Source organism: Thalia democratica, chromosome 6 (genome assembly GCF_965202585.1).
Source record: "Thalia democratica chromosome 6, ktThaDemo2.hap1.1, whole genome shotgun sequence".
Lineage (NCBI taxonomy): Eukaryota > Metazoa > Chordata > Thaliacea > Salpida > Salpidae > Thalia > Thalia democratica.
The window spans coordinates 22,563,489-22,635,577 of NC_139170.1; the positions used below are offsets into that span (position 1 = coordinate 22,563,489).

The 72,089-nt window shown below is 26.3% G+C and overlaps 3 protein-coding genes across 7 annotated transcripts in view; 2 read left to right on the plus strand and 1 right to left on the minus strand.

The window, feature by feature from the left end:
• The first annotated feature begins 1,280 nt into the window (after nucleotides 1-1,280).
• On the plus strand, nucleotides 1,281-23,835 carry LOC145838526 (bifunctional polynucleotide phosphatase/kinase-like). 4 transcript variants are annotated; one of them, XM_082946135.1, is made up of 14 exons: nucleotides 1,281-1,480; nucleotides 4,108-4,295; nucleotides 15,207-15,278; nucleotides 15,510-15,599; nucleotides 16,011-16,133; nucleotides 16,309-16,392; nucleotides 16,465-16,580; nucleotides 17,326-17,504; nucleotides 21,665-21,761; nucleotides 22,108-22,219; nucleotides 22,305-22,366; nucleotides 22,434-22,543; nucleotides 22,759-22,845; nucleotides 23,371-23,835. In XM_082946135.1, exons 1-14 carry the CDS (start codon nucleotides 1,356-1,358, stop codon nucleotides 23,549-23,551), a joined length of 1,626 nt encoding a protein of 541 aa, XP_082802261.1. In that variant the 5' UTR covers nucleotides 1,281-1,355; the 3' UTR covers nucleotides 23,552-23,835. The 4 variants fall into 4 exon arrangements, with proteins under 4 accessions (XP_082802261.1, XP_082802262.1, XP_082802263.1 ...); XM_082946136.1 differs by having other exon boundaries at nucleotides 15,219-15,278; XM_082946137.1 differs by lacking the exon at nucleotides 15,510-15,599.
• Nucleotides 23,836-25,722: 1,887 nt separating this feature from the next.
• LOC145837794 (uncharacterized) lies at nucleotides 25,723-39,628 on the minus strand. 2 transcript variants are annotated; one of them, XM_082945240.1, is made up of 9 exons: nucleotides 39,487-39,628; nucleotides 38,168-38,532; nucleotides 37,714-37,883; nucleotides 36,812-37,030; nucleotides 33,370-33,425; nucleotides 31,309-32,738; nucleotides 31,020-31,192; nucleotides 29,362-29,668; nucleotides 25,723-28,286 (listed from the first exon to the last, which is right to left on the minus strand). In XM_082945240.1, the coding sequence occupies exons 1-9, from the start codon at nucleotides 39,614-39,616 to the stop codon at nucleotides 27,744-27,746; spliced, it is 3,393 nt and encodes a 1,130-aa protein (XP_082801366.1). In that variant the 5' UTR covers nucleotides 39,617-39,628; the 3' UTR covers nucleotides 25,723-27,743. The 2 variants fall into 2 exon arrangements, with proteins under 2 accessions (XP_082801366.1, XP_082801367.1); XM_082945241.1 differs by lacking the exon at nucleotides 25,723-28,286 and having other exon boundaries at nucleotides 29,386-29,580.
• Nucleotides 39,629-71,560: 31,932 nt separating this feature from the next.
• The window catches only part of LOC145838309 (dynein light chain Tctex-type 5-like), a 5,163-nt gene continuing 4,634 nt past the window's right edge, over nucleotides 71,561-72,089 (plus strand). The window contains exon 1 of the mRNA XM_082945878.1: nucleotides 71,561-71,817. Coding sequence (XP_082802004.1) covers nucleotides 71,590-71,817 — 228 coding nt within the window. The 5' untranslated portion in view covers nucleotides 71,561-71,589. The remainder of the gene's footprint in view (nucleotides 71,818-72,089) is intronic.

Below are 72,089 nucleotides of genomic sequence, written 5' to 3' on the forward strand. Positions count from 1 at the left end.
TGTGTTTTTAAAAACTCCTGAACATATGTTTCATAAAGACAAAAAAAAATTGTCTTTAATCTTCAGCTGGTTTTTTTGTATAACTTTTGCATCTCTGTTTACCAAAATACTTTTTATTTTAAATTGAACCAGCTGAAGATTAAAGACAACCTTTTTTTGTCTTATATATGTTCTGCAATTTTAAAAAACGCATTTTCTTAATAGTTTATATATAATATATATGCATATTTATTTGATTATATAAAAAACAATAGTTTAGACGACTATTTTGTATATGAGATATAAAACTCCATATACTCCCAAGTAATCTGAAATTTATTACAATGTTAAAAAAAATTAGAATTTGAAAACTTTTATTGTAGTCATGACGTGATAATAATAGATAGAGTTTATTGTACAGTAAGCTGAGTTTGAAAAAATACCCTGAACTTGTTAATTTATGCATTTTTGAAAGTTTGGAAAAGGTTATATTAGAAAAATTTTATAAACTATTAGAAAAATCTTTTAAACTATTCGTGTTTGCGGGTTAATTTTACTTTGTTTTAATATTTAGTTAGTTTTAATTTTGCTAAAAAAATATTTTTAATAATGAATGCATATATTTAATCTTTTGCTTTTCTTAAAGTTCAACTTTTTTTAAAGGATTAAGAAAAACTCAGGATGACTCAAGACAATTTAATGTTACTCAAGACAGTTTTTGATCATTCAGAATAGTTTTTTTGATTCAAGATGTAGCAACCCTGTTGTTAAAATACTAAGAAATAGTTAACTTTTGTGTTTAAGTTCTTAATAGTTAAAAAATAATTACTGAAAATTATTAACAATTTATTTGAAAACTTAGTATAAAAAACTAAAAAAAAAGTAAATATTTCTTCTTTAATAAAAAGTATATAGTATTTAAGGATCGAATTTTTAGTAACTAAAATTTAGAACAGTAAAAATAATCTTCACAATTTTTAGAAGTTAAAGAAGTTGTTATATATAAATGATTGTTTGTGTTTTTTACTGTAAATGATTTAGTATTTAATGTGTGGTTAATTTTTACAGATTTTTTTTTCAATGTATAATTATAAAGATAATTGAGAAAGCTTATTAAAAAAAATATTTAGGTTTTATCAAAAGTAAACTTAGATAAAATAGTTGAATAGTTAAAAATTGTTATCTAATTTTAATTGATAGTTTAAAATTATTTATTTTTACTAACTACATAAAGTATTTCTTAATGTTTGTTAAAATTTTATTCTTTCTGAAACATTTTTTTTGTAAATTAGAGGTTGAGCATGACAAATTAGTTCAAACTTGAAATTAAACTTATACTAAAAAAGACTCTACCAAATAATTGAAAATTTGTTATTATGAACAACAATTACATATTAAAATCACATGATGGTTTACACAAGGGAATTCCTTTACCAAACAATGTGTCAGTCATAATTGGAAGAAGTAAGCAAACTCGCATAGCAGATATTCGTTGCTCAAGGTAGGTTATTGTTTAAACTTAATTTTAGTTTCAGTTTTTGCTTTATTCTAAGCTAACAAAAACGTTATTGAAATGAAGGGTTATAAACTAAGTCTTAAAAAAAGTTTTTGTTTAATTTAAAAAATTAAATATAATCATTATTTTTATTTATATATATGTAAATAACTATTCAAAATATAAATTTAAGTTTTTGTTAACAAAAGATCAGTTGAAGTGTGTTAATCCCTTAACACACAGAAACATATGTTGGTACAACAAAGGAAGATTACTGTATAATTTGTTTTTATATATGTATTTATATATAAAATAAGGTGACTATTCAAAACTTGAACACCTTCTACAGACCCAACTTGAAGGGCTTTTAAATAGTTTATTTGAAAAATACGATTTTATTTTTGTTTAATATGCAATAATTCTAGTACATATTTTTCAAAAATTAAATTAGCCAGCAAATTGAACTAACTGATGATTAAAGCATTTAGCTTTATGAAACATATATACTAGAATTTTTAAAATTGTATTTTTCAAATAAACTATGTATATACACATATATATATATATAATTTATTGAAAAAGTACAATTTAAAAAATATTTTTCATAAATAATTTTTCATAAAACTTTAATCACCAGCCAGTTAAATTCAAAATAAAAAGCACTGTACTTAACAAAGATGCAAAAGTTATGCAAAATAACAAAAAAAAGTATGACGTAATATTGTACATTACAAAAATTCACTACAAAAATCAATCTTTCATCTAACTAATCAAACAACTAAAATTCACAAGTACAACAGTTAAGTGACTATAAAATACTTCAAAATTTATTGCATTATAAGAGAAGCTTTATGAAACATATGTACCAGTATTTTTAAAATCGTACTTTTTCAATAAATTATTTAAAAGCCCTTCAAGTGGGCTCTGTAGAAAGTGATTGATTTAAAACAATCACCTTGTTTTCTATATATATATGTATATATTATAGATCTATTATAGATATATTATATATATGTATATATTTAAAATCGCCATTTGAATAAATTATTTAAAAGCCCTTCAAGTGGGCTCAGTTGAAAGTGTTTACGTTTAAACATTAACCTTATTTTATATATATTATAGATATATTTATTTATTTAATTATATAAAAACTATAATTCAAACAGCTGTTTCACACATTGAAATGTAAAATTTCATGTGATCTTCAGTGAGTTGTAGTTTATTATAATAGTGAACAGAAATTTCGATTTTAGAATTTTTTATAGTAATTATGACGTAGTAATGGTACAGTTTATACATTACTACGTCATAATTACTATAAAAAATTCTAAAATCGAAATTTCTGTTCACTATTATAATAAACTACAACTCACTGAAGATCACATGAAATTTTACATTTCAATGTGTGAAACAGCTGTTTGAATTATAGTTTTTATATAATTAAATAAATAAATATTAAGCTCCAACTTGATTTGTCGAGCACTATCGATCAGAACTTTGTATAAAACCTTTAATATTATAGATATATATATATTGAGTGTACTATAAAGTTTAATATGTAATGTAATATTTTATTTTTGTTTAAGATAAAATGTTCAAATTTTTCACTACTACTTTACCCACAGTGACTAAAAATAAGGGAAATCTATAAAATTATCAAATTTGCATATTTTAGCAAAAAATCTAGAATTTTATATTTTAAATAAATTATCTAATATCCTAGAATTTTGAACAACTTGTATTTGAAATTTTTTGAAAACATTCAAACATTTATTTTTTGTGATAGAACAGTTCTATAATTAACAATCTTATACACTATTTTTATTTATAACTGCAGTTTATGAATCTAATAACTACAATAATGTAATAAAGTTAACACCTTATATGTAAACACACAAGCATACTTTTCAACTTAAAATGCTTTAATTTTTTATATTTTAGGTGAACATTTTACAGAAACTACATACTAAGTAATTTAATATTTTTATGAACCACTATATCCTGTAAACAAAGTTCTCACCACCCTGGTTTCACTGGACAATTAAAAAAAAGTTTAAAAAAAAACTTGCTTTGCCTCAATTTAACTATTTTACCTAGTTCTGAACCAATTTTTTATATTCAATGATTTATAATAATGCTATTCTTTTTTTTATTTAAGTTTACTAATGAAATAATAAGGTTTCAAATTTAAAAGCAATCGATTAAAACTAAGAAGTAACTGGGCAAGGTTTGAATATTTTAGAGTTTAATATAATAATAAATAGTGTAAGAAAAAAAAAGTCTGTTTCAAATTAAAAAGAAGATCAACCCAAATAAAGTAATAAACTTAAGATAACTTAAACAGTAAAAGTAATGACTAAACTTTCTGGAAAGTTTGTATGAGTTAAAAATAATTAAAGTCATTAAAATATACACAGTACTCGATTACTCTACTACAGTTTTAAAATTATGAAATTGTTACTAAGTAATAAAAGTTTTTTTTTGTTTTGTATGCTTTTAAAACGTTAAAAAAGAATAGATGATAGATTGTGTGCTTAAATAAGTTTACTATGTGCTTATGCTAAATATTTGTTAAAAAATCAAGTTTAGTTTTTATAGCATAACTTTGTAAAGTTGTTTTTGATTTTAAACAGAAAACACCTTGAGCTAACAGCAAACTATGATTCAGAGTATGTTTTAGTGAAATCATTTTCAACGTACCCTTGCTTTATTGGTGATTACGAGCTAAAAAAAGGAGATAATGCAAAGTTATTACCTGATATGACTTTACATATCATCGGAAAAGAATACCCACATTATGTTTGTTTTAAAATAGACAAAGGTTTTATGGTTTTTGAAATAGTTGTTAATTTATTATGCAGGATTAGATCTATATTTAGATATTTATATCAAATTAAGTTTTGCAATATTTTAATAATTATTTTTTAAAGTAATAATACTACAATGTATTTTTTAATCAAACCGGTTTAGTATGTCAACATTTTTTTTGTGAATGTTTTCTTGGATTCTTCCGATTCATAAATATATAAAAACATGTGAAAAAGATATACAATTTTTTAATATTGCTTATTAATTTTATTTAAATAAACAAAATCTATATTTAGGACAAACACTTTCATGCAAAAGAATAATAAATACAAAATGACATAAAAATATAAATTAACTCAGTGAAAGTTAGATCATTAAAATTGTTCAATATGAGTGTTAATTGTGGTTAAAAAATGTTTTGTCTTTAAAATTTTGTTTATTAACAACATCAAACCCTCAAGTAAACTAAACAAAGCTTAAGTTTTGAAATTTGTACTATAACGTATTTTTTGTAGTGTATAACAAGAACAAACTTTTAAAACAGTTAAAAATTTCTTTACAAAACTACATTAACGATTATCTGTTAAACTGTATATAAATTTAACTACAGTATTTATTTATTTATTTAATTACTATTTAGCAAATACAGTTTTGTATGATTTTTGGGGTATTAAATTAAAAAAAAATCTTTCAAATTTTATATTTAAATATAGTAGGCATGTTATGGTTATAAGCATAGCTGGAAAAGTAAAATATTCAGTCAAGCTAATGATCAATCTGATCTTGAATTCCACTACACCAAAACACACAAAACTAGACAAAATTTCAAAGATATAAATACATAAACTTTCTACATGAATGAGTTAACTTGTAGGATAACCTTGAAAAAAATATTTTTCATACTAAGGCTTTTTTTACTAATGTCATTTTTACCAAAAATTAAGCTTAGTATACTTTTCCAGACGCCCCTACTTACAGTTGTGAAACACGTTAGGCAAACATTCTAGCAGGTCTTTCATAATCGTGTTACAAACTATTAAGCTGTGCTTTCTCTGCACAAAGGCATCTTTAATTAAAACAAATGGTACATACGCTCTCTTAAAGTAATTTTCAGACACTATTGAGCATTAAGTATATAATACCTAGTTTGTCTTGCATTCTTTAAAATAACTGGACTTCTTCATTTTAGGTGCTTATATTTGATCATACTTTTATTGAATTTTATATGAAAATTATTTTTAACAATATTCTTGAATGCTCCCGATCATCATTTAATCTAATCAACTGAACAGTTTTATGACGAGATGAATTAGAAGACTATGCTCCTTAAATTTTTTAAAGGCTGAAATGGCTATAAACACAACTTGATTCATTTTGTTTTGATACTCACATCAGCAAATTTGGAATTTGATGAAGATCATTATGAGCTGAATCATCGTTTTTTAAGAAAGATTTCTGTTTTGTTGTATAAAATTTTATCTAATGGTGTAATTTATTTTAAAATAAACAATAGGATGTTCTTAGCTTATGTAGCTTTAAAGTGAGCTAAAAGCAGATTTCTATATTTTTGTTTTACATATTACATTTACGATTTATCCTTCCATTTTTTTTGATCATTTTTTTTTCAGAGTTGTTTATCAGCTGAAGATCTCTTTTAGTTTACTATAAAAGTGAAACATTGTATTGATTTAATAGCAGCATATAGTAATAATAATAAAAAAATAAAACTTAGATTCTTTTTAATGGAAAAGTAGAGAAAATAATAAAATGTTTTAGAAATACCATATACTGGTATATCACTATGCTAAGTTACATAACTCTACAGTAAGGCTGATTTATAATGTACAATTTCAAAAACTATATTTTATTAGGGAGTGGAGCTTAGATGTTATGAAGCTCAGAATCCCATCAGTCCATTTTTCTTAACATATATGATTCAAATAGTCTGTTTAATGCTTGTTAAGAGATATTTAAAGATTTTTCTTCTCTATTTTTTCTTTCTTTTAAGTACAATTATAATTGATATCTTTAAAGTGCTTTCTAATTATAAATTTTTCATTTGTTTGATGTTATTTATTGGTCATTTTGAGTTATGACATTTTCTGGTTTTACTATACATTGTAGTCTTTTTTCACTCAGATGTTGTACCAACTTCTACTTTTTGAAATATAAGGTGAAGATTTTTGCGTTCTGTTTTAATGACAGTAAATATTTTCTATTAAAACAAATTAGTTTTTTTATTTTTATTGTTGAAACTTTTGAATTTAGTTTAAATAAAGAAATTAGTGTATATTAAATATTTTATTCAATAGCATGTTTGGGTGGTAAAAAAAAGGACCCTGTCAAGTATAATAAAATAGTAAACTGCAGTTAACAAAGTCGCTTATCTATTATATTATTTAAAAATTTTCATGCATGGAAGTTTAAGCAAACAAACTAAAGTGATGCATAATCGAAAATTTCAAGCTTGTTAATGTATAATTTTATAAAATTAGTACTAATTTTAAAACAAATTGAATTAAATTAATGCGATGAGTCAAAAGGTCGTATATTTTTTTTTGCCACCGAAACCTGGTAGAGAATAAATTATTTATTTTCATTAATATTACTATTAAGAAATAATTTATACATTCCAGTAGATAGAGCAATATTTTTTTAGTTAAAATAAATAACTGTATGAATTTGATTTAAGTAAATTTCAACTAATTTAAATATGAATAATTTCTGACCTTTAATATATATATTTTAGAACATTAAACAACTATCTCCGTCTAAAGAGGTCGATAATGCTAGTTTACTTTAATTTTTGTAGTGTGTCAGTAGTTTTAATCTAGTTTGGTTCCTTAAATGTTACTGTGTGGATCTCATTGTTTTCAAGCACAAACTACACTTATACTTAAGATCTCAAGTTGTTAGCTTTTCAACAAAAGAAACAAATTCTATTGCAGGGTTGCCACTCGGTCAGGAAATCAGGAAAAGTCAGGAAAATTAAAAAAAATGAAAAAAGTCAAAAGTCAGGAAAAAATGGGGGGTTTTGAAAAAAAGTCAGGAAAAGTCAGAAAGTTTGATAAAATTAAAAAAAAAAACAGATTTTGTCAGTTTAAATTTACAAAATTTCTTGTTTTCCAAAGCCTTCAAATTGTAAAAATTAATTAAAAACCCTTTAAAGTCAGAAAAAAGTTCGAAAATTTTCCTAGAAATTTACAATATTATTTAATTTTATTTCCAATGCCTTCATCTGGTATAAGTTAGTAGAATATCCTTTATAAAAATACAAAAATTTTCCATTAACATATTGAACAAGTACCCTACTTTAACAAGCAGATTTTGTAAGCTTTTTAGTATTGATGATCTGTAGCAAGGACACTTCCATAGTGTGATATATACACAAAAGTTTATCTAGCATAATTTTAGAATCAAAGTGTTTTTTGTTTAAGAAAATAATTGAGTTGTTTATAATTATGCAGTTAGTTTAGTATTTTATGTAACAAGTTAAAGTGTATACTTTACGTATTTATAGTTTTTTCAAAGTTGTTTAAATTTATAAAATAAGTTATAAGAGAGGTATTAGTGGCTGATCGTGCCATCGAAATTTGACCAAACATTAAGTTTTTTTTTTCAAGTTTGGAAGTTAGGTCCAAAGAGTAAATGTCCTGACAGTAGATGTTACCGAGTCGTAAGGGATGCAGTGGCTGATTATCTTGTCTTAGTGAAGATGCATTTCTTTAGTTATGTAGCATCTCTCATGCAACCTTTTTTTGACACTATACCCAGCCTATTGTTGCCTTTATGCATGAGGACATTTTGTGCTTAGTAATTAAATTGCTGTGTATCTTTATAAATGACGGGATAGTTTCGAACCTCAGCCTTCCCAAGTTATTCAAGATTGAATTGAATGGTCAAGCTTCCTTGAAACCTGCCCTTGATCTTGGTTGTGCAGCAACCAATTTGCTTTCAAATTTGAGGAAAAAAGACCTAGTTGAGGAACACAAGATCTTAAATTTTAATAAAGAATGTTGAGTATTTGTTATAAAACCCGTTGAAAGTCTCCGGAGCAGAATGGCTATTGGAACTATATTTGTTAAAATATGTCATGCCTAAATCCTCATGACCTAGACAAATTAGGAGTTACAGTTCTGGTTAAGCGTTTTGTCAATATTGTGCACTCCTTAACGAAACAAAAAATGTGCTCCAACACTGAAGGTGGTGAGAGCATCGATCAATTTAGAACTTTGATAAATTGCCAAATGAATGTATTAAAGTTTAAAAGCTTCAAGCGAAGTCAAGATCGTTTGGACCAGTTTTATTTTGAAATATTGGGAGTTTGAATCAAATCTTATCTCGGAAAACTGTTGCAATCATTGTTTGTTTTGCACAATGGACAGGCGAAGGTGGAACAAGGGTTTAGTATTAACAAAGCTCTGCTTGAAGATAACATGAAAGAAGAAAGTACTAAATCCACAAGAATAATTAAAGATTACATGTATGCTTACCAACTAGAACCATATCAAGTCAACGTCTCGAAAGATATGCAGATGTCTGTACCCACCGCAAGATCAAGGTATGTTGTATTTTTTAGAGTATAGCATTTTAGTGTTAGAGTAATATTTTATAATTAAAATTCGTTTAAGTATACTTTTAATATAGATTTTTTTTAAATCAGATATCAAGCATTTTAAAAGAACAAAGGCAGGAAGAGATGGAGGATTAGGAGGAATCAGAGGCAGCAAAATTGGAGGTAAAAATAAATGAGTGCTAAAAGAAAAGAAATGAAGCCCACAAGTTGTGGATTGATTTATAGAACAGATTCTCTTCAACAAGTGTAAAGCCAGCAGATGAGAGCGATTTGAATAAAATGAGACAAATGATTTTAACTGCCAAGAAAATGAAGCGGAATGCAGACCAGATGAAGGAAACCAAATCTCCATTAGATGAAGAGGTTGAAGTGCTAATAAAAAGCGGAGAAAATAAATTTTAGTACATACAGTTAAAAAAACAGTATTTGATTAAGTTCTTTATTGTTTTAAGGTTTTAACTGTAAAATTTCGTTATTGTTTTAAAGTTTTAGTTGTGAAAGTTCCTTATTGAGTTAAGGTTTTAATTGTAAAAGTTCCTTATATGTCGTTTCGTTTATTTAGATGCATTTATGCTAGGAAATTCTAAAAAAATGTGTTCTTTATTGTTTTAAGGTTTCAACTGTAAACATTTGTTATTGTTTTAAGATTTTAGTTGTGAAAGTTCGTTATTAATTCAAGGTTTTAATTGTAAAAGTTCCTTATATGTCGTTTGTTTATCTAGATACATTTATGCTAGGAAATGCTAAATAATGTGTCTTTTTTCAGACTAGCTGTGTTTATAAGGTAATAATACAAGTATTTTGCTGATAGAGCTGTTTATTGCAAATACATCAATCATACACCGATGGTTCAAATGATGTACTGATAGTTTGATGACTGTTCTTTTTAACCTGTATTAAAATTATATTGAAAGTTTTATATAGTTTCAAGTGTTAGATTATGCATTTTAGAATAAGTTAAAATTAAGAGTTTGATTTAGAAAAGTCAGGAAAATTTTGGTAAAAAGTCAGGAGAAATCAGGAAATATTTCTCAGCTTGATCAGTGGCAACCATGACTATTGTGTTTTTCTTTTGGTTTAGTCAACATTTCTTTATAGTGGTTTTTTAACCCTACCGATATTGTCAGGTCTATCTCTTTTTCACTCATCGTATCAACATTTGAGATTTTTCTTATCATTTTTATTATTAAGTCTTTAGGTAAGCACACAAGCGACGTAGCTAGCTCAAAAAAGTTACGAATCTGCAAAAAATTAAAACATTTGAAATGACGCGGGAAACGTCCTATAGCGGGAAAACAGCAATTTAAAATACCTCTAATTTTATTGAATTTAATCTGAAAATATGCAGTTATGTTGATTCTTTAAAAATAAAATGTTAAAGTATGAGTGATAACTGTATACAAGACATTTTATTTTGCTCCACACCCCTTATGACTCTTTATGTGTTGCCACTTGTGTAAACCCATAAAACTTTCTTTGAAATTAAGTATAAAAAAGTCAAAATTTAATTAAAAACATTTGTATTGATTTCAAAATCAAAAATTTAACGTAGAAAATGGAAACATCAATAAATTATGCAAATTTTGTTACACAAAATTGTTTGATTTTGACTTTTGAATAAAAAGCTACAGCTTCCATTAGAATCAATTTTGAAATGCAGCTTTTTGACAAATTAAATCTTTAATGCGCTAAATGTGTACAATTTAGATGTATTTAATTTTTACGACACTAAAATGCTAGAGAGTACATACATGTCGAAATTATCTCTCAGGAGTGCATTAAATGAATACTTTAGCTAAGAAAGCAGAGTATTTTCAAGCTGAAATAAAGCAAGTTTTTTTTGCACATAAGTATACGTTTCTGCAGATGAAGCACTGAAGCACACTAACTACCACATAAGTTGGAATACATAGAAAATATTACGTATCCTTGTAGACCTCTCTCTTGTGGCATTGTATCATCTCAAATTTAAAAAAGTCAGATTTTGTCAGTTTAAATTTACAAAATTCCTTATTTTCCAAAGCCTTCAAATTGTAAAATTAATTAGAAACCCTTTAAAGTCAGAAAAAAGTTCGAAAATTTTCCTAGAAATTTACAAAATTATTTGATTTTATTTCCAATGCCTTCATCTGGTATAAGTTAGTAGAATATCCTTTATAAAACTGCAAAATTTTTATATTGACATATTGAACAAGTACCCTAATTGAACAAGCAGATTTTGTAGGCTTTAAGTATTAATGATCTGTAGCAAGGACACTTCCATAGTGATATATACACAAAAGTTTATCTAGCATAATTTTAAAATCAAAGTGTTTTTTGTTTAAGTAAATAATTGAGTTCTTTATAATTGTAACAAGCTGATGTGTATACTCTACCTCTTAATAATTCTTTCAAAGTTGCTTAAATTTATAAAATAAGTTATAAAAGAGGTATATGCCAAGATTAAGTTTACTTATTATTTGTATTTTTTTAGAATAACTTAAGTTTTTTAAATAAATAAGTATATTTATTTGTTACAAATTTTATACTAAATGATAAGAAGAAATATTTTATACAACAGATATATAGTTTACTTTTTAATTTTTTTTACAGTTATTTAAGTATATTCTTTTTTAATTGATTTTCAATTTAAAAATTTTATATTCAATAGTTTGGGTAGTGAACAATTTATATAAGTAAACATGTTTTAAGTAAATATTTTTTATTATTAGATATTTTTACCTTCTAGGTTGTTTTACAACTTTTATGCTAAGTCTGACTAAAGTTTACTTTTTTAGTTAGATAAATAGCTTATTACTGGTAAAGAGTAAATTTATTATTCGTATTAAGGTTTTAGATAAGAATTATTTGTACAGAAAACCATTACTTTATGTATTGGATTTTCAAACTCAGACTAACCATTGTTATATTTTTCAGATCAGTATTTAATTGTTTTTTATATTTTAATTATGCCAAAGTTTACATAATTAAGGTTTTAATTGTAAAAGTTTGTTATTTTTTAAGGTTTTAATTGTGAAAGTTCGTTATTAGTTTAAGGTTTTAATTGTAAAAGTTCCTTATATGTCGTTTCGTTTATTTAGATACATTTATGCTAGGAAATTCCAAAAAAATGTGTTACTTATTTTTTTAGGGTTTCAACTGTAAAAATTCGTTATTGTTTTAAGATTTAGTTGTGAAAGTTGGTTAATAATTTAAGGTTTTAACTGTATAAGTTATTTTATGTCGTTTCTTTTATTTAGATACAATTATTCTAGGAAATTTAAAAAAAATGTGTCTTTCTTTAGACAAGCTGTGTTTATAAGGTAATAATACAAGTATTTTGCTGATAGAGCTGTTTATTGCAAATACATCAATCATACACAGATGGTTCAAGTGATTTAATGGAAGTTTGATGATTGAATTTAGTAAAAAAAATTTCGTTTAATCTGTATAAAAATTTGATTGAAAGCTTTATATAGTTTCAAGTGTTTGATTATGTATTCTAGAATAAGTTTAAGTTAAGAGTGTGATTTAAAAAGTCAGGAAAATTTTGGTAAAAAGTCAGGAAATTTATCTTGATCTGTGGCAACCATGCAATAATCAATACTTTAAAACTGGTTGATGTGACGATGTAGAATTTCCATTGTTAACTTGCTTCACATAAATTTTGGAGACTTTCCTTTCGAGGTTAAATTCTGTGCATATAAAGTATCTAGACAAGCTTTGATTTTTGTTTAAGTTAACCAGTTACTTTTGGTACGATTTAATAAGTAGCTATTAGTTTTTAATAAGTAATAATAAGTATAAGGTTTTAATAAGCTGTCATAGACAAGACATTATAAGGTATCCAAGTGGTGCGCGACTCGATAACCATGTTTTTTTTTTGCACCAGGTCCTAGGACTAAATATTTTAAGCGCCTCTTTGGCTTTCATTAAACAATAACAATAATGTAAACTGTTCAGTAGGGTGCTTATAAAAAGTGAAAGTTTAAACTTTTCAGCATTTTTTTTGTTTGGCGAATGTCACAAAAACATATTTTGTAAAACTTTAGCTGGTTTGAAAAAGCTTTCACGGTAATAAATTTTGATTTTCTAAAAACAATCTAAATGCAAACTGTATGGGATCCAAAAAGTGTGACCTTAGTGTTTTTAGCTGGAAATTGTTTTATAACAAGGCAATTATGACAAAAACACATTGTGCAAAGTTTAAAAAAAATTAAGGAAAGTTATACGGAGGAGCTTCTTAATTTTATGTAATATTTATCACCTTTTGTTTATTTTTTTTTTATTTAAAAAGTCATCAAGTGCCTCCGTGAAACTTTCTTTTAGTCGTCTTAAGATTACACACATAAAACAGTTTTCAGCTAAAAACTGCAAGATCGCATTTTTTGGATCCCTTATAGTTTACATTGTCTTGTTAAGTTTTCCGTCTGCTCCTATCATATGCATCGTGGAAAAAGTTAGTTTTAGAATTATGAAATTGCTAAAGCTATTTAGATTTTTAGCTGATTGGAGTTGTTTTGGGCAGTGTTTTAATGAGTTATTAAAAGTAAATTTAATTAGAACTCAGAACAGTACTCAATTTAAGTTTTTCTGTATCTCGCTGAATTGTATCCTGAATAAGACATGTTTTTTTTTTAAACGGAGAAAACTATTTTTACTGGGTTTTATCAGTTTTTTTATTCAAAAATTTATATTTTGTGGAGTTGACTAACGTTTCCTGCAATTAAAAACGGAGCCAGTTTTTGATTGAAATTTTTAAACCTAAAATTTAAACAATATTATGAAATAAATTTTATTTCTTCTTAAATTTATTTTAGTACTTTCGAAGTAAGTCTTATCAAAAGTTGCATCTTACTAAATTAAACTGAATTGAAATTGAAATAAAACTATACAGTAGTTTAAAGTTTAAAATACAAAATGATTAAATAACTAAATGCTTATACTAAAGAAGTTTGCTGTACTGATAAAACTTGTTAGATTAAAACCAAACTAAAATCACCTACTCCCACTGCCAAAAATATACTACCTTTATGTTGTATCAAATGTAGAAGAAACATTTTAATACAATTATTTTTAATGTTAAACGAGAAACAAAAAGTTAGATTGAATAAAAGAGTACAGTGTATATTAAGTCTATATCTAAAGTTATATAAGTAAGATATATTCGAAAAGATTGATTTCAATTTCAAAATCTCACAAAAAGTTTTAAAATAAAAGCTTTGAAAAATACTTAACTAAATTTTTCTAGCTTTTTTTTATTTAGCTTATTTTACAAAAAGCTTTAGATATTTGAATAACTTTTAATTTTGAATTAAAATCATTAAAAAAATTGTTTTATATTTATCGGAAAATCTTAATTATTTTTTTTCTGCGATTGGCCAACACTTATTTGGCAATCATCAGCTATGAACTTTTTTAAGCTACATATTCTTGAAGCTTAGTCTCTACAATGATTAAGACCCAGTTTATGTTAACAGAAAAATTTGTTTATTTGACTAGACTTTTTAAATCTTTATATTAAGTAGTATTAAAACAATGGGTGTGTTGTATGTTTTAAAAGTTTAATTTATTATTGTAAATTCTTATCGTTATTTCTCTTTAGTAAGTTTTTAAATTTAAAGTTTTTTATTTTTTAAGTAATCAGTAATTTTGTTCTAACTATTGGTTAAGTTTAAATTCAAGTTGTAAATTTTATTAGTATGTACACCGTTTTATACTCTACAATCTTTCAAAGTACTTGCATTTAATATACACTTATCTCAGTTTGTTCTTACTTATATATTGTTTTCTTAGGTCTTTTTCGGAAGGTTTTGACAATAAATTATTTACTATTAAGTGTGTGTTTTTAAATGTTTCAATAATCAGCTTTAGATTTTCAAATTTATTATTTTTAAACGCTAGGCAGAGCTAGCTACCCTTTTCTATAAGTTAAGTGACAAAATTTATAAAAGTTTTGAATTAGCTTAATAAATTTTGTTAAACTTAAACTGTACAAAAATTAATATAAATTGTTTAAAATTTAGACAACTACGTAAAACACCAAAATAATAACTTTAATTGTTTCAAATTCTGTAAACAAAGTTTTATTTTAAATTATAGTTAAATAAAGATAAAAGTTTTAATTTAAGCAGTCTAAATATCAAACATAAACTAAAAGTTTTGAATTAAGTTTCATTTGAACTAAAACTAAATTTTCATTTGTTTTGAATTAGATTATAAGATGTTTTAAAATTAAAAAAAATTTTTGTAGAGAATTCAAAATTTGATAATTTAGTTCAAATTATATTATTTATATATCGGTTTTCAATACAATTTTATTTATAGTATAATTTTAGTATAATTGTTTAAATCCAACTTTAACTATAGGCATTTTCTTAGAATGCAAAAAAAGAAAACATTCCGAAACAGGAAGTGTACTAATTGGCGAAGCTAGCAAAGGTAATCAAAAATAAATCGCGACTAAAACTCGTTTTGTTCAGTCATAAATTTATAATATTAGTTATACATATATCTTATCGTTCTAGTAAATCAATAAAGTCTTATAAAAGTATTGACGGATATTTAAAATTAATTCACGGAAAATTATTTATAAAGTTTAAATCCTTTTTTTTTTCTTGTTGAAGTTTAGTCTTAATTTTCCATAATAAACTCATTTAATTATATTTTAAGAACATGAGATATCAAAAAAACTACAAAAACTACAAAAGTCAAAAATTTTTGGTAGTGTTTCAAAAACTCCGAGCAATGAAAATGTTTATGGTAAAAGCAGTTTGTCTAATATATATTTCTTTTCTTCTCTGGTATATAAAAAAATACTGATTTATTTTATAACATTTTTTGTTTAATTATATTCTATTCGTGTTGTAAAATTTTTTAACAAAAAGATACTGATTACAAAAAAACAAGATGAAATATAATTTTTATTAAGCATAAAAATTAATAGTTTTGTTTGATTTACAAAGTTCTAGCTATCAAAATATCGATAAGTAATATTTATCATTTTAAGTACAAATTAGGGAAATTTTAATGACTAAATCTTTGCTTAGTGCTATGACTTATCTAAATTTTTTTAGCTTAAATTTAATTTACTTGACGGGTTAAGTTAAAAAATTTGTTTAAGTGCCATTAATGTTAGAAATACTATAGTTGATTCGAGTTTTAAAATTCCAGCTAGATATGAATCAACAAAATTGTGTAATGGTTCTATACTTGAGTATAAAAGTACAAAACTCAAACACTCGACTAAGATTGCTGCATTTGATATGGATGGGACAATTATAGTTACTAAATCAGGTATTATCTTTCTTTAATTTTTTTTAGTAAAAGAGTTTTTTTAAATTTCTTGTTATCTCAACTTAAAAAAACTATATTGTTGAAGTATTTTTATTGCTTATACTCTACATACTACAAAAAATAAGCCCTTTTTTGATTAAGTAATTTTTAATAAAAAAAAAACGAAATAAATAAGGAAAAGTATTCCCTGTTGACAAGCATGACTGGAAATTATTTCATACTAAAGTTCAAGAAAAGTTAAAGCATCTGAACGATACAGGTATTAATTTAAATGATAAAATTTTGATTTAACATATGTAGAATATTTTTAATAAAATTCTTAATTATTCAGGCAGAAAAATAGTTTTTATTACGAATCAAAACGGTATAAGCAAGGGGTACATTACTGAAAATGACTTCAAAAGTAAAGTTGAAGCTATTATGAAAAAAATAAGTGTGCCAATACAGGTCAGCGTTTTTTATTTTAACTGTTTGATTTTCTTTAAACTGTTTTTTTTTGAAAAAAAAAAACCGTTTCTGTGTACTTTTGTTATACTGGCGATAAACGGAACTGCGACGGTCTCCTTGCTAATAACAACAACTGTTTTGTGTACTTTTTCACTGTTTTGTTTATAAGAACAGAAGAAAAGGTCAATGACACTTCACTAACTCAAGTCGCTTATAAACGCAAAAATTATATTCGCTTTATGTTTTTCTTTTGTCGTGAAGTATATAGAAAAAAAATTGTTATAGTTTTAAACACTTAAGTTCTACTTTAGATTAAACCACAAACCACAACTACTTTTACTAAACTAAGTTTCGATGAATAAGGCTAATTTGTTTATGAATTATTTAAAAAGTTAATAAAAAGATTTACTTCACGTAAATCTTAAATAAAACATAAGCTTATATCGATCTACTTTAACATTGATTGTTTTTAAACATCAAATGTTTTCTATTTACAATTCTTCATCATTACGTAGCATAGCTGTTATTAGTCTTTAAAACAGTTTAGTATTAATATTTCACAACTTATAGAGCTAAATAAAATTTTAAAGCAATAATTCGTTTTAGATACAATGTATAGCAAACAATAATATAATTTTATAACTATTGATGAACTTTAAGTAAAAAATTACTATTTTATTCTTATATTGTTCTAATATAGTAGTGATTTTTGTTAAGCATTTAAATTGAAATTATAATTTATTAGGTTTTAGCGATTGTGAAGAAAGGATTGAGCAGAAAGCCAAACACAGGCGCATACGAGTGGTTAGTTAATGAAGGCAATGGGGGTCTACCTGTTAAAGAATTTTTCTACGTTGGGGACGCAGCTGGAAGATTAAAGGGTTGGGGTCCTGGAAAAAAAAAGGACCACAGTTGCTCTGATAGGTAAAATTTTTGAATAAATTATAAAGAATTTATATTAAATTTATCGTAGAATCATAGTTAGTTGGGTTGGTTTAAGTTATTAATAAAGTATAAGTTTTATTCGTTTCAAAATAATCCAAAAAACTTTATGCACCGAATGTTCTTTAGTTTTGCCTTTTGTTTATATCATCTAAAAAATCACTAGAAATAAAAAAGAACGATTAACATATTAGGACAATTCGAGAAAATTAAAAGTTATTATTTTATTACGGTTTGTATTACACTATAATTGATTAATGCTGTAATATTTTAATTAATTACTGTTGGTGACCTATTTTTATTTTGTTTATAGGTATCGAGCTTCTAAATGTAAGCTCTATTTTTAAAGTTTCAATAAACAAGCTGTTAGCTTATTTTAGATAAACAAAATCAATTACAAAATAAAACTGCTAGATAAATAAAATTTATCATAAATATGTTCATGTTGTACAAGAAAAATTATATATTTATTGCTCATTTTGAAAGTTACAAAAGTTTATTTAATGTTTCCATTTAGCACTCAACAGATTAAAGTTGCTAAAAACTGGTATTAGTATAGTAAAAGTTTTAGTTAAGTAGAATTTTTTTTTTAAGTATAAATAATTGCGTCATGAAGAGTGAAGTGTAATTAGTCTGTGTAAAGCAAAGGTAGTCAGGCGTTTAGTGTTCGCGGGCTAAGTTTCGTAAAACTAATTCGCCCGCCACAGTTGTAGTTTTAGTTTTTACTCTTCATAACTGACCCGAACTATCTAGTGTAAATTGCGAATTTCCCGTGAAATTTACCTAAAACTTTTTTACTCTACGCTTTGAAACCTAGAATATCTTGTGTAAGTTTCGAGGTTTCTAACTCGCGGGCTACACTTGCATGTTTGCTGGCCGACAGTATTACCTACAATGGGCCGCATCCTAATTAAAATGAAAACATGCTCGCGGGCTGTATTTGCCGTACTTAGGGTTGCCACTCGGTCAGGAAATCAGGAAAAGTCAGGAAAAATTTAAAGAAAATGACAAAAGTCAGGAAAAAATGGGGGGTTTCAAAAAAAGTCAGGAAAAGTCAGGAAATTTGATAAAATTAAAAAAAAGTCAGATTTTGTCAGTTTAAATTTACAAAATTCCTTGTTTTCCAAAGCCTTCAAATGGTAAAAATTAATTAAAAGTCCTTTAAAGTCAGAGAAAATTCCAAAATTTTCCTAGAAATTTACAAAAATATTTAATTTTATTTCCAATGCTTTCACTTGGTATAAATTAGTAAAATATCCTTTATAAAACTGCAAAAAAATTCTATTAACATATTGAACAAGTACCTTACTTGAACAAGTAGATTTTGTAAGCTTTTTAGTATTGATGATCTGTAGCTAAGACACTTCAATAGTAAAACTAATATATACACAAAAGTTTATCTAGCATAATTTTAGAATCAAAGTGTTTTTTGTTTAAGAAAATAATTGAGTTGTTTATAACTAAGCAGTTAGTTAAGTATTTTATGTAACAAGTTAATGTGTATACTTTACGTATTTATAATTTTTTCAAAGTTGTTTAAATTTATAAATTAAGTTATAAGAGAGGTTTATACCAAGATTAAATTTACTTATTGTTTGTATTTTTTGTAGAGTAACTTAATTTTTTCAAGTAAATAAGAGTATATTTATTTGTTACAAATTTTATAGTAAATGATAAGAGGAAATATTCTATACAACAGAGATATAGTTTACTTTTTGATGTCTTTTTTTTACAGTTACTTAAGTATATTCTTTTTTAATTGATTTTTAGTTTAAGGATTTTATATCAAATAGTTTGGGTAGTATTTATTAAACTAAGTCAACAATTTGTATAAGTAAAACTGATTTAGAAAAGTCAGGAAAATTTTAGTAAAAAGTCAGGAAATTTTTCTCAGCTTGATGAGTGGCAACCATGCGTACTTGAAAGGTTTGAATTTCGGATTAATTAGTTCTTTACTGATTTAAAATTATGTTTAAGATTACAGAAAATTAAAGCTGAATTAAAAGTCAAAATATTACAACAACCACCAACAATAAGAGGACTAAAAACCTGCTGTTTATATAGTTGTACATATCTCAATGTTTAGACATTTTCGTTTCTAGAACATTTCTAATTTACAACGATTCTAGAACTGATGGTTGGTGTTTCTCGCTCTAGATAGAGTTATGAATAAACTAACTACCCATGATTTAAGTAATGTAGAATACATGTTTAAATGTCATTGCGGAAATAGCTACGTAAGTCGAACATCTCAACGTTACCACGTCAGACGAGAGCAGCGTGTCACGAAAAATCTGAAAAGGTTTATCTTTAATGACGACGTTAAGCCAAAGGTGAACAATCATCTATTCATGAACACCTCCTCAATTATCTTACTTGTGCTGAGAACTATCTGGATAGTAGCTTCAAAATTCTATCCAGAGCGAGCAACTCTTACTATCTCTCATTCTAGAATCATTGTTGATTAGAACTTGCGAGCCGAAAACTTGTAAACAAAGAAAATTCTATAATTTAAAACTTTATAAATAGCGTGTTTTTAGTATTATTATTGTCATTTTTTGTAATGTACCTTTTAATTTAGTTTCAAGCTAAACTTTTAATTTCTTAAATGTTTTATTTTAACAATTTTGTCTTGAAAATAACTTCAAATCAGCAAAGTACAACTTTACTATAATTTAAACCTTGTAAACAGATTTTTAAACCTAACTTTTCATGACGTAACTATTTTTAGCTAAACATTTAAAAATTATTGTACAGTAACCTCTCGCTTATTTACGCATATTGTGTCCACAGAAAAAGTGCGTAAAGATACGAGAGGTACCAAATATACTTATTATAATGGCTGTTTTTTTTATATTGCTTCTAGTTAAAAGCAGACTGGGGACTTTTCCACTTTTAACAATTTGCTTACTTCATTTTTAAATATGAAAACAAAAGATAAAACTAAACATTAATAAAAAAAAGGATTTAAACTTATACAAAATAATTTGTAGAACATTTTTGATAATAAGTAGATTTTATATTTCTCTGTATTAATATGTGACTTATTTGATACTAAACATTTAAATTTTATTCTACTTAGAATATTCAATTGTAATTAAGCATTTGTTTACAATTAAGAAGTGGCGTGGTGTCTATATTAAAATTTAATTCTATAGCCTTTTACAAAAATATACATTTGGTGCTGTAATAGATTTCTTCTTTTGAACAAAAATGTAAAATATAAGAAAAACATTTAATAAAAATTGATTATGTTACTACAACTTTTTTTTAACTTGACCCTTGCCAAATTGTATTAAAGATATATTAATGGATTTTTGAGTAGGAATGAAATTTCATGGCATAAGAATTTGAAGAATTTTTTTTAAGGTATAAAAGGAGAGGTGTTAAGACACCTAAGCTATAAATGTCAAAGCCACAGAGTACAATAGGCTCCTATTAGTAGGTTTTTATTTTTTGAATTTTTTAGAATTCTAAAATGTGTAACTAAACGAGAGTGCGTAACGTCTCGAGTGCGTAAAGATGCGAGAGGTTACTGTATATAACTAAATTTACACTATATTCTTATCAGTTTTTAGCAAGCTTATTCTGATGACGCGCTAAATGAAATTAATTAATAAACTTTTTTTTATTGAGTGACTTATGTTTAAATTTTTTACTATCAATGTAGTTCTCAACACAACTAGGATTTTTGAGCTTTTTTAGCTATTTAGTTACATGCTACTCTCGTCTGATATGAAACGTTGATATGTGAGACAAAAGTAGTTATTTCCGCAATGACAACTAAACACGTTTACTACGTTTGTGTGGTGTAGCATCTTTAAGTATTCCGTTTAGAAGGCGGTTCGTGTTATAAAAATACGTAACGAATTGCTATTAAAGCTCCATTTAAACCTAATTGCGTTTTCACCACGTAAGGAAGGATTTCAAGTAACAAGATTTGATCATTGTATAATAATAGAAACTTATGCATCTCAGTTATAATTAGTTAAAACTTTTTTGATACCATCGGTTATTATTTTATATATTTTCTAGTATTATATATAATTTTAGTTATTTTCGCTTGATTTTACAAATAAACATGTATATTTATCGAAGTTTGCGTTTTAGCTTAAGATTTTAATTAATTGTTGAAAACAAAGATTGTTTGCCATGAACATTGGATGCCCTTTCAGTACTCCAGAAGAGTATTTCTTGGGAGCAAAACAAGTAAAATACAAACTTCCGGATTTTGATCCTGTAAGGAAACGTTTTGTGTATACATTTTGTGTTGTGAAAGTAATTCAGCGTACAATAAAAAAAAGTCTGTAATTAAAAAAAAGTCTGTAATTAAAAAAAAAAGTTTATAAAAATGTTTTATAAGACTATGTGACACATTTTTTAAAACCATAAATTGTATTAAATAAAGAAAACTAATAGTAACCCTTTTATTTTATTTTACTTAAAGATAGGTATAATAAAAGTAAGTTTCGACTTTATTTGTTATAAAATTGTTGAAATAGTTTTCTTATGAAATAAGTCTTTATATGATTTTTATTATATATTTTGAAAACTTTTGCTCTAAAGTTTATTAACATATGATTAGAAAAAACTGAAAACAAACCAACCATTAATAAAAGAAATAGTTGGAGATATTAAGCTTAAAGAAGTAGTACTTAGCACGCAAGAAGTTGTTGTAATGGTTGGATATCCTGCATGTAAGTGCTTTAACTCTATTTAGTTTTTTTTAACTTTTACTTGTTATGTGATCTTAAAGTATATTTAATTTTTGTTCTTTTTCAGCTGGAAAGTCATCATTTGCAAAAAATTATTTTAAACCTGCTGGATACGAAATTATAAACCAAGTTACTTACTTTCTTAAATATTATATATATTTTTATGATATAATAGATTTAAAAAAATTTTTTGAAGGATGTGCTCAAAAGTAAAGAAAAATGCATAAAAGAATGCAAAACTGCTTTATTGAATGGTAAAAGCTGTGTTATTGACAACACAAATCCACAAGCTAAGATTAGAAAATTGTTAGCTTAAAATTTTGTTTTGATTGTGAATTTGAACTATTTAAGTTTTCTGATTTTTTTGCTAAGGATTATCAGTAAAATAGTAGTCCAGATGTTTTTAAAACAGTTTTAACCTTTTTTTAACATTTATTTTACACATTTTTGACTAATTACATACATTTTAATACAAATTACTAAAATACTAAAAATTGCTATAGTTTCTAAAATACTTTCAGGTATTTAGCCTTAGCTATGGAAGCGAACGTACGTTGCAGATGCCTTTACTTTGACATTGATATAAATCATGTTTTTCATAATAATAGGTTAGGTTAAAAAATGTTAAAGTGATGTTTAATACTTTTAATAAAGTTAGTTTTTAATATATTTAAAACTATAAACTTATCATGTTTTCCCTTAAAAATATTTCAAAATTTTGTCTAGATTTTAGCTTCAGCTGATAAATTATTTAAATTTCAAATATTACGAGGTGATTTTTCTAAAGTTTGATAAAAGATTTACAAGTAAAAAAAGGTTATTTAAAGTAAAAGTACTACTTGCTATAAAGATTAAAATAAGTATGGTTTTTAAATGCAACATGTTTAGTTTGAAATTTTTTTGGTATACTCTAAACAATAATCTTTAACAAAACACCAAGCAATTTGTAATAAGTCCCAAATATTTTATCAATTTTTTAATATTTACCCTTAAAATTTTAAAACTTTATTTTTTTAACATTCTTTTTTTTTAATTGACTGGAAAATTTTCGTTTTAGATTGTATTTAAGGTTCTCACTGATATATTGTATTTCAAAGAGTTAAGTACTGCAATAATTGCATCTATTCGAACAGGTTTCGAGAACTGATTGGAAGTGATCATGCTAAAGTAACTCCTATGGTTATTTATTCATACCGCAAAAAACTCGAGAAACCAGATTTAAGTGAAGGTTTCAATGCAATTCTCACTTTAAATTTCATTCCACATTTTTCAAACCAAGAAGACCAAAAATTATATAACATGTTTATTGACTAGTCGCATTAAGTGTGTTAAACTTTATTTTTAATGTACTTCGTTGCAGTATACTAGTTTCATGTATTCTTTTTTTATACTTGGTTTTTATTAAGCTTTTATATCTTTACCAAAGAATATAGTCTAAAAGTTTGTTAATAGTTTCTTATAAATTAAAAAAAAACTTTAAATTAGCTTATAAAAAAGTTATCACTATAACTTTATTTTTTTCAAGTTGATTGGTGTAATAATATTTAAAAAAGAAAGTTTGAAACTTTTTCGTAATAACAATAAACTTTTTGTATGAACATTTGTTTAAAATCTATCATTAACTAAAAAAAATGTTTGAGTATTGAGTTTTACAAAACTTTAAATACTTAGGGCCACTGCTTTTTTGAAAACCAACGCATTGCAAGTTTTTATACATTTTAGTTATTTGTATTTAACTAGACAAAAAATCTATTTATTTTTTATAAGATATTGATATACATCTAAAAATTCGTTGTCATTTAAATAAAAATTTACATCTGTTAAAATTAAACTAAAATTAGATTTATCAGTCGCAGGTCAGATTTATTAAAAGAAGTCTTTTCGTGCCGCGTAAATTAAAAAATGTTTAGTATGAAAAAAAATCTTAAAACCAAAGTTGTAATAAAGTGATCATTTTATATAGTGAAAATCAAATAAAGAGCCAGTATGTTTTCTGTTTTGTTAAAATTTTGATATTGCCCACTCTTATTTTAGAACATTAATCAAGTATATCTTTAAATCGTATAAGTTTAGGAAGGTAAATAATCAAGAACTAACAAAATAAACTTTGGTGTTAAAGATAACTTTATTTATTTTTTATAAACTTTTGATGTAAAACTTGTATAAAATCTGCAGTGAAATAAAATACTTACTCAAAAGCGTATAATACAGATTTTAGCTCCAGTGGGATACTAATTTTAAACTGATAGATTACAAAAAGTGTTTATACTTAAATACTATTTTCATAAAGCTAACACTTTAGATATTTTAATAAAGTTTTTTAGAAGCACAATTGGACTAATATATGAGGATTTTTGTACTACTTATACTTGCTTTAAACCTTCACAGAAAATCTTGAAGTTTAGCTCACGCATACCTAACAAGTTAAAACTAAGTTGTAAGGCTAAACTTAGAATAAATTGTGAAGTACTTTGTTATTATTATTTATAATATAATTATATTTTAGAATAATAAAAAAAGTTTTGATTTCAGTTAATGTAAATAGCTACTTGTGAATATTTAAGCTGTGTTTAGGATAGAACTTAATTGTTTTATTTCTTCTAATATTTCTATCATAAAATACAAAGTAATACTTAAAAAGATTGAAAAAAGTTATATACTAAAGTTTAAGTCAGAATTACTATAAAGAGGGTCTAACTGAATTTTTATTAAATTTTAATAATCAAAGTTAAAATAAATCAAGGTGCATGTAATTAATTTATAACTTTAAAGCAAATTACTCACATAAATTTTTGTACAATACTTCCTATAGTGTTGTACTTATATTTATTATTGTACTTCATACCTACGTTTTATTTCAAAACTTATTCAAGTTGCATAGTAATTAATTTATAACTTTAAAACAAATTACTCACATAAATTTTTGTACAATACTTCCAATAGTGTTGTACTTATATTTATTATTGTACTTCATACCTACGTTTTATTTCAAAACTCATCAAGTCAAAAAGAAAACTAATTGGATTTACAGAAATTAGTTGTTGGAAGTTACCAGTAGAAAAAAAGTTTCATTTTTCTATAGTCAGAACTAGAACAACTATTTAGATGAAAAATTCATTAAAATTTACTTTTCTAATAAAATATAAGCATAACGGCTTACCTTAGCCAAATAGAATTGAGAAAAGTTATATCACCCTGTAATTTTGTATTTTAAGAACTTTACGCTGCAAAACTTACAAGCTTATGATTATTTTTTTTTCTTGAATGCTTTAACATGTTTATCAAAGTTAATAACTAGAATTGTAAGACAGGCTTCAATTTAGTTTTGAAACTAAATTTGTAAGAACAATGGTTTATTTACAACCAAAAAGTGTTACAACAATTTATGATATGTACTTAAATATTACAGTTAATTTAATAAAGCAAACACTTTAGACAAGTATACACAATGACATTATAAGATGCAAAAGTTTATTGTAGTTACGATTTAAACAGAGACAAAGATTAATTACTAATCAAGTACGCAGTAGTAAATAACAATTTAATAAAATTTTATACAATATCAAGCTATTTTCTAAAGTAATCGGAACTAATTAAAACGACGCTTGGTGACAGGCAAACTAAATATGACATATCAAAAGTGAGCGCAAGAAAACTTATTAAAATATTCACAAATGTAATTTTGGTTGAATGTTTGGTGTAAAGTTGTTAGCACTCAGTCATGGGCTTACATCTCCTCTGCACAAACAAAAAGAGAAAGAGTGGAAACGCTCATCAAACAAAAGCCTTTTAGTGTTAAACGAAGCGTAGCGTGCTAGAGATTCACGTTAGGACAATGAAAAGAAATACGAAAGCTTTTGCGCAGAGAAAGTTTTGTTTGACTTGGAGAAGCTTTAGCAATCGGACTAAAATAATGTAAAAGCAATAAAATTAAATAACGTAGTCAGCCGTATTATGACGTCATGTGTATAAATGTGCAAAGAAACTCAAGTGTGATTTTTAGATGAACGATAACTTAAAAAACCGCTTGATGAAATGGTTTTCTTTAATACTTAATTGCTTTAAAATTTCACAAGACAAAGTGGCTGCAAAAGTTATCAACTTTAGTAAAACTATATATTCAAAATTTAAACTTTAAAGAAATTATTTATCAGTTCTACTAAAAATAAAACATACAACTTTTATTCCAGATTGTTAGAAAAAGTTAAAAAAAAAGTTTTGTGTTAATTTACTAAGTTAGTTTACTTACTTAACAGTTTATCTAAATAAATTTATAAAATAAATAACATTTTAATTACTATAGTATATTGTATAGTTTTAAATGTTCATACTAAAAAATACACAATAAGGCTGGTTGCATAAACTTTCTTTGGATAAACGATTTATAAATAATCTTTATAAAATTGTATACATGTAAATACTTTTTGTGGTTGAGTTTAGCTCGAATAAACTCATAAACTTTTTTAACTAATACTGATAACATTTCATGTAGTACTAATGGAAATTAAAAGACCTAAAATTTACATTATCATAGTAAAAGTTCATAAATTAATAACCGTTGCGCATCAAACAGTTTTGATAAAAACTAAGAAAAAAATCTTAAAAAAACTTTGCGTACAAGGGAAAATTATTCAAAAAAAAAAAACGCGCATTTTCATTTAAAAGCGGCCACCCAATTCAACGGTGTATAAGTTCATCGATAAAAAAGAAACAGCTTTGTTTCGCATCAACAAAAACTAATAGAGTTGTTATAAACCCAATGGTACATAAAAGCTACTGACTTATTTTGCTTCTTATGTAGTTTTTGTTTAAAGCCTGTTAAAAATATAATTTCTAAAATAAAAATACAAGCTATCGAGCGTATATAATAGTAAACGATAAATGACGATTTTTCAGCATAATGATAAAAATAATTGGTAAAGAAAATCGATTCAGTTACTCGAATAAAGTTCGACATAATTTTTTGGATGCTTCATTGAACAACCATAGTAAAAAAACAATGATTGTGGCTAAAAATCTTGACATGACTAATGTGTTTTCAAATTTATATGTTTAGGTAGACCACTTGACAAAGAGGTTCTTACAAAAGGTAAACGAAATATGAACTAGTGCAACTGAAAAAAGTTGAAAGTAATAACAGCACTAAGGGTATAAATGTACAAAATTTTGTGCACTATCGAGAAATACATTTTTTCCCTGAGGGTCTAATAACGACATTACCGAAGTTCAGCCGCAACTCATCAAACAGAAGCAGCGTTATAAAACCGTACGAAGAAAAGCAACGCAGCATTTGCAGTTAAGTGACAGACACAAAGTTACATTTTATAGGTTTTTTTTTTCAATCTTTTACTACTTTAAATTTTAGAAATATATTTGAATTTTTGATAATTAATAAATTTGCTAAAATTAAAAAAAAAAAAAAGCTTTTAAGATGGAAATAGTATTAGAAATGAAAAAAAAATCTAAATTTTAGTCGAAACTACACAAAGTTAATAAAAGCACAGTACTACTTTAGGAAAAAATATTTACTGCGAGTTGTTTTAGTTTTAAGCACAGCATGGCGAGTTTTCACATGAATACGTAGTTGCGAAAAGGAAGAATATTGAAAACCGCACAAAATACAAAATCCAACCGTTTTATTGTTTCCGACTTTGCCTTTAAATTCAGCTTTTGCCTTTTTCAGCTTAGGTAGTTTTCCTGATAGACGAAGACAGCTGATCAAGTATGACAAGCGGTAAAAACGATTTAAGACCGAATTTTTGAATGGAAGCAACCCTCTATTTTGAGAAAAATGGCCGTGGTCAGACCTTTGCAATAATTTAAATCTGTTACCCCAAGCACGATACTTAAAACCTGTGAAAAAACTTTTTTTACGCTTGTTCTGATGGTGGCAACGAATACTTAATTGTTCTGACCCAGCAAGTGATGATTGATGCTCCTTTGCCGGCGTTGAAGTAATATTTTTAGATGGAGTTATATCGTTTTGACATTTTCCAACTTGACCACTAATGAAGCTGATTTTTGATGATTGCTGCTCACATTCGTTATCCTAAATTTTTTTTCTATTTATTCCTTATATCTTCACATCACTTGTAAATAAACTTATACTAAGTTCTGTAAATTGTGTTACGTATCGAATATTCATTTTTAGGTCATTTTAAAGAAATAATTTTCCAAAACTTACATAGTTATAGTTTTAAAGCATAATTATAGGCAAGGTAAAAATACTAAAACCTAGAAACAACTTTATATAGTTTTTTTTAGCTTTATATAGAATTATAAATTAAAAATGACTATACTGTGACTGTATTCCTAGAAGGTTTCATTATTTTTTGAAAAATATTAAAGAGATTAATGCCATAACTAAACTTATACTTAACAACTTTAGTAGGAGTTTAACTTAAGTATTTTTTTATTGACTGACTTTGAATAACAATTTTGAACTTCAAAAAATTATATAACTAACAAGTCAGTATTAACAAAATAAATATATATATATATACTTATTTTCAATAATTTCTTTTTAAGTGTTTTGTTTTAAGAATTGAGACAGTTTTTTTAATGCTTTTGTAACCAAAACTTTGTTATTCAAATTACCACTTACTGTCTGCTTCTTCTCTAAAAAAAGGACAGACTACCAGCTAACTTTTAATACAATTTTTCATATATCATAGCAACTTTAAAACTTAAGCTTAATTTTAATTTAAGTAGAACAAGCAATATTTTATATAAGTTACTCTTTCTCTTAATCTAAAAGTATATGAAACTAACTCACTTCATTTATAAATAAAGTAAAACCACAAACACTTTTTATTATAAAATTAGTTTTTAATGAAAATAAAAACCATATGCTGTATTTGTGGGCACATGTTGTTAGTGCTGTGCATGGTGGCACGTCAAACATATGGTGTTCTAGCAGCGTGAAAAAAAGTTTATTACACAAAGCATACATTTTTAAAATTTATTAAATATTAAAAAATAAATAAGTTTCTAAAAACGTAAACAATATCTATATTTTGAATCTGCTTCATTTTTTAAATTACACTTATAAAATAGCAGTAAAATAGCAAGCATATCATATTTTACAAATGTTAGGTAAAATCAATTTTCTTTATTAAACGTACCAAGTAATGTTTAATTGAAGTGTTTACTCTATTTTCTAATATAACTGAATCAATAGAGCTTCTGTCGTTGACGAGCTCTTTTTTAGTTGGTGTATTAGTACATAAGCTTTTATACACCATTACATACTCGTCATATTTTGTCCTATCCTTCAACTTTATCTGAGCCGACATGTGCTTTTTACTAAAGTGACGACGGAGCTGGGTTGCCGATATAAAGTCCTGTAAGCAAACAGGGCATTTAACAGGTTTTTTAAGGTGTACACGATCTTGATGCTGTTGGGCTATGTGCTTGTCTAAATACTGAGGCCTAGAAATAAGTTATACATTGTAATTTTTCAACTAATGTTTTTTTTAAAGTATTTATGCTTTAGGTTAGTTAAAAGAGTATTAATATTATTTATGTTTTAAAAATTTGTTAAGTAATCATTTATAAAAAAATAACTTTTGCTTGTTAAATTAGACTGACTTACAAAATAAAACATATTTGTAAAACTATGATATAGTTTTATACTGCTTTATATAAACCAAAATGTTGTCACCAATTTTTTTAAACCTTAATGCATTTTTTATAAAAGCTAATAAAAACTTTTTACTTTTCTATAACATACGGAGTTTGAGCAATAAAAGGATAAATACAACGTAATATCGATTAAAACTGTCCGTAGAAAAGAGAGCATATGGAAAACTTTACTTAGTTTTTGTTTGAAGCTTATTTTAGTGAGTTTTACATTTCTTTAATTAAGAACTTAACTTGGACGTTTTCTTTAACATTTTCTAGGTTTTATTCTTTTTTCCTTTACTAAATTTTGTCTGATAATAAATATTTAAATGTTTATGTGTAATCAAATACTTAAATTAATTAGTTTTTAGTTTAAAAGCTCTCTAACGTTTATACCGGTTTAAAACAGGAAAACCCTAAACTTTTAATAAACGTTGCTTCAAACTTCTTAAATAATTCATCATAAGGTAGTTAATGTTTGTAGTCTAAGTAACATAATACTAGATTAGAACTGAAACTGTTCAAATAAATTTAAAAAGCGCAATAAAGTTTAAAAGAAATTACAAACATATTTTAATCAACATTTGGGATTTTCGAAAATCGATCTTTATCTTTTTCAAGGGGTTAACTTTTGATAACTTAAAACTTCGAAGTTCCTATATATTTTTACTTTTGTTTTGAAAACTTACACACTTTTCAAAAATAAAACTTTTAAACTATTGTACATTTTGAACTCTAAAAAATTTGTATGATTAAAAATTTAAAAAAAAAAGGTGTAACTTAAATTTGCAACTGTTTTACATATTATTTATAGGGTAACAGTAAATAAAAGCTGAAACTTATAATAAAAGTAAGAATTATATAATTAATAATTATCAATAGTTTTGGTTTTTATGAAATTACCATAAACACTTTTTTTTATGGAAGTTGTTTGAAAAACTTTTTTTTTACTATTTTTTTTGTTTGATCTTACTTTCTGAAATATTATCTACTTCAAAATTTATTTATTAACAACTTGCTCAAAAACATTTTTATAAGTACTTAAAGTTACAGCTCAATGTTTTAATTAGTTTTATTTTTTTTTGTATAAAAACAGAATGATATACTATACATATACAAAGATACATAATTCTTTTAGTTTTTCAATCATTTTAAGTACCTGTCAAACTTAACGTAACAGTATTTGCATTCATATGGTCTTTGATGCAAGTGTACGAGACGGACATGACGTTTGGCATTTCCAGCTTGAGCAAACGTTTTACCACAAATGCAGCATTTATTCGGGTCATGAACTAAATGTGTTGATTCTATGTGTCCCATCATTTCTAGTTTCTATTGTTTTAAAGTTAATTATTATTTTTTGTTTATAAATCTTTCAAAAATACTAAATCAGTACAACTATTTGAAAAATAGTTAATTAATGTTATATTTAATGAATGAAAAATAACCTCGAAAACAACTCCACAAACAGGACAAGGTATCATTTCCAATTCAATATCATCTGTGGAAAAAGAGTGGTCGTGTTTTCGTTTTTTGTATCTACGCTTTACTCTAACCGGTTCTACTGTACTACTTTGAAAGTTTTTTTTTTTTAAAGATGACCAAAACCCTTTATCATTTGTATTTGTAGCAGCCTTTTGCGATTCTTGACTTTGTATAAATGAGTTTAGTACTGGTCGGGTGGCTAATACATCTTGATTATTAATAAACAATTTAGTGGTAGATATTTTAGTGTTGTTAAAGGAATTAGAATAGTTACTAGATTGGTAAGAGATAAGTTGTGTATGTGGACGATTGTACGGTGAGAAGCCACCGTAAGTTTTTAGAGAACTCATTCCATTTGAGGAATAGTGTTCAGTGCACTCATTAGTATCCATATCTTCGTTGTCAGCATTGTGTAGCTCTGAGTGAAAATTATAATCATCATTCACATCCCAAGCTATTCGTAATGAACATCCTATCACATCAGATAATTTTTCCTCGCTAAACATATTTTGTTGAATTAAGATATTTTTGTTAAAACAACTTGTTAAAGGTTGCCTATTTGCTAAACTATTTTGTTGAGTTAGAAAATCATGTTTAGTATGTCCGCGAGAGTTTATTTGTACGTCATTTTTCCTTCCTGATGGATTATTGTTGTTATTTTTGTTAGCAGTTACAGAATAATTACCATTTATACATTTTTCATTTTGAGTTGTTTCTAGTTCTATTTCTTTTACTAACTTTTTCTCACAATCTACTTTATAAATAGATTTAGGATTTAAATTTGCTGGCTTAGGGCTATTTAAAAGCTCGGCTTTTAGTAATGGCGATGCTTGGTGCTGGTGTCTATTAAGAATTCCCGAACGAACCCGTTCTTTTAATTCTGGTGAGCTTATAGCAGAAGTTTTCATTGATGTCTCTACTATATATTTAGCTTTAACAGAACTCGTTATTGACGAGTTAAATACATCCTCTTGGTTTAAGCTTGAATCAACAGCATTTTCATCTAAATCAGTTTTTGAACTACTTTTAGAACTGTCAGAAATGTGAATATTATATTTAGGTTGCGTAGTTTCTTGAGTACCGTTAACAGCAGATGGAGGTTGAAAATTATGTCTCATTTGTCTTTGTCTATTTATAATTTGGTTTGGTCGCATATGACCATTATTATAATACATACTAGGTAAATTATTTAGATGATGCTGGTACGCAGGATGTCCCAAATGATGCGTTGCATTAGACTGATGATTAATGGGCATCGTAGGAAAACCGCGGTGCAAGTTATGATGGTTATGAGCTGGTAAAGGCGGAGCCATAAAATGTGGATTTGCTTTTGGTGGTATACCGTTGCAGTCCATGTTAGCATGATGCACACCGTAGTTGTAACCATTGTAAGCTGAAATTTAAAGTAGAAAAACAGTTACATTTTTTGTATAAAACTAAATTCATTAAATTGTTAACTAGATAATTTGATCTATAATAGTCGATAAGCATATGTAAAAATATACAATTAAGTTTCATAGTATAAGTATCTACTACCGAGCATTAAAACAAAGCAATACCTTTTTCTACACAAAAGTTTGTTAAATTCTTAAAAAAACTTGGACTTACAATCAACGCAAAGTTTTAAAACTCATATTGTTAGATAAAGAACTACTACTATGTTAAACTAGACGGCAAAACTCAAGAAAATATTAAGCTTAGTCAATAAGAACTTAAATTAAATTAAAGTTAAGTAAGTTGTTTTTGTATAAATAATTTTAAAGTGAAACTAACAAAAAACTTTACTTCAAAAGTTTGCATTTAAATCTATTTGTATAACTATATATATTTTTTAGTATACTACTCATGGATAATATTTTGTAATTGAACAAAGCAAAAAAAAACTTAAGATCTATTATTTATGCTTTAAGCAATTTGCTTAAAACTTTTCGAAAATGCACAAAAAAATTATGGATTTCTTATAAAAATTTTGATAATTATAAATTTAAAGACGGTGTATATATCAATATAACACAAAAAAAAACCTCTATTTTCCTCATTAGAATTCATTTTTGACTTTCGCTGAAACTCGCTTTGATCACTGCAAATAAAATAGCTAATGAAACATATTTATAAAAGGCTAAAATACTCAACTAAAACAAGCTTCCGATAATTGTTTCGTCATCAACAGAATATTATTGTAGTACTTACTTCAGAACTTCTTCAGAACTTATTTTTTTTTTCTACAACAAAAATATATCAAAATAATTTTTAGTTAGTACTTTGCTTTAACTTCGCTTTTTAAGAATGAAGTGCAAGTTAAACTTTTTTCCTTATGTTTTTTTACTCACAAATAAAACTTTCAAAGAAATTATAAAGTAACAGCAAAGCCACTGCAAGGAAAAAGCACCAGTAACAAAATATTTAATAAATAATTCATGCATTAAGAGGCTTTCTTTTTACCTCCTTAAAACCAAATACATGCAGTTCTCGGGAAACCCTTTTTGCGTCAATTAAGTACTCAAGAGGTTTAAAGAAACTGAATTTGAATACAGATGATAAAACAAAATGAAGTTAGAGTAGTTAGCACAAATTAAAGTTTTAGTGTTTTATTATTTCTACTAAAAGAAAAAACGAAAGACGCAAAAAGAGAACTAATTCTATTTTACTGCATAGATAATGTCTTTAGGGAAAACGGCTAGAAAGAAATAAACTCAACATAGAAAAAAGTTTTAAGTAAATAAAAAGCATGTGCTTTGTTTGTACCTGTTTTGCGTGTTACCACAAATAATTTACTTTTTAAAATAGTTTTGTGTACAACCTAAGTATGTTGTCAATCACAACTTCGAAAAGTGTTTGCACATCATTAGTTGGTTTTCACATTCACCTGTTTTGTCACGCTACAAAAGTCGTGTATGATCAATTACTAAGGCACGCTTTCAATGTTTTCTCTAAACAAAAGAGGAGTAAAGATTCTTCAAATCTAAATACTTGTCAATTGACACGGCACGCCGGCAAAACTTCATTTACTCCCTTAATTTGCTTTCCCTCTATTTTGATTGCCAGCAGCTTTACTGCAAGCTTGCGGCGGCTGAGTTTATGAATGAAACTTGGGAAAGACAAAATTGGCGGCGGCGGTTCCAATAAGCGTTGCCGTGTAGATTACTTTCGACATGTACAAATGAGAGGAAACCATGAAATGCAAATAAGGTCGACCACACACGCCCGCCGGCCTTTATGTCCACCAAAGCCAGCCGATCGTTTAAAGATAGGGAAGATTTGGAAAAGAAACACAAGGCTGGTGCTTAGGTTCGATGTTGCGCTTGAAGAATAAGATTTCCACGTGCCATGCAACAGACAGCAGCACGATGATGGCAGAGATTAATAAGTAACACAGACCGCTCTCAAACCTCTACGAGCTCGCGTGACCTAAATCCGTTTTTCTATTATCTTGATTTTTGGCGCGTAAAGTTCAGAAATGGCTGTCTGACGGTATAAAATGCAGGCAGGAAAAGAAAAGAGAAACGGAAACTTTAAACATATTTATTATTATATCTGAAAATACCTTTAACCTTTTTTTTAATATTAAAGTACATATTTCATTTATTTTGGACTGAAAGTAAAGAAAGTAATTTACAAAATAACCAATTCAAATAATCAAAATAGTTTAGTTAAACAAATATTTTTAGTGGTTAACTACATTAAAGTTTGACGTCAATGTTCAAGTGTGCAATTTTACTAGTGAGCTATATGGCGCCATTTAGTTCTTATTAAGCTTTTTGTAATAATAAAAAGGTCTTTAGCTTAGGATTCTGAAACTTTTTTTATTTATTTTAAAGTATTTTTTATAATTATAAACACCAGTATATTACTCAAATATAAAGTAAATTTAACAATGGCCTTGGTATTAAATATTTTCATCAAAAATATATTCTTTACTTATTTTATTTAAGCTTTAAGAATGACAAACTTTATTTATTTTTTAGCAAGCTTTTGATATTTTTACTTGACTGTTGTAGTTTTTTTTAAGTGGAAAAAAGTTGTTTTTAATAATTTTTAGTTATTAATAAATTTAAATTAAATTAAAATGAAATATTTATAGGTTTCAAAAAATCTTTTACAGTGAAAACTAATGGCTTTTAAATAATGCAACTTTTTCTAAGTAATTGAAAAACTAATTTAAAAATCAATACAGCTGCGTAGTGCTTGTTTTGCCTTAAGCTATTATGCAGGCAGCTTGACTCGAGGCTGAACTTTTAAAACATTTTTTGAAGCATCTGATGAAAACGGCTCAAAAGAATACCATTAAAAGTATTGATTCTTCTCTAAATAAATGATTATGAACTCAAAATTACTACAAGTTATTATCATATTGTTTTAATTTTTGAGGAGTATAATAAAAATTTAAACAAAAAATAAATTTAGAAAAGCAAAAACTAACTTTTTGTTACAATGATATAAAAATGATTTTGGATTTATAATCAAGGTGTAGAATTTTTTTTCATTAAAATAGTTTTTCAAATAGCATCCAAAAAATCTAATTAGGTTAGTAATTTATAAAGTCTTTATATTTTAATTATTATAAACAAAAACTATAGACTATACAAAATTTAAATAGCAAATGAAGCATTATTAGAATTAGAAGCAATTATAACTGTATAACCTAAAGTTATTTGTCATGTATACATTTCTAAACTTAGAAGGCACATTTTGAAACTATTTATTTTTACAGAAAAATATTTTATACATTTTTGAAAGTATGTGAAAACTAATCTATATACGGTTTAAAAATAATAACTACGCATACAAACAAGTACAAATATACTTTATGGTTTTAACGTTTAAATCTTTTTTAGCGACCCGAATTAACAAACTTATTATTTGACCTAAATTAATTCACAAAAAAAAAAAAAACACATAAACATAATAACTTGTTTGAAGTTTACCATACTTTTATTTTAAGAAAGGTTTAAGCTGATTATAGAACAGCCAATAGTAAACATTTTTATAACAACTAAACTACATTTTACAACTCTTATATTTAAGTTTTTAGATTATTAAATAATGACTTGTATAAAATAATTCGCGCAAAAAATTATTTTCGAAACTATTTTTCAATATACAAGTTATATTTAATCAATAATATAAGCAGTTTTCAGTTTTAAAGTACAACTTAAGGATTTATTTACAAATACTATTAGTAAGATTTATACAATTTTTTACATTATAAATGAGTAAGAGTCTACGAAAAACTCTTAAAGAATGAAATATAACAAAAAAATAAGCATATATTTTTAAATTTAAGTGTACTTTTGTAATTTTGTTTATCGAAGCAGTGTTAAGTTTTATCCTGAAGCATGTTGCATAAAATTTTAGAAAAACAAATGTATGTTTATTTAAACTGTGTTAAACTTTAACTTTTACTTGGTTTCTGTATAGACATTATTCATAATAATGTAAATTAATAAACAATTAAATAAAAGTAACCTATTGTTTTTATATCCATGCTGAGAGTTGGTCTTAACGTTTGCCTGTTGTTCTTTCTTTTTGTTGTTTTCACGGAGCATTGATGTCCGCTTGCATTTGCTGCACGAAAAAGTTTTGCTTAAATTATTGATCTCACACATGTACTTGGCGTCTTCTTCGAGATGATGCGTTTGTGCATGCTTTTCAAGCTGCCCAATGTCACCAAAACGCTTCTGGCACCTTCAAATCAACAAGTTAATAATTTTCTACTTTAATTCATAACAACTTTAAAATATCAAAACTACAATAAGCTTGTTGTTCACTTTAAACTTAGCGATCAGACTTTATGTAACTTACTTTAGATTATATGTACAACATATCAACATTATTATAGTTTTTATTTAAATATAAAATTACTTTTAATATTGTTACTGCATTTGATTTTTTTTTTTAGAAAAAAAGTTTAACGTGTTTTAGTACTTTTTGAAAGTTAATTTTTTTTTACTTATCACATTACATACAGGAAGCAATCGCTTATTATTTAGATGATTAGTTTAACTTAAAGATAGGCACTCAAATTACAAAGCTGCTACATTTGTTAATTAACTGCAAAAAATGTTAGCTATTCAAAAGCTTATTTAAACATAAAGCGAAATTTACATACATCTTTAATGAACATAAAAGTACAAATTTTGTATTATATTAATTTCGACGTCAAGTTTTACAAGATTTTAGTATAAGAACACATATTATATAATATCTTAAAACTCAAATTTACATAAAAATTAAAATTGTATTAACAAAACTGAAATTATCGAGAATTACATTTGTATAATTAAATTTAGAAATAACTTCTTATCAGTAAATGAACTTATGAAGATATATTTGCAGCTTGTCAATTTATGTTCTTGTTTTGCACAAACCTTGCACAAAAAAAACTGGTCGAGTCTTTACAAGCATGAGAAGCGTTTGAATGATGAAGGATCTTACCAACTGATGGAAATCCTTTCTGGCAATCTCCACATTGGTATGGATGCTCTTTATCATGCACTGACAGAAGATGTCGTTTTAAATGGTCACCTCGTTTGAATGTCTTTAAGAAATATATTTTCTTTTACAACAATATTATAAAGGAGAATTGTAAAATATTTTCAACTAAATATTTTTATACATTGTTACTTTTTTAGATAATTGTTTGTTAATAAAATAATATTCCACTTTTATACTTAGTTTTAAAGCTAAGTTTAGTATTTCAAAATGAGTACGAATCATAAACCTAGTGTTAGATACTTATAAAACTATTTTGTAGATTAGATGATAAATACTTTTTTTTAAGTTAGATGTGAAAAATGTCAAAACTTTAGTAACAAAACTTACTTTTGAGCACTTTGGACAGGTAAAAAGTCGATTTTGTGAGCTCTGTGAACATTCAGGAAAACAAGGATTTACATCGTCATTATCATTTTCATATGACTTTGATTTCTTTTTTTCTGCTTTAGACCTTTTGTTTTCAATTTTTATTTGTTTTTTTCCAGAATTAATTAAATGAACTTGACTTTGCTTTGTGTTTTCTGGCATCAGCACTTGTTTGCTTTGAACATTTATGCCATTGTGATTTGTTGTATGGGAATTAGATTGTATTTTATAGTAAGAATTGTGATTGGTTTCAAAGTTAATTGACTGAGTGTTATTAGAAACACTAGATTGCAATCCAGCATGACCCTGATGTGAGTACGGGTATCCTAGATATAAAGTTTTAGTGTTTAAATAAAATTAAACTAATTAAATCAAAGTACAACATATTAAGTATATTAAAAACTTTTTAAAGTAAAAATTTTGTTTGACTAATAAAATTTTACTACTTTCAAAAAACGTAACATTGCAATAATACAATTTCTCTCCTAAATTAATAAATCTAATATTTACAAAAATAAATAAATTAAAGTTCAAAAATTTTCATAAAACATAAGTAAAAAATATTTAACACTTAACTAGTTAGTATCCCTAATATAACACGTCTAAATCTATAAAAAACTTTAAACTGACAGAAATTTACTTAACATTAAAAAAATTACCACTAGTGCTGTTAAGTAAAACTGTAAAAACATTAAAAAAATTTATATTTAAAAATAGTTGCATTTAAGTTTGAGAATAAAAACAAATAGCAATCATAAAAAAGTGTTGGGTATGCATATAATCTTTTAACTGATTCTACAATGTTTTTGATATAAAAAAACTACAAATTTTGTCTACAGCTTACAGGGTTACCACCCGTTTTTTCTAAATTTTTTCCAGGTTTTTTAAAGTACACATTTTTGAATCTACTTTTAGTTTAAAGTTAAATATAAGGTAAGAAAATTTTTTAAATACTCTAAATACATTGAAAAGCTACTTTAAATATGTTTTTTAATAAAAAAATAATTTGAGAATGACAAATTTTTTTTATTAATATGATAGATTTTTTGAGTCAAATCGAAATTTTACTACTGAACATGTGAAAATTTTAAATATCCAGGTTTTTTTTGCCTAAATTGTCAAACTCCTGTTTTCCAGGCAAAGTGGCAACCCTAAGCTTAGTTATGATTTTTTTAGCTCTAAATGTATACCTATTGAATTTTTATAATTACTGTTAGAATACTTATTATCTTTTGTTACACAAGTTTGAAACGTTTTAATATTAATTTCTAAGCTATTACCGCTAAAATGTTGAGTTTGGTTGTAAGAAGGTGGCTGCTGAGCTTGTTCAGTTGGTAAGTAGCAAGGTTGTTGTTGCCTAGCAACCACATCCAATGATGGATGTTTGTAAAAAGAACTTGTACCATTCATTTTACAATTAAACCATCTATATTTTTTTAGTTGTAAGAAAAACAACTTTTAAACAATAGTATTTTATTTTAAACTAATTTTGCACATAACTGGTTAAAACCAAAAAAAAAACAGCAGCATTAAATTATTTTAATGAATTTTGTTAGCTTTTTGAAGTGTTTTTACAACAAAGCTTATACTTAATATAAATTAAAATTCTTATTAATATGAATTTACTTATATATATATTGTTTTATAGATAAAAAAAATTACTATTATAATGTTCCATGCAAAGTCTTCTTTAATTAATTCAAAACTTTTCCTTTAACTTGCATTAACTTTTTAATACTTATGAGCAAATCATTAGTCTTATTTTCTGCTGTTATTTTCAAAACTTACAAACTTAGAACACCGAAAGGTTTTTTGTACAGCAGGTCCTTGGGACCAAACCATAGCGTATTTTGTTTTTCGTTTAATATACAACTTAAGCTAGATGAATAATACTAAACCTAGCATGCTTGAAACAAAAAGTACTTGATTTATTTTTAAATTGTATGTAAGGTGTTTTAGGCATAACAAAATTTATTAAAGACGAGTTTGAATTAAAATATTTTAAGTTTTGTTAAATACTTACTAAAACTTTATAGAAAGTTTAAAAATTAAATGAAATACTAACTATTTGTCAGCAATTATTAGTTTTCATTAATATTCAATATAATTAATTATTTAAAGTTGTTAGTATATGGTATGGTTTGCCTTTAATTTAAGTTATTGCTTAATTCTAACATAGTATAACTTTCTACTTAATTTTAAAATAACCTATACCATTGTATGAATAAAAGTATTCTTCTGAAGTAGTGCTATCATTTTTAATTTAGTTAGTTTCTTTTTCTCGTAGAAAGGCACCACCTGCCGACGATAAAGTAAATCTCCCGCTTTGTTTGTAAAAGCCAAATTCGTACTTGATTTGTTTGTAACACATTTTACTATACTGATAAATTTTATAGATTTAGTATATATTTTGTTGAAAGAAATGAAAATTTTTATTTTAAAGTATTTACTTTAAAAAACATGATAAAAAACATAATAGCTAAGCTTAAAATTATATAACAATAGTATTTTAACTACAATGGTTTTTTTTTGAATTAAAAAAATACTTAAGTATAACTTATTTAATAAACACTATAAAATTCTATTAGCTCTTTTAAATAAAGTATTCTATATGTAATTTATTTAGTAAAAAATTAAGGACTTCTTTTTACGATAAAAAAAATCAGTCTCACACTCTACCCCTTGCAACGATACACGTTTTCTGAGTTTGTTACATCATGTGTTATATTACCTACATCATTAGCATTTAACCTTTTATTTAATTGTTATAGATTCTAAATCAACAAAGGTTAAAAAAAATAAAAACCTTATGCAAAAATATGGAAAAAAAAATCAGTTTTATTTTTTTAAATAACTTTTTTATTGTTAAGTATATTTTTAATTTTTCTTATACTGAGTTTTCTATATATGGAAAGGAACATTTCCTAACCGTTTTAAATAATTATCTCAAAAAACGTAGGAGAAAATAAACTTTTAGTGAAATAGTCTTTTTCCCCTTTTAAAATATACTGATATAAAGCAAAATTTTCAAAAGTAATTTCCTTCAGCAGGCTTAAAGCTAAGAAGATAACTTTTTGTGCTGATATTTATGTAAATTCCCAACGTCAAAAAATTTTACTAAGCAAAGTTCCAAGGTCGGGGCAACAGATGCACCCTAATGTATAGTATACACAATAATAAAAAAACACTACTTGTGTTTTTGGGAGGCTTTAAACTTAAAGTGTTAGCCGAATTATAGCTGCTTTATATACATGCAGTTTTTTTTTTTCGGTACGTTCAAGTGAGTTTATTCTATAACATTTAATATTTCTAGTTATTTTATACCCAATTTTTTAACTCTTACTTAAACGCATACTCCAACACCTATACTAGTTTTAAAAGTTTTACAATTAAAGTTGTACGTATATGAAGCATTGAAATTTTTGCCACTAGTAGTTCTACAAATTCGGCTAAAACTTTGAAGTCGCCCGTGCTTTGTATTGTTTTAACTTGATACTTCCCAATAATACACATCTCGTTGTTTGCATATTTTCGATTTGCGAGTTCTAATGAATAGCTACTTTAGAGCTGAGAGGTGGTATGTATTTCTCGCACTGTAAAAAAAAAATCGAATCTGTATCAATTTAATTCTCTGCACTTATAGCAGTAGTTCCCAACTTTTTTGATGCCCCGCACCCCTAAAATAACTTAATTTGTTCTAGCACCCCTTGCAGTACATGCAATTATTTATTTAAGAATAGTTTTTAATAGAACGATAAAGGTTTGTATATAATTTGTTTTTTGTAGTGTAGGTGTCTATATTAACAAAAATTAAATATTTTGAAATTAACAAATACAACAAACTGTATCAAGCTTCATTTATTTTTTCAAGGTAAAAAACTAGAAAAGTCACTCTCCATTCTGCAACGATATACGTTTTCTGAAGGTCAAACAAGTGAGTTTTGAGCTAATCACTTATTATTCTACCTACCCTATCTTTAAACTAATTAAAAAATCTTTTAATCAAACAAAAAAAGGATCAAGTCTACGTTCAATAAAAAAACTTACGTAATCAAAGTTAAAAAACTAATCCTATATTTTTAATGAAAAAGTACCTAATGACACGTTGTATGGCAAACACTCACAAGGTATTTAACGAAAAATTAAATATCTAATTATGCAATATTATTTTGAAAAGATTAAGAATTTAATTCTAAATTCACTTAAAAAATAATGACTCTTGTGTTCCTGTTTAATTCACAAGACTTTCTCAAAACGTGGCACTTTGTTGCTGATAGCAATTCGCATGCCTGCCTGTGTATTCAAGCTGTTTCTTGACTTTTTTTTGATTAACAAAAGAGTACTAAATCCAGACTCGCACAAGTAAGTTGTCGCGACTGGGATGAGCTCAGCATACTTAGTGCTTTTTCACAAAGTCTTGGAAACTTATTCATTGCACAGCATCAATATTGTTCTAGAGTTTTGCTTTCACACTGCATTTTAAGAAAACGGCTCGTACACAATTCAATAATTTTATCTTTTAACGATTCATTATCCGGCATATTATCAAAATTTAAATAATATGGCTTTATTGTTCATTCTTCAGAAGTTTCTAGTTTTCCTACTCTAAAATGACTTGGATCGTATTTCCAATTATTTCATAACTTCTTCACGCTCACTTGAAATTAAAGACTCATCTTCATCAGTCACTTCTGCGAGTGATGGAAAATTTGATAAGTTGCCTATTTAACTCGTCGACACCAGAGATGTAACTTTTCTTTGAAAGCATTTAACACTTTGCAACATTTTGATATGTTTATACTTTTCCTTTGCATAGAAACACTCAGGTTATTCATACGGCTGAAAATGACACTTAAATAAGCTAGCATTTAAATAAATTATTTTGACTCCCTTTCTTTGGTATGTACATTCCTTAAAAAAAGCTTTGACTTCTTTTCGCAATTCAAAAAAGCGCGTTAAAGCTCTTCCACGTGATTTCAAGTCGTGCAGCGGACCTCCGTATGGAAAAGTAAAACCAAATGTTCTCTACCATAGTCTTGATACAACGACTTAAAAAGGCAATGATTTAGAGCACGACCTCTAATCCAGTTAATAGCTTTCACAGATATATCAAGCACATTTTTTGATTTCAAGAACAACGTTTTTGATGCTAAGGCATGTCAATGAAGAAAACAAAGAGTACCCTGCAAGTGCGGAATATCCTATTTTAAGAAAGCAAAAAAAAAACCGATTCGTTTCCCAACATAGCTAGGGCACCTTCAGTACACACAGAACCAATAACTTGGATGTCAAGGTCATGTTTCGCAAAAAAATATTTACAGATTGGATGATGTCTTTTGCTTTGATGGTTCTCTTCAGACTTTTACAAAATAAGAACTCTTTAATTATGGTACCATCATACATACATCTCACTAATGCGATCAGTTTCTGCAATTTTCAACATCAGTTGTTTCGTCAGTTGTACTGGAGAGAGATTTTCAAGGAACAGCTTTGATATTAGCAATAAATTGGTCCAAAGTATCCGAACTTAAATCACTAACTCGACTCTGAATAAAATTATTTGATAACGGCACTAATTCAAGCTTTTGAAGCTTCTTTTTAAAGAAAAAAATTTGTCATTTGTTAAACACATGGCTTTGTCGCCTCTTCAGCAGTTGTTTGGGGCTTCTTTGATTTAGCTACGTTATACGCCACAATGTTTGAAGCCATTAAAAGTGGTTTGTTAGCAGACACAAAACCCAACTTTGAAAGTGTTCCTCGTGATTCAAGGCGGATCCTTTTTGCTTTTAATAACTCAACACCATGACCTCAAACATCTGATCCACCATGTCGGTTGTTAAAGTGTTTTCGCAACTTAGACGGCTTCAAACTTGCGTTTGAAAATACAATATTACAAAACATGTATTGCGGTTTTTGCAGGCCATCAGTTGCTTCAGTGCAAGTAAAACCAAACTGCTCATAAATATCATTCCACTTCCTTTTCTTTGCCATAATTAAGTAATAACTAAATACTTGTATTCTAAGAGTAAAAAAACTTAATTACTAGGACATCTATCTTTTATAAGATTCATTTAACGAAAACAACGTTTTGGTCTATGACCTCGTCATTTTGTATTTCTAAGATCTGAAAAAAAATATAATAAGTGAGGAAAAGGCACCAAAAGAGTAAATAAAAATTAGGCTAAAAGTTGAAATGAAAACCTTTAATACATTTTAATATGAAAGAGGTACTAAAAAAATAAAACCAATTGTGCTAGGTAAAGCCATAGTAATTTTTTCAATTAAAAACTTTACACTCATATTAGTCTTAAACTTGTAAAAAACTTTGGTTTTTAAAAGATATAAGTAAGATATGAATAAGGTACTAAAAAATATAAAATCAATTGTGCTAGGTAAAGCCAAAGTAATATTTTCATTTAAAAACTATACACTCACATTAGCCTTAAACTAGTAAAAAAAAACTTTGTTTTTTAAAAGATATATAACAAGCTTTAGATTCAGGTAATGGTAGTAATGTTTTTTGTAAACAAACAGTTAAAATCAAAATAACAACTGAATTAGTATTGAGTTTGAAAGTTTTGTTAAAATTAAGCAAGTATATAATGACGTAATAATTAAAACTTTAATTTTATTGTATGATTTGAATTGCTTGTTAGCAAAAAAATGTTTGTCTTACAGTCGCCCAAGTTAAAAAAAAACTCTTTTTATATCAAACAAAAATTAAAAGCCATCTCGCAAACCCTGACTTATAGGATTATTGAGGAGATATTTAAGGGTTGATGGTTATTCTCCTTTAGGCTTTTTCTCGCCATGAAAACTAACTTTTTATTTACGGTCTAGCTATTTATTTCCCTAATGAAAAATTTAGCCAATATTTATTTCGGCCATCATCAACAATGTTGAGATGTTTTATGCCATCGATAATAAACAATGAACTTTACCGCAAGATCAACAACAACAGCATCCGAGACAATCCTACGACCGGTTTCGTCCTTTGGACGAAACCGGTCGTAGGATTGTCTCGGATGCTGTTGTTGTTGATCTTGCGGTAAAGTTCATTGTTTATTATATACCTAATGAAAAATGAAAGCCTATAATTGGTTGCTTAATTCGTCGTGAGCTGTAGCTCCTTTAGCTACCCCATAAAGTGTATGGTACTTGTTAAACACAACACTTACCAAAACGCTATCAGAGAACTCCACTAATAGCTAGTGAATCTTGCTTAACCAAACTTATAAAGTGTTTAATATTTACTCATGTAAGGAAGGGGGAGGTAAACTGGATAAGAATGTGGATCAAAAGTGAGTAAGCTACTCATTTTGGTTTTAGTGGTCTCAATTGTCTGCATAATAATTTTTTATAGCAATCAACGAAAATATTAGCCAGAATATGGTCTAAAGGGCTTTCTATCGCGATTTCATAAATGTAAAGAAGTGTTTGATCGTTGAAACTACATTGTACATTCTTCGTAGTCATACGCAACACATACTACAGATAGCTCTTGGAAAGGGAGGCGGAAGTAGTTCAGAATTATAAAACTGACATAAGCAAATATTTAAAACATTATCTACTAGTGGAACGTTAGTAAACAATATTAAAACGTTTGTAAACAATTTTGGTGTCAATAAGATCGAAAAGCTACTTAAAATATATAATTTAATAAGATTATGATTTTATCAAAAAAGTGAAATATTTAGGTGTTGTGTGATTTAAGAATTTGTCTAGTACTGTTGAAGTACGGATACTAAAAAGGTAGATAAGTTCGAACGTGGTGATTTAATCACAGATAAAATATGTTTCAATTGAATTTAATACTTATGTGTTTTTGGGAAGCCTTACAACTTGGGGCACTGTTCATTAATAAGTCTTAAAATTTCGTGTAGTGCTTCGGGTATTAAAAGGGGCATGTTTTGACTGGTTTACTGTTTCTTAGACCCATGAAAAGAAAACTGGAATAAACGTAAAAAAAAAAACGAATAAATATGGTTTTATTTTTAAAATATTTTACTAAAGATTCCTATCTATAAGTTAGATTTTTTGTATCAAGTAAAGTTTAGTTCATATTTTTTAAAAAACAACCTCATAAATGACTTAGTTTTACTAGTTTTTTTTATAGAAATAAAAGTACAAACTGTATAAAAATTTTATAATTACTAAAGTTGCACAATTTAACAAAGGAAGTATTTTTTTAAAAATCAGGCAATCAAAAGTGTTTCAAAAATAAATTTTGAATTATTTTACAGCTCTAAGGGTTTCACTTTTAGCTATAGAAACTTTTGACCAAATACCATACTGTTTTTATTTATAAAACTTTAGGAAAACCGTAGTTTTACAGTTTGTTTTTCATCAAGTTGTAAATAATTGCTCACGTCTGCTAATAGTTTGTTTTCAAAAATATAATTTGTTTTCAATTTAAACTTGATTTTTAGCTAAAATATTTTAACTGAAACTGTTTTACTAAGTAATTTATATATCATTAAACTTGTTTTTTTGTTATTAAGACGAATTAATACTAATTGCGATTAGTACTTTTTATTTAGATTCTTATGTATAACACATTACGTTATTCACGTTAGCTTTACGATGTAAGGCAAACGTTTCACTTTGTCAATAAAAACAGAACTTGTTCTTATTCAATTATTTTACTCAAATCTGTAGAACTTGATTACTTATTAAAATTATCCATATTGTTTTACTGGCAACTTCAAATTGTTTAAACTTTAAATATTTTAAGGTACCTGAGAGTTTTAGACAGTTATGTAATTTTCAAAGGTGTTTAATAAAAGCTACTACACAAAATACTCTATTATTAAACAAAAAGTTGTGCAACCCCACTGAAAAAAGTCTAGACACGCCACTTGTATTGTACATTTGAAGACTTTTGATAATGTTGATAGTCTCTTAAAAGACATATAATTTAAAGTAAGGTATATAAACACATAGTTATTGCTGTTGAAGAAGAAGTTTCAGGAAAATTTTACCTTTTGTATACCAACATAGTGAGAAATAAAGACAACTCCTTTTCTACATCTATATACAGAAAAGAAAATTTAACTTCAAAAAATATATTCTAAAATTAGTTTTGTTCATCTAAACAAAAATTTAAAGGTTGTCCAATGCAGTACAAATAGAGAAATTCAAATTTGCACTGTTTACTGTTTGAATAAACTTTCAAATTTATGTATATAGTTGATAATAAACACTAGTAAGAAGACAAAAACTTTTTACAGTTTTTGTTTGTGCATTAAATATATTTTTTAATAGCAGGTAATATGGTAAAATATTTTTTTTTAAAGCATCGCAAGTTTAAAACTTAATAATATAAGTCAGAAATAAACAAGCTGAAGTAAAAAGGATTGTCTAATGAAAACAGTACTAGTATATATACTTTAATAATATCCTGTAAAATTTGCTTACTTCTCTTATCTTTTTAGTAAAGGTAACAACTAAATAGTTTAAAACAAATGTGTATATGTTTTTACTGAGAAAATTCTATCGGAAATTTTCTTTATTAAGTTTTAATAAAAATAAGATGAAATTACTTAAAAATATGCTTATTTTTCAATCATAATTTGAAAAAAAAGATTTAAACTTTAGAAATATGTAAGTAAAATTATAAAAATTTACACGGACATAAAATAAACTAATTTTAGATTTCTTTAAAAAACATAACAAACCTAAGAAACAAAAAACTACAAAATTACTTATTTAATTTTTTAAAGCATAAATAAAGCTTTTCGACATTGACTTTATACCGTTTTCAGGTGATAAAAGTAGTTATAAATTTAATAAAGTTGCCCTACTGTTGAGTACGCACTTATCAAGTACGTACTTATTGTTAAGTTAGCACTTTTAAGTCGAAAACGAGTTCAAAATGCAATTTTCAAATTAGTCTGCTACTTCTTAGGTTCACACTTCCTCTTAAGTAACTTTTAGGCTGTATTATAAGTTCTCAAGTGGAAAATTGCTATACTAAATTAAGAGTTTATGAAAAAGTTAAGATATCATAACGTTAAAAATCAGACTTTAGATAAAAAACAAAGTTGTTAGCGTGGTTAAAGTAGACAATGATAAGCAATTCTTAACCGGGTGAGTAATATAGTGTGGTTTGAAATCACAGAGATAACTATTTAATGGGACTAATTTTATCAGCTGTTAAAACTCCAGAGTACATTTTAGAAAAGTAGTTGAAAAATGAATAAAAAGTTGTTTGCAAGGCAAATTTAATGTGTTTTCATCAAACAAATTTGTAAGCAAAACATCTAAGCCTAATATAAAATATTCAAAAACTATTTGCTAGCTTAGAAATTAAAATTCTATATTCTCAAGCTACACTAAAAGAAGTACGGATGACATACTAACAACAATTTACGACACAAATACTTAGTCAGTTTTTAAAGGAAACACAATCATTAAGAAAATTTAATGAAAAACTGAATGTTATGCTCTCAAAGTGTACTTCTTTACAATGAAAAAGTCTACAAGCGTACAGACGGTGTTGCAATTGGGAGTTTATTAGCCTAATATACAAAAAAAATCTCAATTACAATAAACATTTAAAATAAAACTTATATTCTACGCAAGGTATGTAGACGCTGTATTCGTACTTATGAAAAACAAAACTGACTTAAACAACTTCTACCTTGAAATGAATACAGTGCACCAGAGGTCGGCAAACTGCGGCCCGCAAAATAAAAATCTGCTACATGTGGTGTACTTTGCTGCTATAAATATTTTTTTTAGAACATTAAAATAAGATTTTTGTGGTAAAAGCTGAGAATTTGGCCTTGATTAAATATTTAATCTCGTGTAGAAGGTGTAAAAAAAATAAATATCCGACTTGTTTTTCGGATTTACATTAACCTTTTACTTTTGTTAAATATTTAGTTATAAATTTTAAAAACTTCCATGATTTCGTTAAATTTTGGTCTCTAAATATTTTTAGAGATATTGATCATAAAGAAATAGATTTGAAATTTTTTATATGTTTTTGAAAATAATAAAATGAGCATATATTTAGCGCTGCATACAGTAAATTAACAGATACTGGTATATAAATGTAATACACTAGGTATGTTCTTATTTTTGAAACTTGGCTTGATAGACTTGATTTACTATCCATTCCCAAACAAATTCATATCTGTTCAACTTCATCCCGTTTAATTTCGACCCAATAAATGTTGTACGGCGTGAAAACTTCGCTTTTATCTTTACTTAACAAGTTTAATGAGGGGGAAGGAGGGTTATTTTTGTTTTTTTATAGGTTAGACTTATTTTTCAAAAAATTATCCAAAATATAAGTTGCTTTTAATCTAATTTAATTTAATTAATAATCTGTTTTTTATAGTTATTAACAATTAACGATGAATAAGTCAATTGATTTCTTAAGAAAAAAGCAAATTAAAACAGATTTTTTTTCTCTTTTACTTAAAAGATAAAGGAAATCTTTTTTTACAATTAAATGAATTTTGAATTTTTGTGGAAATGTACTTTATTTGGTTGAAAACTCAGACATAGTTCAAAACTTTAAAGTTTTGAAACGATGTAAACATAGCGAGCTCTACAGCCTGGAATCAATATTGGTTGAGGAAGAGCGACCTAAGTTAAATACGCAGATAGCATTAAATGGAAAAGCAAAAATGTTAACAATTTATTGATCAACATATCTTTACTTTAGTTTTACTTGCTAGATCTCTAAAGTTTGTATTTATTTCAACTTATTCATACGTCATTATTTAAATTAATTTTTTAAACTGTTTACTAAAACAAAAATTTTCAAATTCCTTTAACATTTACCACTAGACAATAAAACTAGTATAGTTTTGAAAAGCTTTGTGAAATAAAATATAAAATAAAATGAGTAACCTGTTAATAACAAGTTGCAAATGGTATATAAATACGTTTAAAAACCTTCCTATAATAGTAAATTTAGTTTTATTTTCAATGTAGTGTTCATACTTTTTAAAGTCTTTTATTTAACATAACCTTTTTTTTTAATATATTTATAGGTGTTTTTTACTTCAAGTTAGCTAATAAATTTTAGTTTTAGTTGATTTAATAATTTATAATATATTTTCTATATGATTTTAATAATTTCTTGATATTAGATATATATGAGTTCCAAACAGGATACATACCAACATTTGGGTGCATGACATTTCAAATTCGGACAATTCAAGTTCTTATTTTTTTAAGGGCCATAACTCAAAAAATAATAGACATTTTTTTGAAAACATAAAAAGCGGTCGTAGGTATAATTAATAGCTACAAACTGTTTTTTTTTTGAAAAATCTTAAATATTTTTTGAGATGTCGCTAAAATAAGTTTTATAATATAACAACTTTTAGTAACTTTAAAAATTCTCTTTTAAAGGATGTATTTTTCTTCATTTTTTAATGTCATAATTTTATTAATTAGACCTACAGCCGCTTTTTAAATTAAAAAAAAAATGTATATATTATTGTGATATGGCCTCTAATTTTTTTTTTGTAAAATTTGTAATGTCAGAATTTGATTTGTAATGTAATCCCAACGTTTATATGGTGCGTCACAAGGTTCATTCTACTTAAATATAACTGGTATCAGACTACTAATTACTTTGAAAGTACTGCTTTGTTATGAATCAACTATGAGAGAACTAGTCGCTGAAAAATGCTGACAAAGAAAAAATGTTCTACAAAATCTGTGGCTACTAAGATTCTTTATAAAAAAGTGACAGTTCATTATGAAAAGTCTGAGATTCCTCTGTAAACTTTTTCATTGTTTAGACATGAGTTGAAAAAGCTGTTAGAGCATCACAATTCATTGAAGAAAGGTAATATAAGCAAAGAAATCTATTTAGAAGGAACCATGCACTTATGGTCATAGAGGTCCTGAAAAGAGTACGAAAAAATACTTGAAAAAGGTTTTCCATCTCGATAATATAGAAACATCATTGAAGCTGACTTGTAGTATCTTAAAAGAATGAAAACTGATAGAGTAGCTAATTATGGCTCTTTAGACAAAATAAACATCAAAAGAATGATGAAACGCGAGGAATAGAGAGCCAAGATAATCTCAAAACCATCTTACCCATCAGTGATGAAAAGTCAAGAATCTTCTGACATACCCCTTAGTAATTCATGTAATACAGATTCGGATGTTTCATCAATAGCTGAGCTTCCTAAGAAACAATCGCACAAGCGTGTTGTCAAAAAAAGATACATCACTATTTTTACCTGCTAACTTTCTTAAAGACTAGAGGTTAGTTGGAGCTGTAAAATGAAATAATATCACTCCGGCTGAGTATCTACAATTGTTTCTGTTTTAATAGATATTGGTGGTGGAAATAGAGATTCTGTTAATTTTAGCTATGCATGTATTAAAAAACATTATAACAATATAACTAAAAGAATTTATTCCACTGTTAAGCAAAAATTGACTGCTCAAAAAAACCTTCTAGTGCTAACGACAAACTTAACCAAACATTGGATGGAATTTTTAAGGAATAACGCTTGTCTGTTTCTGTCGTAGGAAAAGAACATAAACTTCTAGGAGTTTTTCATTAGGAACAAAATTAAAAATATTTACAGCAAAAGTGTTTGTAAGGAAACGATGGATCTCTAAAAAATTGAACTATGTAAACAGCATTAACGGCATTGTTGTTGACACTACGGCATGCAATACAGGCCACAAACCAGGTGCTTTTGTGATATTTTTGGTAAGAAAATAGTTTGTCTAACTTGTATATATCATGTACTAGAGCTGTTTCTAGATAAAGTTTTCTGCTCTCTAGACATAGAAGGTTCAAAACTCCTGAACTAACTTGAAAACTTCAAGAATCTGACCACAACTTGATGGAGAATTTGTTATTGTAGATGTTACTTTTGAAATTAGTCAAAAAACTCAATATTTTTGAAATTTTATTTGTATACATGTTGGTTATAAAGAGCTCGTCTAATTAGCCCTAATTTAGATTGGTATTAAACTCTCTATTGGTATCACTATATAACTTCAAGGAGCTGTTTCTAAAGCTAGATGGATAAGCAAAATCGTATTAAAATTTAAAATATTTTGTCTTTAAAATAAGACTAATTTAAACAAGTATTAAAACTACTGATTTGAAGAAACTCAAGTGCTTTATTGATTTTTGCATCCATTGCTACATTCCCTTTCGGATCAATTGTACTGTAGCTTCAGCTACATCTACTTATATTTAATAAACACATTTAAAAGTTACAAAAGTACTGATAACGTAGGATCAGATCACAATCTATAGAAATAAAGATAAGTTACCTAAAATGCCTGATTTGGCTACTGAGGAAGAAGTGAAGAGAGATCTAGCAGACTTTGTTTGAAGAAAATCGAATATATAGTTTATTGAACGACAAAAAAATACGCTCAAAATATTTGGTCCTAGGACCTGGTGCACGGAAAAACTTTTTGGTTACCAAGTCGCACACCACGGATACCTTTTAACGTCTTGTCAAGGACAATGCGTTTTTTTTAAATTTTAGGCTACAGTCATTCTTTTGTTACCAAATATCCAGAACAATGGATTAACGACAAATACTACCAAGACGTCAAAGCAATAATAAATGATATGAGTGTTGTCTACGACGTTGCCAAACTAGCTGTTAAATTGTGCAGCGATTTCTTAACTTCTTCAAGAAACGACGACATGTTTTATAATAATCTAAAAGTTATCGTGTAGGATAGGAAGGAAGTTCCAAACCTTAGAATAATCAAAGTCTTAGAACTAAAATACTGAGAAAACAAATCACCAACTTGTGTTTTGTTTTTAATAAAAATATCAACAATTTTATTTATTTATGAGTTTTTTGAAGAACAATTCTCTTAATAACTATTTGAAATATTTTTTGAAATGTACAAAAAATTCTAAAAGTTATTGTAACCACAAAACTGTAACAATTTGAAATAATGTATAAAATAAATTTTTGGAACCCCCCACCCATTAAATTTTTTTTAAACATCGATAAAAATCAAATTTTCAAAGGTCAAAAACTCATTGACGGTAAGAGCAAAGAAGCTAATTTTTTGTTGTTTTTTATATTATTCTTAACGCTGAACTTTTTTTACTGCGCTACTCAAAAACTTTCATTTTTGAGGTGCAAAAGATGCACCCTAAAGTACTTATAGTTTTTAATAAAACCTAATAGAGTGGTAAAACTATATTAAAATACGAATTGAGGTACACTTCTTAAGTGTATTGATAGGTTAAAAATCTTGCCAAGTAAAGCACAACTAAAACTATTTTACTGTTAAATTAGCTTTAGCCAATTAAAGTCTAAAGTAAGCCTGATACTAATGTTGTTAAGCGATTAAAGGTACACATTCTTTTACAAAGTACAGAACCTTTATATATCTCGGTGCTTAGCTTAAGGATGTTTTAGGCAACTGTGTGTATTTATACTATAAAAGTAGAAACTAAGTCATGTTAATTTTTATTAAGTTCTATAAAAAAAAGCAGATAAAGTATAGATTGCAACAATTAAAAACTACGTGATAAATTAAAATAAATATTTTTTCCAGATTAAATTTTTGTAATTTAATATGCATAAATAAAATATTTTATAAGTAGTATTATAAAATTACTTATTGCTAAAAAAAGCATTAATACAGACACTAAATATGTTTGTTATTTTTTAAAAGAAATAATAAAAACAAAGATTAAAACATTTTCAACTTTAGTATTTTTATCAACAATAGCTATTCAACTGCAAAACAATTCAAAAATGATAACTAAACAAGAAAATAATAGTTAAGTAGTTAGTTGTTTTTCTGGTCTTAAAATAGAATCTCAACCATATTAATTTGTTTTAAGTACCATTGTATTGCAAGACAAAAAAATTTTTCCATTATTAAATTTTATTACAATTAGAGCTAGCTTTCGGAATTTACTTATTCTTGTCAGAAACAAATTAAATACTCATAAAATAACTTAAACAGCATACACAGAGTAATACTTATTCAAAAGTACACAAGTAGTTAATACAAAATGGATTGTTTAAACAAAAAAAATAATTTAAAACAAAAGGGTTACTTAAAAAAGATGGTAGTGACTCTTAGTTCTTTATCAGAATAAAATTGATTATTTAAATGTGGTTGAAGTTTTTTATTAATAGAGCTTCTGTAGATTATAAAATATTATAAGAATTACTAATCTTAATAATTTCAAAACAGTTGTAAGTGTTACTACAATTTTTACAAGATGCACAATCTCAATATATTTAAACACTGCACTATTAGTTGGAATTACATGCTCTTTTATTCTTACAAGTAGTTGTTGTTCAGTCTCACTAATATACTGGTTGTTCAGGTCGCCTCAACACATTAGTTAATAGACAACACAACTTTCATATACACGATTATTTGAATACTTGAGGGAAAACAGTTTTCCTAATTTTTCCTTTTTATACGCAATACGTATTTTAATCCCAATATCTTTGAACATTTTCATGAACATTTTTCTATAATTTTTTTCCGATGCCTTTTTCACATAGGGTACTGTTATATAGTATTTTTTTGTGAGGTACCTCTAAATTTAATTAAATCAGACTCAATGTTGTTTATTTTTTGTGTTTTCTCATCAACAAACTTTGTCAGGAAAGAATTTTTTACTAAAAGTTTTTTTTCTATTAGCCATTCGTTATGCTGTAAACTTTTTAAGACAATATTTTTATTTCTGTAGTATAAGTTGTTAATGAATAAAGTTCATAAATAGTTCTTATTTTCGAGAAACAAAAATTTCAAGAAATTAAATTAAGATATTTTTAAAATGTATCTTTTTTCGGATATCAAACTTTACAATTGTAGATAGCTTTCATAACAAATATATCTGAAAAAATAAATATAATAGTAAAATGTTTATCAAAATTTAATAACTTGATTTGTAATAAAAAAAAGGTTAAATATTTCTAAACATTACCATTAAAGAGACATAAAATATATAATGATCTCTTTCTTAAAAGGTATTAAATTATAAGCTGAAATGCTGAAGTCCGCAGGCACTGTTACTCCAGTGTCTACAAAACCGGTTAAGTCTGGATCACTCAAAAGACGCTTGTTTTTTAGTCTTAAACTCTTTTATGGTGGTTTATTCATTTTATTTAACATATACTAACTGGAAAATGTAATAATAACTTAAATAATAACAACTGATAATACAAAAATTTAATATAAAAAGCTCAATCAAAAGTTTGTGAGCAAAGTAGGTATAAAAATTTTAAAACTGTAAATAAATAAAAGTTCAAAGAGATAAATAATTTGAAAAATTATTAATTTTTTCAATAGACAAGATTTATATATAATTCGCAAATCGGTCCAGGACACAGTCAATTGTTTTTACTAGTGATTTTTTTCTATACATCAGTAGTTACAAAAAATAAATAAACGATGGTTTAATTATCTACAAGTTTATTGCAACATTTTGTTCAAATTAATTTCGGACAACAGTTCTTCTTCAGTGAACTTTAAAGTTCTGCTAGTTTAAAGTTCACTGAAGAAGGACTGTTGTCCGAAATTAATTTGAACAAAATGTTGCAATAAACTTGTAGATTTTTAAACCATCGTTTATTTATTTTTTGTAATTTTTTTAATAAAATACAATAGAAATCAATATAAATGATAGAGTCAACTGCTTATCTGATACAAGCTTGAGTTCTTAGAGAAACACCAATCTTCAAAACCTAGAAGAATTTAATAGTCTTCCAAGTTATTTGTTATCTGCTCGTTGCTACAGCCAAACTCCAGTCTTTATACATAAATTTAGTTTTTATGCAATGTTCATAACAACTGCATTTCAAATTTTAAACTATGTTTCCTAATGCTTTATTTTAAATAACTGTAAAAACTCTTTATAAAGCAGGGGCAGTTCGCACTTTCGATAACAATGCTTTAAAGTTTAAATATTTACAGTAAATAATTCAAATTTTTGTTACTTTTAGATGAAAAAAAAATTAAGCTATAAAAAAAAGAATGTTTAAAAATAAAACTTTGGATTTTAAGATAAACTTGTTTTAACTTACATAAATAAAATAAACCTAAAATATTGAAAAAGTATGCTTAGAATAAGATAATTTTTATAAGGTCTAAATATAATATTTAATGAAGTTTAAAGTTTTAACATGTAATAAACAAAACTTAAGTAAAATATGTTTAAACACTCAAATAATGTCAAATAATAAAACAAAGTTACTATCAATTACTAATTGACATATTATTACTCAAGTTTTGATTACTACATTTAAAAATCTTAAATTTATTTATGTTTTATATTCATACGTTATCATACCTTAAACTTACCTTTAAAGTTGTATAGTCAGTAAGTAATTTTAAATTGTTATAGTCCTAGTTTAAGTTAATTGCTTAGTAAATCTCCTAGTTTTGTTTAGTTACTCAGTTTATAATTTTAAATTAACTTATTTAATAACCTCACTTATTAATTTATTTAACTTGATAAGTAAATATAGCTTTATTTCGATAACTTATGTGAAACTAATACTAAAAGTACAAAAGAAAGTTAGTAATTTAAATTAATACATTTTATGTTGCAAATGGTATACTAAATGTTGCAAAAGTTTTCTTACTATGGTTTTTATAAGATATAAAATTTTCCCGTAATTAAACAGTAAAGTTAAAAGAAATATATAAATTTCCGGAACAAAGTTGAATATAAACACTTATTTAATTTTAAATGTGTTTGTAGTTTATTGGTCTTAAATTGATACTTTTATCGATAAAATGGTAGCATTGTTTTGTTTATATTTGTTGTAAAAAATAAATATACTTGCTTTCTAAGTAGTCCGTGTCCGCATGATTTTTGTCGAATCTGTAAAAGTAGTTAACTACTTCTATTGTCGGAAGGAATTTTGTTGTATTTAAGTACTACTTGCAACTTATCATAAATATATTTTTCATTTTCGAAAATTTTGTAAAACTTAAAGCTCTTTGAGTCTTTATATACCATTTGCAACTTAATATGAATAAGTTATTCATTTTGTTTTTTATATTTTATTACACAAAGCTTTTCAAAATCATACAAGATTTCTTTGTCAAGTGATAAATTTTAAATGAAATTTGAAAAAATGTTTGTTAAGTGAGTAGCTTAAAAAATAACTTTAAATTATGACGTATGAATAAATTAAAATAAATACAACAATTAGAGATTCAGTAATTAAAACTAAAGGTATGTTTATTAATAGATTGATAATAATTTTGTTTTACCATTTAATGCTACTTGCGTATTTAAGTTAGGTCGCTCTTCCTCAATCAATATTGATTCCAGGCTGTAAAGTTCGCTTTTCTTACACCGTTTTAAAATGTTGAACAATGTCAGAGTTTTGACAGGATGAGCAATTAAAAATATGTTCAAATATTGCGCTGTTTTTATCTGTTCCGCAGTGGTCTGTAATTCGTCGGAATATTTGCCGTGATGTTTCTCCAATGTAAGAGATGCTCTGATCTGCAGAGCAGGTATATTTATAAATAACATTTGCGTCAAATACTTCCGAGCATTTACTTTTGTTGCTGAAGTAGTCAGAAACCTTTTTGCTGGTGTAGGCCGGTTTAATACTAATCAGTGGCGTCGCGTGGTATTTTTTTTAGGTGGTGCAGAATTTAAAAAATATCAATTGTTTTAATAAAAATATGTTTTTACTGTCAAGTTTGAAAACAACTGAACTTTTGCTACACCTGAAGATAAGCTTTGCTTTTAAGGGCATAGGGCGGATGAAACAATTTGATCTTATTTTATGTAGTTTTTACTAAGCTACAAGATGCTTTTTACAGATTTTAAAAATTCAGTATATGTTTTAAGATATAGCCGGTCAAAGTCAAAGGCAACAAAAGGTTCATAATGGGAGGCACAAACTAAAACAGTGTTTAAAAAAATGTTTTACCCCCCCTTTATGCCCTTAACATCTACTTTAGAATTATTTTACTGAAATTACTTTATACAGTTTTAATTTAACTACAAGTCATCTTTTATCAATATAAAAAATTCTTAAAATTTTTGAGATATGGTAATTCACAGTCAGAGGTACAAATGAATCTTTATTTTTATAATATAAACTCAAACAACAAATAAATCAAATCACTAAAATCATATCTTTTTTTTATAAGTTGGCCTCAAAATCTTTAGATGTTTCTTTTATAAAACAAAACAAAAATGCTAAATTAGATATTTAAAACACCAAGAAATAAAAAGTTATAACAAAAGTTTTTTTTTTGTATATATAAAAATATATATTGATACTTAAAAATTGAAAACTTCTCTTCAACAAAAGTATAAAGTTTAAAAAAATTAGGATGAAAAAGTTTAATTAAAAATTGTTTTAAAAATGATGGAGAATATAGGTTTTCAGTAAAATTGTATTTTTTGCTGTTTTGGTTTGCTCCTTGTATAATAAACCATTGTACTCTCTGGCTTTGACTGGTTGTAACTAAAAGTTTATTTGGAAATTTCAAGTTTATTAAAGAGTAACTATTAGCTTTCTGAAAAAGTTAAAATAAGAACAACATGTAAAAAAGTGCCTATACACCCTCCCCCCTTACTCCTCACTAATTTGCACTTTTTTTTTTACAAACATTAACATTTTTATTAACTTTTTTTCTAATTTTAATGGTTTTTGTTGGAGGTTTAAAATTCAATAGTTTTTTAAGGGTATCTTTTCTTTATTTAATATTTATTTGTTTTTCATTTTGATGACAGTATTTTTCTCAGGAGCTCAACTTTTTTAAGTTTAGTTGTGAGGCTGTTGAACTTTTCAAGAATTTTAAAGATAATTTATAAATATGTAACCATTATAGAAGTAAAAGTTTTGTTAGTTAGTTTTCATGTGGCCATAGGGGTAAAACACTTATTTTTTAATTTTAAATAACCTTGTTATTTTCAGAGTAAAAATTAAAACTGCTTTAGTCAGCCTGAATATTTTTCTAATTTGGTCTGTTTTAATTTATCTTGGGTCATCTTGAGTTTTTAACATTTCTAAGTTATCCTGATTATGAGGCAAGGCAACCATGTTTCAACAATTCTATCTAAAATTTTTGCTTTGTTTATGAAAAAATTAAACCAAAAGTTATATAAAGTAGAGGTAGACTAAATTTTCCTAAAATTTTAAACTACTCTAAGTAATCAAAGTTTCTAATTAAGGCTATTTACTTTATTTAAATATGTGATTGTTTCAATGTTACTATTTTTTATTTAATATAAATCTAAAATATTTTTCTGTAAGAGTGAACAAGAAGTTTATAATAAACTTCTTAATTCTTTTTTTCAGAACTTGAATTTTATTATTTATTTTATTAACTTTATGATAACAATAATCAGTTATAGTTAAGTTTAAGTATGCAGATTAAAATAAAAAATCAAATTTTTAAGACTTTGGTGATTTAGGGTTTTTATCTTTTTTTTCAAAATATGCAATTTATGACAAATCTTTTAATAGAAGTGATCTGTTAAATTTAAAAAATCATGTGGGTACATAAACTCAAGTTTAATCCTTTGCAGTAGCTTGCTTTGTTTTTATTTTATGTTTACAATAGCTTGTAGATGATACTTAAGCAAGTCCTGTTTTAGGGAATTTTCAACTTAGCTTACTTACCGCAAGATATTGATTTTGCGGTAATTCTTGAAGAAATTTTGCTTTTTTGAGTTCATTTGCGGCAGTCAGCTAAGAGTTTGCGGCAGTGAAGTGGGCAAAATGGTCGTTTTCAAAATTGAAGTTTTAAAAGAGATTTCGTTCAAAAAAATAACGAAAACGTTATAGATACTTATTTTTTTTCTTAGAAAATTTCAAGGTGGTGCAGTTGCGGCAGTGCAACACCCCACGCGACGCCCCTGATACTAATGTTGTGTTTTTGAAATATGGATGCTATTCGTTTTTGGAATTTTATTGAACAACTTCCAACGTAAACTGTTGTGAAATAAGCGTAGTTTTCGGTTTCTGTTTTCTTTTCATTTTTTGTGTTGATATTTTCATTTTGTTTAAATGTTGAATTGTCGATTTTGTGAGCTTCAAGAAATTTGTTGATTTTGGACTCTATAAGGTTTGTTGGATACTGATTCTTGAGTAATAAATTTTAAATTTTTGTAAGTTCATCTTTAAAAGCGGTAAAATTTGAGCATATATTAAGCGCTCTGTTTAGATAAAAGTTTATTAAACCGAGTTTCCAAGATTTAGGACAAATACTAGTATATTGCATAATTAGACCTGTGTCTGTTGGTTTTCTGTACACATTTGTGTGTAGTTGGTTTGATATTTGTTTTACTTCAGTGTCATTATATTATAGCCATCATCAACAGAGTTGAGATGTTTCGCGCCATCAATAATAATTAATGAACTCTACCGCAAAATCAACAACAACAGCATCTGAGACAATCCTACGACCGTTTTCGTCCTACCGGTCGTAGGACTATTTCGTAGGATATGATTATGATATAGTTAGGACGAAACCGGTCATAGGATTGTCTCGGATTCTGTTGTTGTTGATCTTGCGGTAAAGTTCATTAATTATTATTGATGGCGCGAAACATCTCAACTCTGTTGATGATGGCTATAATAACTACTGATTAAAACTGATCAAACGAGCGCAGACTATAATTTCACAATAAGCTGACAATGTCTGAGACGTTGGGCTGTGAATGATTTAGCTGTGTCAATTGTTTCAACTTTACCCACAAAAGGTCGCTTCAGTACTTTGTACTTAACCCCGCTTGGTTAGATCACAACAGCGGTTTCTCGCGACTATTCCTGCCTGATGAGTCCTAATTAGGACGAAACCGGTCGTAGGATTGTCTCGGATGCTGTTGTTGTTGATCTAGCGGTAAAGCTCATCAATTATGTTACTAAAATAAAGATGATACCTTTTTATAAAGTTATAGTGGTTAGTAAGTTGAAACTATATTGGCTTTCGTTTTTTTGATCATTACCTTTTAGTTTTTTTAATCTAAGTTTGAACTTCTTTAATACTTCTTAAACATTTTAAAGTTATTTTTTTTGAAGTTGTAAAAAAGTCTGTTTAATCTAAGCGTTTTGTAAGAAAACATGCCTAGTGATATAGTGTTGATAAAGACATCTAAATTTTTTTTAGAAGTTTAAGATAATACTTTCGTCCCAGAACATGTTAACAATACTTGAAGTTATATACTTTTTTTACAAAAAAAGTGTTTGCATATGCATATTTTAAAATTGTAGTTTGTAATGCCGAAAAAAAAATTAAGAAAAAACTATAAATCTATTCCAACACATAATCTTAAATAAAGTTTTTGTTATATATTAATAGATGTAACCTTTTTATGTTTCACTGAATTCCAACTATTTGAGTGTTTTATTAAGACTATTTTATTAATTTTGTGCACTTATTTTATGTAATAAAACTTTGAATATTTTTCTAAACATAGAAAAACAATTTTCATAAATGTTTTAGTTATTTAAAAAATAAGCATGACAATATAAAAACATTTTTTGGTATTGTAATTAATCGTAGCAGATTATATATTTTCATATATTAATTTAATATATACAAGTTCCTTTAATTTTTGAAAATTTAACAATTTTTTAGTAAAATTTAAGAGTTTACACATATTTTCAAAGTTTGTTTAAATCTTTTTTATAGTATGTTATTTTATAAACTATGTTAAAAAGTTATGCGCATAAATACTAAATTTCGGATTATTCAAGTTGCAACAATTTAAGTTTTAGTAATACTGTAATTGTTCATATCTCCTTTAATGAAAACGATTTACCATCGTAATCTAATAAATTAAAACTACATACGCAATGCTTTTTTCCTAAAAAATTAGAATAAATTTTTAAGTATAGTAATTTTGAGTAACTTTCAAAATTCTATTTTAATCAACTTTTAATATTTTTTTCTTGTTACTTTAATCAGGTAGTTTAGACCTATAACAGCTTTTATTTTTTTAAATGTATACTATTTTTTGGGATGTAACTCTTTAATCATTATTTTAAGAGTTAGAATAGTCGGAAGTTGAACTGTCTGAATTTGAACTGTCATGAAACCTAAAAAACTTAAAGCGATTTTTAAGTGCGAGTAAATATTTTTATCTTATGATCTATATCTTATACAGATTGTAAAATAAATCATTGCAATATCATTATAAACCATTTTCAAGAACTCACTTCCATAAACGATCCCTTTGTAGAAATTTAAACAACAATCGCCCCTATTTATTAGATACCGCACTTTTTAATACTCATCTACTGCTTTGACGCCTAACTAATTAACGACCTTTGATAGCCAAAAGCACCACTTTAGGAGCGATATTACATGTTTTGAAAAATCCTTTTTTAAAGAAATACAATCAAAATACTAATAATAGTAATTACAATAACAGTGTTCATAGAAATTTTCTATTACACAGTTAGAGTTATTAGTTTTAGAAAGTTTTTTAAACTTTTTTTGTTCCAAATATTAAACTTATGAGTTAAAATGTTAGTTACTTTTACATAACTTTCAAAGTAAAAAAAAATTAGTGATGTACCGGACTCACTATCCGGGTCCGGGTCCGGCCGGATATTGCCATTTTTGTCTGATATCCGGATCCGGCCGGACTCTAATTTGAAAAAAAGTCCGGATCCGGTTCCGGCCGGATACTAATTTGAAAAAAAAGTCCGGATCCGGTTCCGGCCGGATTCTAATTTGAAAAAAAAGTCCGGATCCGGGTCCGGCCGGATCCTAACAGAGATCCGGCCGGACCCGGATCTAGTTAGTAAAAAGAGTCATTTAGTCAGTTAAAATCAACACCTACAGTGATTGGCTCATTTTGTACACGTGACTAATTTACATTTGTTTACATTTAAACTATGAAATAAACATTTCAGGAATGCAACTCTTTACATATGTTGTAAAATTTAAAACTTTGGAATGAATACTTGCATTATTTATTGTTTAAAGTTGAGCTCAGAGAATATTTAGAGTTAATACTGTTGAATGTACGAGCCAATGAAAATCATATGACGAAATGTTTCAAACTAAATACTGATGCAACAAAACATCAGAACATGATAGGCAGTTTATATGTAAGCAGTTAGTTAGTTTGGTGTGCAGCTTAAAGCAACAAAATATCTTGAACTTTTTTGTGAAGGCTTATTGTAAGTAGTGTTTTGTTTTAAAAGTGAATATTTCAAGTGGTGTTTAATTGTTTAAACATTTAAGCCAGGCTTATATTTTAATAGTTTATTAAAAATATTATAGTTTCTTCTTTACTAAGAGTTTTATTTAATTTTTAGTTTATTGTTTGAAGTCTATTGATATAGATTTAAATAGCTTCCAGTTTTTAAAGTGTTACCTAAGTAATTAATAATTTTGTATATGCTAGTATTTCTTGTTGTGTTTTATCTAAAAGATTCATCACACAAAACTGTCGTGTCTGATTATAGAAAGTAGTCTCAGTTAGAATTAAGTATTTGTTAGATATTAATTAAATAAGGTAGGATTTAATTATGATGGGTAGTACTAATAAATTAAGTGTACCACAATCAGTCCACAACTTTACTACCAAGTTGTCAACCTTTGCTGGCTGTTCTACTGATTATTAGATTAAAGTAATTTTTTCAGTTTTTAAAAACCTCATTCTGACTCAGGCTTGTTTATACTCACTCTAGCTAGTTTTATTGACTTAAACAGTGGCAACCCTGTTAGTTAGTAAATTTTTGGGGATTTTAGAAAATCTTGGACTGCCTCAGGCTAGTTTAGTTTTTCATAAAAACTCAGGCTAGTTTTCTTTTAAATTTTGAATGAGTTTGAGCTGATCCAGTTTTCAATATTTGATAATTTTCTAGTGTATTTTGTTCAAGAACTTTAAATTCAGATTTTCAATTGTAAATAACACCTAAATTTGTAAACCTTGTGGCTAGCTGTTCTTCTTATTATTAGATTTAAGTTCTTTTTTTTAGTTTTTAAAAACCTCATTCTGACTCAGGCTAGTTAATACTAGTGATGTACCGGACTTACTATCCGGGTCCGGCCGGATATCGCCATTTTTGTCTGATATCCGGATCCGGCCGGATTCTAATTTGAAAAAAAAGTCCGGATCCGGTTCAAGCCGGATATTAATTTGAAAAAAAAGTCCGGGTCCGGTTCCGGCCGGATTCTAATTTGAAAAAAAAGTCCGGGTCCGGTTCCGGCCGGATTCTAACTTGAAAAAAAAGTCCGGGTCCGGTTCCGGCCGGATTCTAACTTGAAAAAAAAGTCCGGATCCGGGTCCGGCCGGACCCGAAATTGTGGGTCCGGTACATCACTAAAAAAAATGCACAAGCTTCAATATTAATTTTTTTAAACCTAAGTCGATACATAACATCAAAAATACACTTAAATGCTTATTTATTCAAAAAGAGATTAATATACAGTAACCTCTCATACCTTTACGCACTCGTGAAGTTACGCACTCTCGTTTAGTTACGTATTTTGGAATTCTAAAAATTTCAATAAATAAAAGTTTTAATTTTGTTAATATAGCACAAATTAGGTTCATTGTATATTTTTAATTTAAAATATGTTTTAAAATGCTACCTCACCTCTCTATATCTTTAGACTTTGTAAGCTTATGTTCCTTTACTAATTGATAAACATTTAGTTATACCTCATCTTATCTATAAATCTTTTATTTTCATATTTATAAATAAAGTAAACAAATTGTTAAAAGTGGGAAAGTCTTCAGTCTGCTTTTAACTATTAGTATATAACTATTTATATCAAAAAACAGCCATTATAGTAAATATATTTGGTACTTCTCGTATCTTTACGATCTCTCGTATGTTTACGCACTTTTCTGTGGACAAAATGTGCGTAAATAAGCGAGAGGTTACTGTAGTTATTAGTATCAAAAAATAGGCATTAAAAATTGTAAATAACTAACATGCTTATAGAAAAAAAACTATGTTTACTGAAAATATTTAAAAAAGTCTTAAGCTTGTTAAAGCAATTGATCTTCAGGTTAGCTCTAAAAAAGAGGTACATTTAAAGCACTCAGTATTACTTAATGCTTTGATCATTTTTAATTTGATTTTAAAACGTAGTTTCAAACAGTTTTAGTTGTCTGAGAGTTTATTTACTAGTATTAAATGTTTGTAGTCAACTACTTATGTTATTTAATAGCTGGGTGTGCAGAAAGTTTTGTACTTAAGTTAGATATTTAGCATTTGTAGTTATACTCACTAGAAAAAAAAATTAGTTGTCAAAAGATTTACCTTGTAAATTAAATTTTTTCTCACATTACATGATTCTTCTAGAATGTGTAAATTAAGTTAAGTTTTGTAAAATGTGGTAACATTTTATTTTAAGTACGCAGGTAAAACTTTTTTTCATAGCTGTATAAGTGTTTAAACGAAACTATGTAGACTTTTAATAATTTAAAATGGCAATTGTTAAAAAATAAAATGAAAAATTAAATTAAATACTGTTATGTGTCTGCTAGATAAAAAAAATCATCAAATCTCAAACAAATGTTTATTGTATAACAATTATTTTTATTTAATATATGTATATATATATATATTGTTAATTGAACGATAAAAAAAACGCTCAAAAGGTTTGGTCTAAGGACCTGGTGTACAAAGGAACCTTTCGGTTATCAAGTCGCACACCACATGCTTGTAAAGTTTCTTACGAGCTACTACACATAATATTTTATTCATTTAAATATCTAAATGTTTAGTAGTAAAAAAAACATTTAAACGAAATGAAAGAAAAGAAAACTAAACGAAAATTAACTTAACTTTGTGTTTAAAAGTTTATTTAAAAACTTGTTCAGTAACATAAGAACTAAAAACATATATATAACTTTAATAAAAATATTTATTCAAACTAAGATCTAAGTATTAAGCATTTTATTTGACCGTTTTTGCTTATAGTATATATAAGCAGCTTCTAATTATCTAAATCCATTGTGATTTTAAGAAAACTACTTCAGCATCATGCTTGCTACAATATGAAAAAGTTGTTTGTTTAGCGGTTTGTAAACTGCTTGTCAATCGCCAGCTCTTAAATACAACTCCAGCTATCATATCAGTGAAACATCTTTTTGCATACAATAAAAACTTTTTACGTAGGTTCAAAACCAACAAAGCAATGAATTTTTTTTGTTAGAAAGTTTTGTTGCTTAAGCGGAACATATTTCGTACCTTATCATGGGAGACAATTGTGTTTTGTGTTTTGCTATTAAAGAAAAATTATATTAAATGTTTTATTATTAAACATGTGTTTTGTGTTAACTTAGGTTTAAAATAAAAGTAGTAAATCAGACAAGTTAACTATTACGAAAGACTTATTTTTTACTATAAAGAAGAAAGACTAACGCTAGAATAAACGTGCTTATTTATTGAAAATATACGTTTTTTGTAAACAAATAAAACTATTGAAAAATTCAATAACTATTACTATAAGTAGTTTCTTCCTTTTTTTATAGGTTATTGTATAACTCACAGAAAAGTTTAGCGAGGGTACTATACTTAACTTCCTTGCATTTGAGTAGCTTTTGTTGATAAGTCATAAATTTATTTTTCGGTGTTACATTAACTTTGAAGTATTATTGCGATAATTACTAAACTAAACATAATTTAAAGCAGTATGTTTTCTGTATGCTTTTAGGGATAGGTCAAGATTTTGTAAACTTTATTTAAATATTTATTTTGTAATTTATAACTTAAATGTTGCATATAAACTCGATTTAAAGGTTTTATTTGAGTTTTTATTGTTCTGCTTTTTCGTTTTTTTATTTTCAACAAAGAAAAGTTTAAGTTTTGAGAAAATTAAAAGTACTTGATATGTAACTCGCTCAAAAGCAATCATTAAAATTTAGTTAAGAAGTTAAGACTTCGAATAAAACTAAATTATAATTAACAATTAGTTTTTTATTTAGTATTACAAACTTTTAACATTTTTTTTTTAATTAAAAAATATCACATGACGATTTGACGAAGCTGTAACAAATATTTTATAGACTAAAATACTGTTTTGATTTGTCAATATTTATAATTAAAAGCTAGCTGAAAATACTATTCTTTACACTTCAATTTGTCAAAAAGTACTTCAAATTACGTGTAATTGACATTTTTATAGAAGTTTAAACAACAGACTATATTTGTTTATCAATTTTTAAACAGTTTTATGTTTGTTTTAGTGTTGTAGATGTAAGTAAGCGTTTTTTTTAAATAATAGAATTTTAGTCTAAGACTTTTCATAATTATTACAACGATACAAGACTATAAAAGAAAATTGATTAAGTAAATAAATAATATTATTATTTTAGTGTTTATGTTTGATTTCTTTTATTTTAGTTTTATGTTTAAGACTTGAGGTATATACAAAATAAACAATTCTTTAAAGTAGTAAAATTTTATACAACAGTTTATTTAGTTTTAGCAAAAAAACAAACAAAAAAAAAATGTTTTAAATATTTCTAACTTGACTTGTAACTAACTTTTTGACTTAGTTTTATCAAACTTACAAGTAGAATTAAAACTTATATAACAAAGATTAATTAATATTTAATAATCTTTTTATCAAACTTTAAATATAATTTAATATTATAAAAAATGTTTTTTGTTGTTATACTAATATTTATTTTTTTTTTCAAGATAAAAAATATTTGATTACAAAGTAACAAATATGTAATTAATTAAGAAGTACTATTCTCCGTTTCAAAGCCATTTATTGTAGTTGTTAAAGTAAAAAGTTCAAACAATAAGAGTCAAGCTTTATAAATACAACTTTTTTCTTTCACTTTTAAAATGGATATAGCTCCTTTTCATATCAAAACGCTTAGTTACAGTTTACTTAACACTATAAAAAAATTGACGCTCAAACATACAGTCAAAAGAGCTAGGGTAAAGATGACCACAATGTATTTTACCTACGCGTCACTTATTTACTTTAATTATTTTGAGCTTTATTAAGTTTTTTAATTTTTAAAACATAGTAAAAAAAAAAGAAACATAGTTAATAAAAACTTTAAATTAAAAAATTCGTATATAAAATGAAGGCAAACTTTTGCATAGATAATAAGTTCAGGCGTATAAACTTGCTCTAAATTTCTAAATATACATAAGTTTTAAAAATACTAAAAATGTGTGCTTCCATAGAATAGAATACTTTTTTTATTTATTCTGAGCTATTAGATATTTACTACTGTAGTTATTTATATACTTATAAATTGATTTATAACGAAAACATTATGTAAAAAAACGTCAAATAACATTTTAGCAGTATAGTTTATCAATTTTTCTATGAAAAATACACTATTAAAGATCCTATATACCAGTGGAGTAGTGTGGTATTTCTGTTAAGGGATGCAAAAAATTTACTCATTTGAAAAAAATCTCTAACTTAAAACTTTTGTTTTAAGCCATAAAAAAACCTCATTTTAAACACTTCAAATTAAATAATTTTACTATATAAAGACTTTTAAGTTATTGTTCAAAAAACCACTTATTTATTTCAAAACGTAGCATTCTGTGCTAACAAAAACAAATTAAGCGGGTAAATTAAATGTTTAAATAAAGATAATAAATTCTATACTTTTTTTCTTCTTTCCTTCTTTTTTTTAGGAGGCATGCGTGCACCAGTGACTCTCCCCACGCTACGCCCTGATATATACTCTACAAATTATAAGTATTTATCTATATGATTTTGTTATTCATTTTTTTTGAAAAAAGTTTTATAAAACAGTTTTGCATACATAAGCAAAATAAAAGTTTAATTAAAAAAATATTATGTCCTAGACAAGACGTTAAAAGAAAACCGTGGTGTACGACACGATAATCGAAAGGTTCTTTGTGCACCAGGTCCTAGGACCTAATACTTTGAGCATCTTTTTTGACGTTCAATAAACTGTATACTATTTGTCTAATATACAATAAAAACGTGGTATTAGTTGCTTCAATCTATATTGGATCAATACTAGGTTAGTTACAATCAACAAACTCAGTAAAGTTTTACCTTAGATACAAAGTTATTAACAGTGTACTCCCAAGTCAAATGAGAATGATAATCTCATGCAATATACTTTATTAATTTTAAAACCTTTTAATTTGGCATTGGTCTTTGATTCATTAGGTATTTCAGTCAACAGTTTACTACCCTGATAACCAAGTGATTTGTGTATATTTTTACGATTAAACCCTTGTCAAAAATTCTTTGAGAACATTTTGTAAAATGATTTTGTATTTTAATTATAATTTTAAACTAACAGTTAAAATTAACTGGTACAATTTTTATTTTTGTTTATACAAAAATATGCTATCTAACAATTTTTTTTTTACTTTGTTTTTTTTCTAATCTAATTTTAGGTTTCTTACTCTTTAATCATATGTTTAATAATTAGTACATCTAAGTGTTTTAATGATAAGTGCATCGACTTTATTGTAACAATATTTATTTGTTTGCAAAATACAACAAACCATATCTAACATCATTTGTGTATTGTGAATTAAAGGTTAAACATAGAGATTTCCTCTTAAAAATACCTTTGTATTTTTGCTGTATACAAAACATTAACTATTTTTTAAAATTTTGTGCTATCAAAAATAGATTATTATGGATTGTAAAACCAAATAACTTATAACCATTTTCTGGGACGGAATATAAATCTTTGTCTAATTTTTAACTTTACATGCTTATTATTTTCTGTAGAAAGAAAAATTTAAGCTAGATAATTGCAAACAGTTTAATTTGGTCTGAAATCTATTATTTATAACGTATTTAAAAAGATCCAAACAATACAATAAAATATTTTATTTAGTTTACGTTCGTTGAGCTAAGAGTGAGAAATCTATTTACAGTAGTAGATGAAACTATTATATTGTTTTGTTTAAAACTATTTACAATTGTGATAAGAAACCAAATGTATAGGTCATTCTATTTTTATAAAGTCATATAACTAATTTTTTATTTATACAAATATTAATTAATGTAAAGTAGAAAATCGTACCGAAACACAGTATCCGTCTTCTAGTTACTAGTTTTATAATTATTTTAACCATCTTTATATCAAAGTTTACATTTATAAGTTATTTAATTAATGAAACATCATACCTAGTCTTGTTATCATTTAATATAAGTCTGTATGCTACAAGCTAGTCTGAAATACTTTTCTATCAGAGACAGTTAATAACTTGGTACAAAAATATGTAGAAAATTACTCATTTAAAATATAGATAATACATATTACTTGCTTTTAGACAAGCATAGCTAAGTTTCTTCTCTGCAGCAATAAATGTTTTGTTAAGTTGTATAGTTTTTGGTTTACTTAATTTATTTTGGTGTCGTAAGGGTCATAATAATGTCAAAAACTGTAAATTTATTTATATTAGGGTCAAAACTACATCAATAAAACAGATACCAAAAACAAAACATTATTTTTGGGTTTTGTTTTTATGAAAAATTTTTAATATTTATATAAAAATGTTTTCTACATTATTTGAATAAAACTAAGATAATTATTACAATCTATTTATCCGCACAATTTCACTTGCGTATAGTTCCTGTGTTCATAACAGAGTAATTTGGACCCTACCAATTGTGCAAGAGAATGAAATTAATACCTTCCAACAATAATTCCAAAAGCTTTGCTAAGCAGCAAGTTAGTTATTGCCAAACGTATTGTTTGTCGGCTAAAACTACTTTACATAAACATTTACAAGTACGACCTGAAGAGTCTAATTGTTCAATTTAATAAATGGTAAAAGCTAACTGATAATCGCAACATTTAGACAAATCTTATCAGTAAGCAACTAAGTAAATATAGAGAGAAACAATTATTCTCTAGCAGGCCCTAGAGGACAAAGAAACCACAATAAAATTGTTTTAGTTGCTTTAAAACTTAAAAAAATAATTAGACAAAAATTGGTAAGTATATTTGAAAAAATATATTTTAATAAATAATAATTTTATCAAACTAAATGTCTGTTATCTTTTTTTTGTGCTGTTGTTTATGAGCACGCCATATATAGACGGATTCGGCCGCTAGCCGGCTACTATTATGGAAACTATTTAAAATAAAATTCAAAAAAAAGCTAGCATATTCTGTGGTTGTTGTAAAAAAAAATTAAAAAACAATTGCTAAACAAAATACTTTTTTATAAGTTAATCTTTTTTACCAATCGGCATAAACTAAACTTAACCGCTTGACTATGAACTTATCGCATGATTAAACTGAAATTAGGTCGCACAACGTCAGATAGGTTGTTGTTGATGGTCGTGTAATTTAGTTGAGAGCTATTTTTGATAACCATAAAACATTTCGTATTTTCTGATTAAAGCCAAAACATTACTACTAGAACAATAAAAATACTTTATATTATATATTTAAAACTGCAATAAAAACTAAAGGAATATAAATTAAGCCGAAAAATAAATATAAAATGGAAAGAAAACTGTCAAGGTCAGTTTCAAATGGAGCGAGTATTAAAGCTTCATCTGTTGTCAGCTTCGCTCATTCAAGAAAAAGTAGAGGTAGCTTTTTAGAGTCTGCAAATACAAGCAGGGTTGGAATGAGCATGAAAGACGTGTTGTTATGGAAAAAGATAACAAGAAGATGGCACAACAGAGTTCTGGAAAGGCAACGAAGTAGGACTGGTGGGTTTTCTTGGGTAAGTCGTACGTTTACTATCTCATATACAAATACATAGTTATTAATAATTAAAAAAAAAACTAAGTAAATAGAGTACCTAAAAAACAGTTATTAAGACTTAAACATTTATTTTTCTAGTTATATACTTATTAAAGTTTTACTTATTAAAGTAAGTGTCAACTGTTTCTATTTTTTATTAAGGTAGTATTAAAACATTCTTTACAGTGTACAAAGAAGTTTATATTAGAAAAAAAAACTTATGTCTGTTAACTTTTGGTAGGTTACAAAACT

What these genes read in the sequence shown, in the direction of transcription:
- LOC145838526 (XM_082946135.1), top strand. Translation starts at nt 1,356, where the DNA reads ATGAACAACAATTACATATTAAAATCACATGATGGTTTACACAAGGGA. An exon ending in AACTTCCGGATTTTGATCCT is followed by an intron (nt 21,762 to 22,107) that starts GTAAGGAAACGT and finishes ACATATGATTAG; the next exon opens with AAAAAACTGAAAACAAACCA. An exon ending in GATACGAAATTATAAACCAA is followed by an intron (nt 22,367 to 22,433) that starts GTTACTTACTTT and finishes AATTTTTTGAAG; the next exon opens with GATGTGCTCAAAAGTAAAGA.
- LOC145837794 (XM_082945240.1), bottom strand. Translation starts at nt 39,616, where the DNA reads ATGAATGGTACAAGTTCTTTTTACAAACATCCATCATTGGATGTGGTT. An exon ending in CCAAACTCAACATTTTAGCG is followed by an intron (nt 38,533 to 39,486) that starts GTAATAGCTTAG and finishes CTTTATATCTAG; the next exon opens with GATACCCGTACTCACATCAG. An exon ending in CTTCAATTAAACATTACTTG is followed by an intron (nt 28,287 to 29,361) that starts GTACGTTTAATA and finishes AAAAAAATTTAG; the next exon opens with GATAACGAATGTGAGCAGCA.